This window comes from Notolepis coatsorum (assembly GCF_963971535.1).
Source record: "Notolepis coatsorum genome assembly, chromosome: 1".
Lineage (NCBI taxonomy): Eukaryota > Metazoa > Chordata > Actinopteri > Aulopiformes > Paralepididae > Notolepis > Notolepis coatsorum.
In genome coordinates, this window is record NC_140165.1 from 157,717,049 (window position 1) to 157,789,137 (window position 72,089).

Sequence of the window (72,089 nt, forward strand, 5' to 3'; positions counted from 1 at the left end):
TTCTTTGCTCAGAGCGTGCTGAGTTGTCCCATTCTGCGGTCTGTTAATAAAGTTTTCAATCAGACAAGTGTATAGAACGAAGGGCTTTTATTATAACATTCGTTGCAGACAGTAAAATCATTATGTCTCGTTTAGTACTCCTGAGGAGCGATGGTAGTCCACTCCGGCGGGGAGCTAAAGCTAACGTTATTAGCCGTATTGTGATGAGCTCTGATCAATGGCTGGCATTCAGGATGTAAAAAACTGCAGGACGCTCCCAACGTGTGACGCGTCTCTCTTCTGACCAATCAGTGGTCTGCAATGTTTCACGTGACTTTTCTGGTACCCAATAGGGTCGCTTGGAACCTCGATAGAGAAGTAGGGTATAACTGCAGAGCCGAAAGCCCAACGAGAGGAGGATACTTCATTATTATTATTATAAAAAACAGCGGTGATGCGGTATTCAGCCTACTCTGCGGTGGCCGTGATGTAACAGCGATACCGCGGTAATGCGGTAATCGCGGCAGCTCTAGTCATCGGAGATATTTTCTACCCCCTCAATGCCCGCTGTAGCAGTGGCTATCTCATGTTGATACTGTTCACTAGCTGATGACACTCCAAATATGAGTCTCTTGTACCTGTAGGTACCTGTGTGTACTGCAAACGTAGTGATACCCCTGGACTCTGGTGTGAGCTCTAATTGGTGGTATCCCCATTTCAAATCCAGTTTACTGAAAATGACAGACCCGTTCATTCCCTGTAATAGCTCATCCACTGTGGGTATTGGATATCTCCCTCTGATGATAGCTGCATTAGCTCTTCTCATGTCTAGACACATCCTGATGTCGTCCTCATTTGCTTTTGGTGCAACTACCACATGGTTAACCCACGGTGTGGGTCCCTCAACCTTCTCAATAATGTCCATGTCTAGCAGCTGATTTACTTTCTTCTCTACTGCTTCCCTCAGGTGAAATGGCACCCTCCTCAGGGGTTGTGCCACTGGTGTTACACTCTCATCAATATGCAAACTGATTGGCTTTGTGTTCAGTTTACCAACACCTTTAAACAGTTTGGGGTATTGCCTCTGTATTTCAGATTTAGCATCTGTCACTGCTGCTATGTTTGTGCCCACCCTCAGTACACCTAACTCAATAGCAGTCCTCCTGCCTAGCAGCGGCTTCCCCCGTCCCTGTATTACAGTGAACTCTGCTTCAGTGTCACACTTTCCCACCTTAACATGACATTTGAATATACCCATTACTGGAAGAGGCACCTTGGAAGAGTATGTATACAGCGGTTTGTTAGCTGCCTTGGTAGAAACACACTTAATATTTTTACTCTTAAGCATTTTCCATGTGTTCTCATCTACAATGTTACTTGATGCACCTGAATCGATTAACATAAGTAGATCTACTCCCCCAACATCAAATGTGACCCTCTCAGTATTTGAATCATCTTCAACCACAAATGCATAGTCTCTGTTCCCAGTGTTCTGGTCCTCAGTTTCAACACATCTCACACTCACAGTCTGTCTTTCTTTACCTTTGGATTTACAGACTTTGGCATAATGGCCTTTTCCATTACACTTTCTGCATGTCTGTCCTCTTGCAGGGCATGCAGAATCGTTGGCCAGATGATCCCCGTGTCCACATCTGTAGCACACTTTATCGGATTTGGATTTCTCTTTTCCTTCTCCACGATCTCCACGAGGCGATGGTCTCCACTTTTGGAATTGGCCCTCTTTCTTGAAGACACGGTTCACCGTCTCTCTCCCCTCAGCGCCGTCACTCATCTTCATCGCCGCCATTTGCAGCTCCACTCTTTCACACTGCGACGCTATTTCCAACGCACGCGGCAGCATAAGTTGTGGTTCCTCCAGTAACTTTCTCCGTACATAGTCCGACGTGCCCCTGCTCAGCACTGCATCCCTTATTTGATTGCTAATGTCCGCAGCAAATGCACAGTCTCTGGCAGCCTGACGAAGCCTTGTCACAAACTGCTGTACAGTTTCACCTGGTTTCTGTGATACTTGGTAGAAAGCCTGGCGCGCAAACGCAGTGTTCACCTGCAGCACAAAGTAGTCATTTAGCGCCTTAACAGCTTTAGCATAGTCCGTCGGTCCTCCCCCGTCGGGCAATGTAGCGAATATATCTTGTACGTCTGTACCTGCATGATGTAAGAGCATAGCCCTTCTTCTCTGTCTCACTGTGGCGTCCACACCGACAGACAGAATCATCCCTTTTCCGTCAGCGTACAGCTCAAACGCCATTAGCCACCTGGTCCACCTCGGTCCCAGTGTAGCAGGCTCGTTGTAGCATTCAAACTTCGGCACGTTGTCCATGTTCTCTTCTCAACACCGTGATAACTCTACTCTTCGGAGTTTATCCTCGTCGCCATTGTTAGATATTTAGTATCTTTTCATTTAAGAACGACTCAGTATTTAAACAATAGTATTTTATTTGCATCGTCCGTTCTCGTGCTCCCGCACGCGACTTACTCTCAGTCTGCAAACTCTGGAGTGAACGCCCCGCGTCAGCTCCTATGACGTAACCACGTAACAGCGTGGTACGTCAATACACAACAATCACGACCACACATACGCACACACACAACTAATCAAATTGCCTTCCTCAATAGCCTAGACATAGCTACAGTACGAACAATATTGCATTTGAATGGCCAGGGGAGAGGCAAAACTATTTACTGACAAGTAAAAAGGGGGAGGGGGGAGTTAGTATCATTATACAGCACCAGTGCATCGCCTAGGAAAGACTAATTGTAGGTAATTTTGCTCTTGCTTTCAATAAAAGTAATGGAAGGAGAGGTGTCATGTCGTAAGGCTCAAACCCCGCCCTCTTTTCTTGATCCTCCAATCACAAATGTTGCTTCCCTCAAAGAAGGCGGGCGTGAGATAGTCAATTAGCTTGCATCCATGGCAGCAGAAAATGGGCGTGTCTAGTAGTGTCTGATGGGGGTGACAGGAAGGCTGAATACCTGGGCCCTCATTCATCAACGTGTTCTACGCACAGATCTGTGCTTACCCTGTGCGTACGATCATTTCTAAGCAAAGAGTGGGATTCATCAATTTCGATTTGAACTTGACTCCGTGCTTACATCTACGCACAGGTCAGACCACACTTACCTGGCGCCCAGTGGTAGAATATATTATTACAACAAGGAAATGAGCTTCTGTGCATAATAACACTGGCATGTTCTGTACGAACCGTAGTTCATTATAGTTCATTGTAAAATAGCAACAGTAGTGTAATTATGGTCAAAACCCTATAAATAGCATTTGGAATAATAGATCTTTCTCTCAGAATGAATGCAGCATGGTTTATATAGCGTTATCGGAATATACGGGGTGTAGGCTACTGACTGACTGCGCTCCGCGTAGCTTGATTGATTGATTGATTGAAAAGTTTATTAACAGATTGCAGAATGGGTACAGTACAGTACAGCTCAGTACATACAATTGTTAATTGGGGATGCAGACCAACTTTCGTCTTGTTTACATCAGGGTCCCCCATTTTCAATTCATCATAAATCATAAAGCTCAACTCGTTATTATTTTGCGCACAGACCGCCGAAACACGGGAACGTTTTGATTATAAATTAAAAGGCTTTACGTTAAACGAAACAAGTGGAATTTCGAAGCTGTAAGCAGAATAAGTCATATGAATATAGTGTTCTTCCCCCTTTTTACTGTATAAGAAAGAATAGAAAACGCATTGCAATGACACCATGCAGATAGTGGACAGACTATGTATATGATGGGATTCAAGTTTGCGTTTTTGTTGCTCATAGGCATGCTGTCAGAGTATGATATCTTAATCAAACATTCTAGAACATTTGTCGTCACAGATCATGTCCTAATAGAACATAGGCTATGGCATGGATCGTGATATTGTGTGGACTGTAATTATTACTGTACCGGTACCACCCATTGTGACAACAGCCTTGTGAGTCCCGCACACAAACATGATGGAATTCAAGTTCATGTATTGAAAGACATGCCTACATCATACATGCAGTGAGATTCATTGTTCTTGTATATGCTCTCTATTATTGTTTATATAGGCTACCCAATACTGACATCAAAATAGATTGTAGTATGCCTCTAGAAATCATATGCAGCAGGTAGAAAATTGACGGGAGATCCATCGCGATTTGGAATAGAATTGAGGAGAACTTTAATCCCTGGGTATCAATCAAACAACACGGGAAAAGGCAGTCATATTCCAGCGCGGTCTTTATTAGCCGACAACAAAATAGATGCCTCTAAAAATCATATAGCCAATCGAACACAACTAATAAAGGCATTCATATTACAGCACGGTTATAATGACACACAACCAACGCCAAACAGTGGTCAACGAACGGTCTTTATTAGTATTCTGAGCTGTCCAGGCAGAATTGCAGCAATGGTCTTAGGGAGCCGTTGATATCTGACATCACCGTTTACAAGTCCGCCTTTTATTATTTATCCCATAATACGCGATAGTGTCTTCTTGGTTCGACAGCAGTGAACAATCTTCGTGGAGTTTCTCAGGGTTCCGCTCGGGTCAGTCCATTATTTCACATCCCATGGGGGGTGTTTCCTCATTTTCATGACCATATATGGATAATCATGCACGAGCATTGACGGTAGAACAAAGTGGTATTCATCAACACGGAGGGGCATAGAGCCTGCGTACGCACCGTGTGATGAATCCCGACTTCCCTGTGCGTACACTAGTTCTACATTCCGTGCTTACGTGTGGAAATAGAAATGTTCTACGCACACTATTGATGAATGAGGGCCCTGGGCCTCTGGGCCCTCATTCATCAATAGTGTGCGTAGAACATTTCTATTTCCACACGTAAGCACGGAATGTAGAACTAGTGTACGCACAGGGAAGTCGGGATTCATCACACGCTGCGTACGCAGGCTCTATGCTCCTCCGTGTTGATGAATACCACTTTGTTCTACCGTCAATGCTCGTGCATGATTATCCATATATGGTCATGAAAGTGAGGAAACACCCCCCATGGGATGTGAAATAATGGACTGACCCGAGCGGAACCCTGAGAAACTCCACGGAGAATTCACTGCTGTCGAACCAAGAAGACACTATCGCGTATTATGGGATAAATAAAAGGCGGATTTGTAAACGGTGATGTCAGATATCAACGGCTCCCTAAGACCATTGCTGCAATTCTGCCTGGACAGCTCAAAATACTAATAAAGACCGTTCGTTGACCACTGTTTGGCGTTGGTTGTGTGTCATTATAACCGTGCTGTAATATGAATGCCTTTATTAGTTGTGTTCGATTGGCTATATGATTTTTAGAGGCATCTATTTTGTTGTCGGCTAATAAAGACCGCGCTGGAATATGACTGCCTTTTCCCGTGTTGTTTGATTAATACCGGGATTAAAGTTCTCCTCAATTCTATTCCAAATCGCGATGGATCTCCCGTCAATTTTCTACCTGCTGCATATGATTTCTAGAGGCATACTACAATCTATTTTGATGTCAGTATTGGGTAGCCTATATAAACAATATAATACGAGAGCATATACAAGAACAATGAATCTCACTGCATGATGTAGCCAGCTGCCTTTCAATACATGAACTTGAATTCCATCATGTTTGTGTGCGGGACTCACAAGGCTGTTGTCACAATGGGTGGTACCGGTGTACAGTAATAATAACAGTCCACACAATATCATGATCCATGCCATAGCCTATGTTCTATTAGGACATGATCTGTGACGACAAATGTTCTAGAATCTTTGATTAAGATATCATACTCTGACAGCATGCCTATGAGCAACAAAAACGCGAACTTGAATCCCATCATATAGTCTGTCCACTATCTGCATGGTGTCATTGCAATGCGTTTTCTATTCTTTCTTATACAGTAAAAAGGGGGAAGAACACTATATTCATATGACTTATTCTGCTTACAGCTTCGAAATTCCACTTGTTTCGTTTAACGTAAAGCCTTTTAAATATAATCAAAACGTTCCCGTGTTTCGGCGGTCTGTGCGCAAAATAATAACGAGTTGAGCTTTATGATTTATGATGAATTGAAGATGGGGGACCCTGATGTAAACAAGACGAAAGTTGGTCTGCATCCCCAATTAACAATTGTATGTACTGAGCTGTACTGTACTGTACCCATTCTGCAATCTGTTAATAAACTTTTCAATCAATCAATCAATCAAGCTACGCGGAGCGCAGTCAGTCAGTAGCCTACACCCCGTATATTCCGATAACGCTATATAAACCATGCTGCATTCATTCTGAGAGAAAGATCTATTATTCCAAATGCTATTTATAGGGTTTTGACCATAATTACACTACTGTTGCTATTTTACAATGAACTATAATGAACTACGGTTCGTACAGAACATGCCAGTGTTATTATGCACAGAAGCTCATTTCCTTGTTGTAATAATATATTCTACCACTGGGCGCCAGGTAAGTGTGGTCTGAACTGTGCGTAGATGTAAGCACGGAGTCAAGTTCAAATCGAAATTGATGAATCCCACTCTTTGCTTAGAAATGATCGTACGCACAGGGTAAGCACAGATCTGTGCGTAGAACACGTTGATGAATGAGGGCCCAGGTCTGAACTGTGCGTAGATGTAAGCACGAAGTCAAGTTCAAGTTGAAATTGATGAATCCCACTCTTTGCTTAGAAATGATCGTACGCACAGGGTAAGCACAGATCTGTGCGTAGAACACGTTGATGAATGAGGGCCCTGAACTCTAGCCCTGCAGCCCATCAGTACACATAGTGCAGAGGCTCCAAGCCATGACAGCAAAAGCCATGATGGAGGAGAGCATCACAACTCGGCTACAGTATGACAGTGGCGCCAAAGTGAAGTCGCTTCACTCTGGCACAAGCCATGAAGAAGGCGGAGTCAGGAATATGGAGTCAATCATCAATACGCCCCCCCCCCCCCCTCATCCACTCCAAATGCAGGATTGGCAAGCACTCTGAGCTCTCCTCTTGACGCCTCACAAAGACATCTCACAATCAATGGGCTTTAATCACGTCCATTTCCCCTCTTTTTCTCTATAAAGAGGAGAGAACGCTTCAGGTCAAGAGGCGCTAATATCATTGGGAAAGAGAAAAGCATTCATGGGGTGGTCAGGCAGCATCTGGGGAACACTGACAGAAGGGAGGGGTCATTAGTTAATCACACTGCCCTTATATACCTTGTCTTTGCGGGTTGTAGGATTTATGTTTTCTTGAAGCGGGCCCATTGATACAAACATGTGACAGATGTGGTCTAAATATAAATTGTCATTTGTTTTCTTACCTCATTCTTCTAACTGTCCACACTGGCCACTTATTGACTAAGAATCATGAATGCGTAATGTAGGATGGAATTCACGCTACAAGGGGGCATCGATCCATTACTATGGGACCATTCCTCACATGTGACCAAGAGGCTACACTACAGAATCTGTTGCAGTACATATTAAAGGGATAAAGGGATAGTAACTAACATTAAGCAGTATGAAATATTTGCCAGTGATGTAATCGATGTGTAGCCATTAGCTTACTCACATCCTAGAGTCATCCTAGAAATTCACACTATCCTTTTAAAAACATTATCGGAGGGTGTTCCTCAAGGCTCAGTATTTTGGTCCAGTATCGTCTCATCCATAAATACAGATAACATACATCTGACACAGTCCTCTATTGCTGTGATGATTCTATACAAATGGCTATTGAAAATTGGCAGCATGCCTTCATTGCTCTATACGAAAATATATTATCTGTCTCACACTGACAAAAAAAGATATACTGTATCTTGTTTTCCAAAGCCAGTAATGATAATTATAGGGATTTGCAGATCAGTTGTCTCATCAGTATGCAATGCATATTGTGAGTCTCTCGATATAAAGATTTAGGCTAGTTTTATGTATTTATGATCAACTTAAAGGCCCAATTCTGATTTTCTTTATTCACCATATCATATTCAAATACATTATTGAAGAGTTTGATCTGTAGATGGAAAATATGTTATTTTAGTTTTTTGTTTGTTTTTTACTTTCTCAACCCATTGGGAATATACAGTAGGTCTGTACTCCAGTGTTCACAAACATTACCAACATAAACAAACCTTTACAGTCACCAAATACAACAAATACAATTGAAACCTCAAATGTATCTGTCTAGTGTTAGTGCTTAGTCAATCAACTACAGAATGAAAACATTTATCCGTTCCTGTTTCTTATTTTCTGCGCAGTGATTGATTGAATGAAATTTGTATTAACACTTTGCCGCCCAACCACGAGTTAACTCGGGTTTCGGTGCCATGCGTTGAGGACCAGAGCCACGAGTTAACTCGTGGCAAGTTGTTATTGTTTTATTCCATATTAATAAGCGAATCAACATCCCCCATCGACTCTGCAGATGTACCCGCCTCTGTGAAATCGGCGACATGCAATACCGGCCAGATCCTCTTAGGGGCGCCATCGCTCCACTGCAGTATCATTGAGGGCGAATGGGAAAAAAATTTTATTTACTGTCTATGGGCGTTTCATATGAGCCTGATCCCAAACGAAGGGCCCGCACCGTTGTTCACGTTTCGATTCGCAGATTTCAGCCTGGAATAATGGGATTTATGATCGGCCAATGGACATATCGATCTACCAGATGCCGATCGATAAGGGCGAAATGCAGCCGGCTATCACATGGGCTGACGGTAAGACATTATTAACCTAAATTATAGCCGGATTGGAGCTTGTTGTAAAACGCAAGCAATTGATCAGTGAATGTGGCTACTTGCACGGACACTCTATTGCTAATCAATAATACTAATCAGCGTCCCCCGCCGCCCCCATTTCATCCATAGATGCTCTGGAATAGTCCGGATGATAAGCATTTTGTTTTATTTCATTCGAATATATACAACAGAAATGCCGTTCGATATAACGTGAGTAGCCTTTAGCCTCATATCTAGCTTCCCATAAAATATATGAGACGAAAAGTGCGATAAACCTTATATTCACGACGCTATAAAATGACAACCAACCGATTTTTCTTTAAGCCATTATGAAGGCACGGTTTATGCACTCAAGTGACAATGAGAATGGACAGATAGCAATACTATAAAGTAGGGCTGTCAGTTTATCGCGTTAATTAGATTAATTAATTAGACAGCAAATTATCGCGTTATGAAAATTAACTAAAAAAAATTATTACAAAAAAAAATTAAAATTATATATATTTTTTTATCTCATTCATTCCATAAGAATGTAGAATACACATTACAGAAATGTTTTTAATATGGTCCATTTGCATGTTCTTGGTATCTGATTCTAGGGACATCTATGGATCTCAGGGAATGTATTCCCAGTGTCAGAAATACTAGCATCCACAAAGAATGGATTGCACTGTGCAAGTTGCACCCTTACTTACTATTCTTTATGAATTGAATATGGGGGACCCTGATGTAAACAAGACGAAAGTTTTTCTCTGGGCTGCATCCCCTTAACAATTGTGTGTATTGAGCCGTACTGTATTGTACCCATTCTGCAATCTGTTAATAACATTTTCATTCAATCAATCAATCTGCACGGTGATTGATTGAATGAAAATTTTATTTTGAGTAAATTGTAATGAACCAAATGAGAATATCAATACAAATATTTTTATATTTGACTGTGAATAACACCATGCTCAAATTGACCAGACCTGAAAAATCTAAGCAAATTAATAGATGGAAGATGATTAAACAGAAGGTTTTGTAGATACAGTACTGAATTCTGCCATCCGGACACATGCAATTTGAAATATGATTATAGAATATAGAATATCAGGCATAAAATGGTTATGCGATTAAAATGCGATTAATTAGATTAATTAATTACAAATCCTGTAATTAATTAGATTAATTTTTTTAATCGCCTGACAGCACTACTATAAAGTATAGATATAGCTGTACAAAGTCACATCGGTTTGTTTACAAAGCTTTGTCCTCCAGCCACATATTAGACGGCGACGGCCGGCCCTCAATGTGTTAACAGATTGCAGAATGGGTTACAGTACGGCTCAATACACACAATTGTTAAGGAGATGCAGACCAGAGAAATACTTTCTTCTTGTTTACATCAGGGTCCCCCATTTTCAATTCATCATGAATTGTAAGTAAGGGTGCGATTAGCACCGTGCAATCCATTCTTTGTGGATCTAGCCCTAAGTCTTCTTATTCATTATCCATTTCCTCTCCTCACTTGTTGGGGCTGAAGTTGATTATTATTAGTTTGTTAATTCACAAATTAAGTTGTGTCTAACAGTAATGCAACACCTCCCACAATGAAACAGCAATGCCATGTACACTCCCTTTGGGTTGGGGCCATGTGGATCGGTGAGATTGAGATATGTATATATTTCTTTCTGTTTCTGTTTTCCTATTTTGTAAATATTAGAATAAAGTAAATAAAAATATGTATTTAAAAAGGGAAGTTATGTCTATATATATTCCATGAAGGTATTACACAAATCGGACGCAGACCCGCATCTAGCTCAGAGAAAGAAGCTGCCATAGTATCAGCTACTCTGTGACTACTCCTGAAAGATAGAAAGGAGTCTTTTCAGGGAGAGATGTGTGTAGACGTTCCATATGCCCGCCTGCCTGCCACAACGCCAAACCTAATCTGTCTTCCTGAAGTGGAGACCTTCTGCGGAGGTGAAGAGGGGGCCCCAGAGGAGCCCTGTGGTTCCGGAACTGACATGACAAACTCATTCTGAACGACGACTCCAAGATGACTGTGAGGCGAGCCACACGGTTCATCTCTAAACCTATGACAGACCCCCCCCCCTATCCTCTCCTCTCTCCTCTCCTCTCCATCATCCACCCCTGCCGAATAATATGCAGTAAACTGAGATGCCATGGGCCAGGCTGCAGGGGAGGCAAAGTTCTGATTCCATTGGGGGGGACCTTGCACGGAGATTGAGATGGCTCACCAGATATCCTTGTGCTATCAGATCAAATCTATTGGCGGAAGAGTGTTCTTGCTTTTTCCAAAGGGGGCTCCAAAGTCACTTTGAAGGTCGCTGCTGTATAGCTGCTCTCACCAAAAGAACATGTGCAGTGCCTGTTGAAATGGCAAAACAATTGCAATTTGCAATGGAACGCAGTTTTCATGAGAGGTTGTTGGGCGATAAAAAAAAGTATAATGTCAAGGGTGCAAAGCAAAGAACGAGTTGGATTTACACAATAGCCCTCAAAAGTGATTGAAACATCTGAAGACATGCTGACCTTGAAACAACAAAAATCCCGGCTCCACTCTGTGCGCTCTGGCCGTGAATGCCTGCTGTTGTCTGGAGTGGTGTGCCACTCTGAATGGCAATTTAAATGCCACTACGCGTCATGGCTCAGAGAGGCCTGCGACTTCCACTGCTTGTGCAAAGAGAACACAGGCATTGCATCGCTCTTTTCTGCTTCCAAGCAACAGAGTGTGAATTCCCCCCCTGGCTCTCCAACCCCACCCCCCTCCACTCTCCCCTGTTGAATTATTCACATCATAATCACTGTTCCCGTCATGGATGAAACCAGATGAAACCAGATGTGTCACAAATTATCTCTTCATACATTGCCTGCCATTCTCCTTGCATGGTGCAGATTGCAGGGCTGTGTGCTAATGATATAGTCATGTCAAGTGCCACTGTCATGTCCTGTTTCCATGGCAGGGTGACAATAGCCTGTTGAAGCAGGAAAGTATGAACAGGAGAGGAGCTACCAGCCCATGATTTTATATTGTTGACGGCCATCATCTTGAGTGTACAGAATTGTGGTATGTTGTCATAAAGTCAAGCACACACACAAGTGCTTTTCATACGGAGGACAGATGGTATGTAAGTACAAGTAGGCATGAAATTCGGTCTTCCATTCATTTTGCACGACACTGAATACCACTAGATTTGATTGGAGTTGATTCAAAGCCTTCAGATGATCTGCAAATTGATAGGGAAATGTTGCCTATGTGAAGCCAGTATGTTTGTACTTGTATCGAATCGACTTCTGACAGGACACTCTAAGTCATGCATGGAGCTGACTCCATCATCCCACCTACACTGATTTGGTCTATTTAAATACCTCCCCATTCAATCAATCTGTACATGTGATGTTGTGCCAAGTGCTGATACTGCTGTACCAGCAAGTATGGAACTTTATGGAAAAGTATGGAAGACAATGTACTTGATGAAGACAATGTACTTTCAAAATGTCCAACTTCAAGCGGACATAATGACAACCATCATATCTGGACCACATGGCACTTTAACATAACCTTTAGAGGGGGCGGCTACGTGGTGCAGTGGGCAAGGCGCTCACCACGAATACTGGAGACTGGGCTCGAACAGGTTTGCCTCCCTGTTCGAGCCCAGCGCTCCACATTGCTTTCAGTTTAGCTGGTCGTCCGCACTAAGGGGGAGGGAAACTGATGGGTGGGGATCGGGCGTTGTGGACAGCGACTCCTACAGGTCGGTTGGTGCGCCTGCGCAGTAGAATCAGGAAGCGACGGGGGCGGGGCCCCTCCAAAGCCCAGACCCCCGACGCTGAAAGATCGAGCCGCGCAGGTGAAAAGATGCGACGGCTGTTACCTCGAGTATGGGAGGGGACTCGTGCTATGTATGACTTAGTCCACATTGCAGCCGGCTTGTGGGAGGCATGAAACAGCGTTCAAAGACAGGGGAGGGTTGAATTGGATGATACGAAAATTGGGATGGGAGAAAAATAGAAAATGGGAGAAAAAGTGGATAAAAAAAAAGAAAACATAACCTTTAGAGGTCAGTGGAGCAAGGGTTGCACATTCCCATGCAAGGAACTAGTCATACTTTTACTTTTGATACATTCAATATAAAAAACACTACAAAATAGCAAAGTAACATTGATTCAATGTTGAAATTAACCCAGAATCATTGTTTTGGTTGAGACTGAAAAGGTTCATTTGAATCAACATCAAATCAACATTAACTCAATGTTGACAACTAAATTTCAGTGAAGTTTCAACACTGATTCAATGTTTTTTATATTGACATTTCAACATTGATCCAATGTTGTTTCTATGTCAGTTTGCTATCTGGGTTAGAGTTAAACAGATCTATAATTGGATAATATAAAGATCTATAAATGGGTTAAGAAAGTTCCAAAAAGCTTATTTTCCATCTACAGATCAAACTCCTCAAGATGTGAATACAACCCACATCCTGGGGGAAAAACTGGGGATGGTGTATAGACATAGTGGATGTCATACCAGCACCACGTCATCAAATCATCAGATTTAATTGACAGCGTGGGGTGATTGTGAACTGTTTCAGTCTGACAATTGGCTGTTCTAACACCACTTCCAGAGCGCTAGACATGCTGCTGGTGCCAGGAGCGGGTGTTAGACTAGGTGGAAATAATCATCAGCAGGCAGTTCCCTTTGAATTCGTAGAAGGGATTGAAGAAAAATACACAGACGTTAACTTTCCCTGCGTGGTCTCAGTAAGTGGGCTCGGCTTCCAATTAATACTTTCCGGGAACATTTATGGATATAGCCGATCACCTCTAGCGCAATTTTTCTCTTTAAAAAAAAAAATCTAGATTTTCCTTGCAAGGGTTGCACAAGCATTGCCCTGATTCCTCCTTCCTTAAGGGCAGGTTCAGTATCTGTTTCCCAACAACGCATCTGGCAAGAGATAAAAAATTGTTAAGTGTAAGTAAACAAGTCTGTCAACACGGGAGCGCATGAAAAAATATACAAAAAGACATACAAAGACAGCGGCAAGAGACTTGAGCGTGACTGCACTATTCACAACTCCTATGCGATCACAAGAGCAAGACTAGTGGGTGAACACGTTGGGTAAATAAAAATTTAATGAATGAAACTGAATGAAATGTCACCTCTTTGTGACGAGCTGTCACAATAACGTTATAAAGCATACAAAATGCATACCAAAGTTACCAAATGGTCCAATGAGTCTGCTGTCCGTTCCCCAACCCTATTTCATATCCTATAGTCAGATATCAAGTCAAATGAGCATATTTGAAAACCCATTCCTCTTCCAGGGCAGAATGAGAGGGCCTGCTGGAGAGTGATAAACTGGAGGGAAATGAACACACGTGCGCACACACATACACATACACATAAACATGCACACACAGACACATAGACCCCTACCCGCCTCTCATAAGACCACCAAAGGCAAGTCTAGTCTGCCCGGATCCCACTTGGCTCCCACCAGATAGTACAGAGCAAAAGGGTGCCTCTCAGCCTTGAGCCATGTATCGATGCGCTACCATGCGGTGGAGCGAATGCTTGATTATGGGAGAGGATGAAAGCAGGAATTGGGGACTAGGGTTGCGCCTGGTGGTGGTGGTGAGGGGATTTTATTGAGGCTCTGGGTGACTTTCTTTATATGCACAGAAGCAATAACCACTGCCGTGCAGAATAGCTCCAGTGAGACCTCCCTAGACATATGCTCCCGGTTGCTATACTAGGAACCATGAGCACAGCTAGAGTGCCATAATGACTGCTAGATGTGCTAAACAAGCAGGTCCTAATGTTTGTTTTGTGAACAGTGTGTCTTGTCAGCAGGCGTTTTCTCCACCCTTGTGAATTTACATGGTCCGTAAGGACTGAAGGAATCTATGTTTTTCAATGTGTATATAATGTATATCGGTGGGTGACAGCATCTACTATTAGATCTCAGATGAGGAGGACAGTATTTAGTGGTGTGTGTTTTCAAGTTAGACTGGGAAGCCCGTTCTAATAGAGCCATGGGCTCCGAGGTCGTCGGCAGCTTGTTAACATAAACACTGATAAGCACTGGTTGAGGCAGGTTTGGTCAGAGCTACGGGGAGAGTTTGACATAGATAGAAACGGACGTTTAGTGTGTTAAAGGTGACCAGCCGTTGCCATGGTAGCATGTCACGTAGTAACGAGAAGAGGGGGCGGGGCCCGTTGCTAGGGGGAGACGTTATGAGATGTGAGTTCCTTCCGGGGTAAGTTAGATTAAGACACAACGTGGAATCGAGCAGACGCGCTGATCAGAGACTTTCAAATCCCTCCTCACCCTCGCTGGGTGGGGGAGGGGAAGTGCCACATCATCGCTAGCTTCGGCTAACAGGGAATGGTTGTTGGCTACGACGAGGCCTCAGAACCATTGGACTAATGAGAGAAGAGACTGTGGAGAATAATGAATTTAGTTTGTTCAAGGACAATTTAATTTAATTTAGACTGTTCAAGGACATTACAGAATGGGTTACATCTCGTACGAAGCTATGTTTCTGAAAATAAACATCAGGAAAGAGATCAAGTTGCAGTGTTGTTTCTTCTGACTACGGATGTACTAACAGGGGGTTGATACAGTGTGAGACAGCTAATGAGATATCCAAATAAAATGACACAACACAGAGGCCAGTAACGGAGCAGCAGGTGACGAGATTAAAGGCTAGAAACACTGTTATCTTTCAGGACGGAGGAGATATTTATGGATTCCTTGCAATCATCACTGGAGAGCTGTCTTAACACAGAAGTGTCCCTACTTCTTTACCTCACTTACTCAGTGGATTGATATAGATATAGCCCCTGTATATTGAAATACAGCCTACCTCTGTGATAGCTTAAGCTGATAGACATATGCTTGCACAGCAAGAAAATGTATCAGACATTTACACACTTGAAAGGTGCTACAGTTGAGAGGAGAGGGTGAGGAGTGCTACTTGGTTAAATATAGGGATTATAAAGCAGCAGGACAGGTCAATGACACATCAGAAGATTTAAATCTAATTTTTTTCGCCATATGGAACAAATACAATGGAATGCTTACTCTCCATTCACCCGCACAGCATAGAGGAATACAAAAAGCAATAACTAACAACACAATACAAAAAAGTTACACCTTAACTCATTCAGCGCCAGCTATTATCCCCATCCCTGTAGTCAATGGGCCACGCTTTAAAAGATAGGCAGTTTCACTGTGTGTCACGATGTTTGCAGAGCTATATCGATATACTATATTATAGCTATGGAGACAATACTATGGCTCATTTGACAGTCACTATCTCTCGTCCAACATGTAAAAAATTGTTAATTTTTTGATTTTTTTTTGTTTTAATGTATACATTACGTATACATCCCGTGGTGAATATTGTATCGTTTCAGAGTGATCTGGGCTAATTCCTGGAAGCTGAGCTATGTGCATTTTGCGAAAGTCGTTCGCGTTGCTCGCCTGGACACAATATTATTTCCAAATCAAAGGTATATAATAAGGTATTATGTTTCATCATGAAGGCATCAAAGGGAGGGGGGGTCGTTTTGTGATGCTCTGATCGTCAGCAACGGCATACGTTTTGAATAATACATATGTTGATCATTGCGATCGATGTGAAATCATTGTAGGATCAAAGTAGGTCATATAGTCCTTACCTTTGCATAGGAGTGATTCCAAAATGAATATTCCAATTGTCTGATCACGATTTCCAGTATTGATTGATTGGGTCCCTGACATGAAATGGCACAAAATATGCATCAAGTGTGCTGGACGTGTTCCAAGTTGCTCGAATGAAGCATTTTACTTGCACAGGTCCAAATTCTCCGCCCGGACCATATAAAATGTAACACACAGTGTGAAATAAGGTTTCAAAGGGTAGGCGATACTGCCACCTAGCAGGATTCGGCCGGCATTGCACTCTCGAGGTCTCAGAATGAGTTCCAATGATAACACAGAGGTCCGTGAGAGTGTATAGAATATTAAAATAGAAAAAAGAAAAAACTATGAAAACCCGAGAAATCTCGGGTATGGCGCTCAAGATATCTCGCGAGATAACCCGAGAATTGTCGGGTATGGCGCAGAAAGTGTTAATAATATTTAGGTTGGGGTGTGTTGTAGTGCAAGGTACAGATTCAGGTTTTGAGTTAGTGTTCAATAGGCGCAGAGACTGTGGGAAAAAACTGTTCTGAACCTGTCGGTCTTGGTTTGGATGCTGCAGTGTCAGCTGGGCCACAGTGTGGAGAACAGTTCAGTGTCAGCAATGCAGGGCCACAGTGTGGAGAACAGTTCAGTGTCAGCAGGGCCACAGTGTGGAGAACAGTTCAGTGTCAGCTGGGCCACAGTGTGGAGAACAGTTCAGTGTCAGCAGGGCCACAGTGTGGAGAACAGTTCAGTGTCAGCTGGGCCACAGTGTGGAGAACAGTTCAGTGTCAGCTGGGCCACAGTGTGGAGAACAGTTCAGTGTCAGCACTGCAGGGCCACAGTGCGGAGAACAGTTCAGTGTCAGCAGGGCCACAGTGAGGAGAACAGTTCAGTGTCAGCAGGGCCACAGTGTGGAGAACAGTTCAGTGTCAGCAGGGCCACAGTGAGGAGAACAGTTCAGTGTCAGCACTGCAGGGCCACAGTGTGGAGAACAGTTCAGTGTCAGCACTGCAGGGCCACAGTGAGGAGAACAGTTCAGTGTCAGCAGGGCCACAGTGAGGAGAACAGTTCAGTGTCAGCAGGGCCACAGTGTGGAGAACAGTTCAGTGTCAGCAGGGCCACAGTGTGGAGAACAGTTCAGTGTCAGCAGGGCCACAGTGAGGAGAACAGTTCAGTGTCAGCAGGGCCACAGTGTGGAGAACAGTTCAGTGTCAGCAGGGCCACAGTGAGGAGAACAGTTCAGTGTCAGCAGGGCCACAGTGAGGAGAACAGTTCAGTGTCAGCAGGGCCACAGTGTGGAGAACAGTTCAGTGTCAGCAGGGCCACAGTGTGGAGAACAGTTCAGTGTCAGCAGGGCCACAGTGAGGAGAACAGTTCTGGTTGACTGGGGTCTCAGTAGAGAACAGTTCAGGGTGACTGGGGTCTCAGTAGAGAACAGTTCAGGTTGACTGGGGTCTCAGTAGAGAACAGTTCAGGGTGGCTGGGGTCTCAGTAGAGAACAGTTCTGGTTGACTGGGGTCTCAGTAAAGAACAGTACAGGTTGACTGGGGTCTCAGTAAAGAACAGTTCAGGGTGGCTGGGGTCTCAGTAGAGAACAGTTCAGGTTGACTGGGGTCTCAATAAAGAACAGTACAGGGTGGCTGGGGTCTCAGTAGAGAACAGTTCAGGGTGGCTGGGGTCTTGGATGATGGAGCAGGTCTTGCTCTGACACCTGGTCAGGAATAGCCTATTGGATGGTTTCTATGGTCCGTACCACCCAGTAACACCACTAGTCAAAATGGTTTCTATGGTCTGTACCACACAGTAACAACACTCGTCAGGATGGTTTCTATTGGTGCCTCAAGTGAAATTCGCAAGCCACTGTGTGCTGGTGCTGCATTTTCTCCTCTGGCAGGAGGGAAGAAGCACATGACTTTAGGATTTGAAACAGTAATACCATAGGGGGGTGTGTGTGTGTGTGTGTGTGTGTGTGTGTGTGTGTGTGTGTGTGTGTGTGTGAGAGAGAGAGAGGAGCTAAGCACTCTGAGTCTGAGAACATCCACTCAGACCAAACAAGCAACAGAGCTTTAGAATAGGCCATTTCACACTCTCCCCCCTCACACTGAAACTCCTCCATAAACCCTCTCCTGTGACGTATTGGCGAAACCCTGAAATGAGCTATTGATCGCAGCTATTGATCAATTAAAATGGACATGCTGGTTAGATTTGTGTCGCCAAAATTCCCCAACCAGACACACTGTGGTATGCTATGTACAACCCATGAGGGGCCATTAGCATTGTAGCAGGCCTGCCGTGGAATGGAATGCAACAGGGCAACAGAACAGAAATCCATACGTTATCGGCTCCTTTCAAGCCTTAGCTCAGAGATTGAGCAAAATCACATCTAAAGGCCTTCAGACGGCATTTGGAGCCTTGCATTTTGTGCAGTGTGGCAAAGCTGTAATTGCCCTCCTTCACTGGCTGTCATTAAATCGGGCAAAGTGAAACTTGTCATTGTTCTTGGCCAAGGGAGCCTTGTGTGCAAGACCAATTGATTCAGTTGTTTGAACAGTGTAGGGGTGGTGGAAGGCAGCCATGCGAATGGGCATGGGACTCGTGACTTGGTGTTCGACCAATCAGGCTGATCATATGGAGATTATGGGAAATCAGTACACACTCTGATGGTGAGCAGAGAGATGTCTTCCACTCATCACACACACACACACACACACACACACACACACACACACACACACACACACACACACACACACACACACACACACACACACACACACACACACACACACACACACACACACACACACACACACACACACACACACACACACACACACACACACACACACACACACACACACACACACACACACACACACACACACACACACACACACACACACACACACACACACACACACACACACACACACACACATCCTCTACTCCTCTCTCACACACACACAGATACCTTCCACTCCTCACATACATATAGTCTACACACAGAGATATCTTTCACTCCACACACACACACACACACACACACACACACACACACACACACACACACCCTCCACTCCTCTCTCTCACACACACATACACAGATATCTTCCACTCCTCGTCTGATCAGGGCTTGCTGGCTGTCCCCCTGTCTAGATTGAAGAAAAAAGGGGACAGAGCATTCGAAACCGTGGCCCCCAGATTGTGGACTGCTCTGCCCTTGGACCTTAGATCTGTGGTCTCTGTAAACACTTTTAAAAAGCAGCTAAAGACTGTGCTGTTTAAACAGGCGTTTGGCGAATTATGCTCTATGTAAATATTTTATGTCTTTTTATCTGTTTTGGCTTTTCCTGATCTTTCACGTTTTTAATTATTTTCTTTTACCATGCTGCTATCTTTTGCATTTTATTGATGTTTTTACTATGTGAAGCACTTTGTGACCCTGGTCTGTGAAAGGTGCTATATAAATAAACTTTGCTTACTTACTTACTTACTTACTTACTTACTTACTTACTTACTTACTTACTTACATATAGTCTACACACACACACACACACACACACGCGCACACACACACACACACACACACACACACACGTGCAGTTTCTTCCCCTTCGGATGTAAATATTAAAAAAAATTAAATAATCTCTTTTTTCTTACACAGTACTGTAAGAATATTTGTATGTCTTGTATGGCATAAATGTCTTGATGAATTGAAAATGGAGGACCCTCATGTAAACAAGGCGAAGGTCTTTTTCTGGTCTGCATCCTCTTAACTCATTCACGGCCAATCACGTAATATTACGTGTTTGCTCGCCAACCGTTGGGCGCCAAGAACGTAATATCTTTTCTTTTATTCGATTTTAATATCAATATTACACTCACAGACCTATATGTTACCGCTGAAAGCCATACTGAAACGCCAAAAGTGCAGTACCGGCCAGATCCTGCTAGGTGGCAGTAGCGCCCACCCTTTGAAGCCCTGTTACAGACTGTGGGCTAGATCCACAAAGAATGGATTGCACGGAGCAAGTTGCACCCTTACTTACAATTCATTATGAATTGAAAATGGGGGACCCTGATGTAAACAAGACGAAAGTCTTTCCCTGGTCTGCATCCCCTTAACACAGGGGTGTCAAACTCATTTTCACAGAGGGCCACATCAGCATTATGGTTGCCCTCAAAGGGCCAAAGACCGTATAAATGTTAATGTAATGTAAAATAAATGTAGCTACTCATTTACATATTGTTAAACATGTTGTTTCTGTATTTATTACTTATTCAAGTTATACATATTGCATATGCATTTGCATAGATGTAAAAATATATGTTAGCTTATGTTATTTTAACAAATAATTTTAGTTTATCAGAACCCCATATTACTCCATTAATCAATGATCAAACCATGCAAGTAAATAACAAAGAAGAAGATCATCAAATACAAGCTATGACATTAAGTTTGTTCAAAACCTTTTTGTCACAGTCAAGAGGGGCAGAACTAACAACTGAGCTGCAAAGAACACGTGGGACAGATGTAGCAGATGTTACAAAAACAAATGGCTGCACACAACCTTGCAGAGGCCATACATCCAACTAATGGAAGATAGTTTAATTAACTTTAATTAACAGATTGCAGAATGGGTACAGTACAGTACAGCTCAATACACACAATTGTTAAGGGGATGCAGACCAGAGAAAGACTTTCGACTTTTTTACATCAGGGTCCACTATTTTCTATTCATAATGAAATTGCTATTATGTGTCTGCATGAACACACAACTGTAACTGTACTCAAAAATAACAAAATAAGGGTTGTCTCAGTTCACAACTATATTGGTCAAGTTTTGTGTGGGACTTGTTTGCGTCCCTACAGCTTCTTATTCAATTGAGCGAGATGCTCGGTTATGTCACACAGCCAGTTTGCATCTGACAGTTCAGACAATATTTCTTCAACCCTTTGTTACCTATTCCGCCTGGATCTTTTTTGTATTTTGGGCTGTAAAATTGTCAAAGAATGTCTGAGGAGTAAGTGCTTTTGGCTTTTTTCCTTTGTTACTTCATCAATACCTCAGATGTTCAACATACATGTATGTGTAAAAATGTGTAATAACTAAGGCTGTCAAAGTTAAAACTTTATTAACGCATTAACCCACAATTATTTTAACGCCGCTATTTCTTAACCCAAGATTAATGTTAAAAAAAATGTTTTTTTTTATAGCGTCTTGAATATAAGCGTTATAAGGGATTTCGGCTGGGATATTTCCTGGAACGCGAGATTCAGGGCTAATAGCTACTAACGTTAAATCCAATGGCGTTTCTGATTATTGATTACCAATAACCGTGTTAGCCTCATTAGCCTCATTCGTTGATCGGGTGGATGGCTAATAAAACAAGCCCTGATCAGCATGTAATTTACGTGAAAAAGATCTTACCGTGGGCCGGTTGGATCCCCCAGAGCATTTCTCAGTTATCGATCGCCATCTGGTAGATCAATATGTCCATTGGCTGATGATATATTCCTTTACTGCATAGTGAATTTGGCGTCGCAAAAGGTATTCCAAGCTACTATGCTGCACATAAAGAATCCAGCTAACTGGAAACTCCATTGAAAGTCAAAAAAATAGTGCACCGTTCTGCCACAGGGCACACTGCATTATCGAGACAGCGCCCCTAAGAGGATCTGGCCGGTAATGCACTTGTCAGAATTCGAAGAGGAGGGTAGATCTGCAGTGCAGCTCGGTGACATCGAGTAGGTTAATACAATGGAATAAAAGCCAAAACAACCTTGCCACGGACATGTCCGTGGTTGGTCCTCAACCGTTGGATTCGAAACACGGATTTATACGTGGCCGGCCCCGAATGTGTTAACAATTGTGTGTATTGAGCCCTACTGTATTGTACCCATTCTGCAATCTGTTAATAAAATTTCCAATCAATCACCGTGCAGATTGATTGATTGAATGAAAGTTTTATTAACAGATTGCAGAATGGGTACAATACAGTACGGCTCAATACACACAATTGTTAAGGGGATGCAGACCAGAGAAAGACTTTCGTCTTGTTTACATCAGGGTCCCCCATTTTCAATTCATAATGAATTGTAAGTAAGGGTGCAACTTGCTCCATGCAATCCATTCTTTGTGGATCTAGCCCTGTGTGTCACATCTAATGTCCTCCGGACAGAGAATTTTGGTCCAGGCAAGTCTAGCGCTTCACCCGATCACATTGGAACGCGTCCATGGCCCCTCGATGCATGTGTTGTGCCGGATTATGTCGGGGACCCAATGGACACCAATACTGGAAATCGCGATCAGACAATTGGAATATTCTTTTTGGAATACCGCCGATCAAAGGTAAGGACTATCTTTTTTTTTGTATCCACTTTTTCTCCCCATTTTCTCCCATCCCAATTTTGTATTATCCAATTCTTCCCTCCCCTGTCTTGAACGTTGCTAGACTATGCCTCCCACTGGTCGGCTGTAGTGAGGATAGAAGCCTTGCATCACATGTCCCCTCCGGTACACGAGGAGGCAGCCTGTCGCATCTTTTCCCCGCAGCAGCTCGAACTCTCAGTGGCGAGGAGTAACGCGTGGGAGGCTCACGCTGCCCCCGCTACTTCCTGTTTCCGTCACACCGGCGTCACCCAACTGACCTGTAGGAGTCGCTGTCCACAACGTCAACAAAAGGCATTCGACACTGTCAATCACTCCATTCTGATTGACAAGCTAAAAAAGCAATTGGTTTTGATAGTCTATCAGTGAGCTGGATGCAATCCTACCTTGAGGGGAGAGAACAGATGGTGGAGGTAAACGGTACCCTACCCCCCCCCCCCCCTCACAGTGAGCTGTGGTGTTCCACAAGGAAGCATACTAGGACCGCTACTGTTCCTAATTTATGCAAATGACATGTCGTCAGCTTGTGACTGCAACTTGTTCTTGTTCGCGGACGACTCAGCCCTGCTGGTCTCTGACAAGAACAAGTTACAGGTTGAAAAAACCCTCAGCTCAGAACTCGGCAGAATCTGCACCTGGCTCGCTGATAACAAACTATCATTACACCTGGGTAAAACAGAGTCCATTCTCTTCGGAACAAATAACAAACTCAGCAAGACCGACGGCTTCTCAGTTACAGTGGGTGACAATATTGTCACAATACCTAGGTTCCATCCTAGAGGCAAATCTTTCCTGTGACAAAATGGCATCCAATGTAATCAAAAAAGTCAACCAACAAACTAGATTCTTGTACCGGATCTCCTCTCTGGTAAACAAGAATATCATGAAGACTCTGGCAGGAGCACTCATTCAAGGGTACTACGACTATGCTTGCACCTCATGGTACCAAAGTACCTCAAAGGCGCTAAAAACAAGATTACAAACATCACAAAACAAACTGGTCAGACTACTACTTGACCTTACTCCTAGAACCCACCTCACCCCTGCCCACTTTGACTACCTAGGATGGTGTTGAAGTGCCACAAGCAGCCAGTGACACTTTTTATTATGACATCCTGTTCTCTCTGTCACTTGTAGGATGTAAAGGATTAAGCATATGTTTATTGTATATATCTGTTTTAAATCTAAGCATATGGTAAGAGATGATTTAAGCGTCAGTGATTATGAAGAATGTCTGTGTATTCTTCCTCCCACTTGTGTAAAACTGTAAGAACTATAAACTATAGACTCTAAAACAGTAACTTGTGCAAACTACAATATCTTGTGTAATCCTGGAGAATGGAATGGGCCTCTTCTCTTACTGCTGTGAAGCCAGGAATGTGGTCACAGAGCGCTGACCTTGACAGAAGCAGAGAGAGGAGAAGAGGAGAGAATCACTGCCTTACAGTTATGAGGCAGAGAACTATTATACACTGTAAACTACAAAATACATATATTATGTTTGGGCATGTCAATCAGTGTTTAAGTATATGAGTATTGAATAGTACATGTATATATATATGCTATATCTGCTTTCTGTAGAATTTGGATCATTGCAAACATGACGCTTTCCACAGCCACAAGTAATCTGTTACTTCTCCAGTAAATGTAACGACTAGAAAGGGAGGAGTTCATCTTTACTGAGTGTGTTATGTGTTATACGTTGATTGGCTGGTAGAATGACATCACTATGAAATCACTGTATTTAGACCAATAGTAAAGAGATCTTGATATGATGCAGAGCCTGTATATAAAGGCCAGCTCGCTGGATCCAGAGCAGATTTTTCATTCTTAGACTGCAGACACCATTCTTATAGCGGCAGATACCGTTGAGCGGTGTATTGGAATGGAATCTGTCTATTTAGTGGCGTCCCTATGACAAGACTCTGTTTTTTTTAGATGCTCTAAATCTCCAAATGACAAAGAGAGTTTTTGCTATGCTAAGAGAGAGATGTTTTTTGTTTTATACTCACTATTACTGAATTGGACATTTCCAATGCAGTCTCTTTTGTAACTTGCTTTTTCTAATTAAAATAACTTTGTTATAATACCTATTGAATTCGTGGACTGCTTTCTATCGCAATGTGTCACGACGCTGACCTCGCCCTGCTCTCATCTGAGGTAACGGTATAGCTATACTCTGGAAGCCATGCAGATTGAATCAATTGCTGGTTACTGCTTTTCAGCTAAAGTTATATAGAGGATATTATATATATATATATATATATATATATATATATATATATATATATATATATATATATATATATATATATATATATATATATATATATATATGGCACTGTTTGTTGTTTGCGGGCGCCGGTATCTCTGTGTTCGACGGGCTCCATCAGATTTGTGGGAAACTGAGAGTCTGGCCACTGCAGGACCGGACGATCGGTACCACGGATTGATGGATCTGTCGAATTGATAAGGGGTACTGGGACTTGCAAACGATTATTAAGTGTTATTGCGCTAATATAATTACTATTGTTGTAGGCAAAGTAATATCATCAGGCTTTCAAATGAGTAGCATTACAGGCCTTTCCTCACAAATGAGGATAGTGGCGGTGACGGTGAAGTAATATCATCAGGCTTTCAAATGAGTAGCATTACAGGCCTTTCCTCACAAATGAGGATAGTGGCGGTGACGGTGAAGTAATATCATCAGGCTTTTAAATGAGTAGCATTACAGGCCTTTCCTCACAAATGAGGATAGTCAGTGGCGGTGACGGTGAAGTAATATCATCAGGCTTTCAAATGAGTAGCATTACAGGCCTTTCCTCACAAATTAGGATAGTGGCGGTGACGGTGAAGTAATATCATCAGGCTTTCAAATGAGTAGCATTACAGGCCTTTCCTCACAAATTAGGATAGTGGCGGTGACGGTGAAGTAATATCATCAGGCTTTCAAATGAGTAGCATTACAGGCCTTTCCTCACAAATGAGGATAGTGGCCGTGACGTTGAAGTAATATCATCAGGCTTTCAAATGAGTAGCATTACAGGCCTTCTTCCTAAAATGATGATAATAATGATGATAATGATAATAATAATATTATTGTTATTATAGGCAATAAGAGTTCTCCCAGACATACATTCGGTTTATTACAAACAAAGAAGAGGTTAACAACTCTTCTATGCTTATATTTCATATCAACTGGATATAACTAAATAGTGACTATGAAGTAAGCTTGATAGAAATAGTAATTGACCCAAGAACTTAGCGAGTTTAGCACCTCGCTGGGGGATATCGGGCGGCCACAGGGTTCTATCTCGAGTAGGTGACCTGAGATAGATAAGAGACAACCCATCGGCATTCAACAGATGGCTTAGAGTAGAAGACAGATTACAGCAACTTGCAATGGGCCTGGTCTACAAGATACACTACACAACTAAGATACCCATGTTGTACATGTCAAAATACTTCCCAAAGGTCAGTGAATACCACAACACCAGAGGGAGCTCCACAAATCATGTTAAACCCAGATTCGGCTCAAACAAGGGACTAAACACGTTTCGCAATTATGCCACATCAATGTGGAACGCCCTACCCAAATCTGTAAAGGAATGTGAATCACTACCCACTTTCAAAACCACTCTCAAAGAACACCTGCGGGAGACTGCAATTCAAAACTGGCCCCTGTAAATGTCCTAACCCAACCCCCTCCAATGTACAGTAAATGACCTAACCCAAGAATACACGACCCTCCTCTTGGAACCAAGTATGGTTTCATCGATATTCCAATGTACAGTTTTGCTTGTACAGTTGTACCGTTCCCCCCCCGCCCCTCCAATGTACAGTTTCCCCCGCCCCACCTACCCAACCTCCTCCAATGTACAGTTTCTACGCCAAATCTATATACTATTTTTTAGACAATTTTTGTATCACAGTACTGTATTTGCAAATCTGGTATGTCATAAATGTATAGATGTAGCAGTACTGTCTATCTGTATGTCGTGTATGTCATATGATGAATTGAAAATGGGGGACCCTGATGTAAACAAGACAAAAGTCTTTCTCTGGTCTGCATCCCCTTAACAATTGTGTGTATTGAGCTGTACTGTACTGTACCCATTCTGCAATCTGTTAATAAAGTTTTCAATCAAACATTAGACATACCAGTGTTTATCACGTCTCTCGGATGAAGACCAGCTGACTTTTTAGTAACATACAAAATGTTGGGTACCAAATACATCACCAGTAACCAGTACCATATACATCACCAGTACCATATACAGTACATCACCAGTAATCAGTACCATATACAATCAGTACCATATACATTACCAGTAATCAGTACCATATACAGTACATCAACCGGAAATCAGTACCATATACAGTACATCACCAGTAATCAGTACCATATACAATCAGTACCATATACATTACCAGTAATCAGTACCATATACAGTACATCAACCGGAAATCAGTACCATATACAGTACATCACCAGTAATCAGTACCATATACAATCAGTACCATATACATTACCAGTAATCAGTACCATATACAGTACATCAACCGGAAATCAGTGCCATATACAGTACATCATCAGTAATCAGTACCATATACATCACAAATTATCAGTACCATATACATCACCAGTAATCAGTACCATATACATCTATTCACCAGTAATCAGTACTATACATCAGCGACGACCCCAAGGGATACCGGCCCATCTCACTACTATGTGTGCCTTTCAAGCTCCTGGAACACTGTCATTAGAACAACACCTGGAAGGTGCCAGGGGAAAAACAACTGCCCGTGCCGCGCTGATACGACGACTAGCCGGCACCACATGGGGAGCCTCAACAAAGACACTGCGCATCTCCTCACTGGCCCTGGTGTTCTCTGCCGCCGAGTACTGCGCCCCGGTCTGGTGCCGTAGTACCCACGTGAAGAAGCTGGATGTTGTTCTCAACAGCGTCCTGCGGACAGTCTCTGGTTGCCTACAAGCCACACCGGTAAACCAACTGCCCGTACTCGCTGATATTGCCCCGGCTACCATCAGACGAGAAGCAGCCACACTGGCCCTTTCCCGCAAGGCACAGATCAGTGCATCCCACCTCGTTCACAATACCACCACAGAGACACCACGACGTGTGCGCCTAAAGTCACGGCGCCCCTTTTCCATACTCCACACAACACCATCTGACACTTCCAAGGCCTCCTGGGTCAGGACAAGATGGAGGGACCAGTGGAGGTCAGCAGAACCATCCAGGCTGCACCTCTTCATCAATGACCCTCTGGACGTCCCTGGTCAGGACTTGCCCCGGAAGCAGTGGACAACCCTCAACCGCCTGAGGACCGGCGTCGGATGCTACGGCACCTCAATGAAGAGGTGGGGCCTCAAGGACAGTGCCTCATGCGAGTGTGGAGCCCCTGCACAGACTGTGGAACATATCATCACCAGTTGCCCCAAACACCAGCCACCGTATGGAGAACGCGGTCTGATGGAACTGGACGATGAAACGTTGGCCTGGCTTGCCTCAACGGAGCTGCAGGTCTAAAGACACACGCCAGAAGAAGAAGTACTATACATCACCAGTAATCAGTACTATACATCACCAGTAATACGTACCCTATACATCACCAGTAATCAGTACCATATACATCAATTCACCAGTAATACGTACCCTATACATCACCAGTAATCAGTACCATATACATCAATTCACCAGTAATACGTACCCTATACATCACCAGTAATCAGTACCATATACATCAATTCACCAGTAATCAGTATCATATACACCAGTTCACCAGTACCATATACATCACCAGTAATCAGTACCATATACATCAACAGTAATCTGCACAATATACATTACTAGTAACTAATTGGGAGGGCAGAATGATATACTGTAGAGTCCAGAAGTGTGTAAGCATGTGGGTGGTGGCAGCCACACACCTATGAATCATACTTCATGAAATATTGCTTCAACAATAATTTTCCTGCAAAACATAGGAAAGCTAGTTCCTGTTAGATAAGGACAGTTCGTCTGCCCAGTGTGTTTTTGTGATGAATACAATTTGAAAATATGTCTTATATACAAAGTAAAGGAAGTAATAAAAGGCAGAAAACAGCTTTAATAAGTGGAACACACAACAAATCAACATACAGCAAACCTCATCTCCCATGTGCAAATACTGTTGAGCCAAACCAGATCATCCACTTATGGATCAGTACACATTTAATGACAATAAAGATACAAAATCTAAACATTAAAAAAAAAAAATTCAAATAAAGAAATTGAAGGTTAACACATTGGTTCCTCAGACACATTATCAGATGTAGTAAATGTATGAAATGTAGCATCCATTACTTAAATTAAAGGTCACATATTATGAAAAAATTACCGTTTCCGTGCTTGTGCACATACATTTGCGTCTCTGATGGTCCTACCAACACAAACTGTGAAATAAGACAACCCAGTCGGATTTTCACACAGCCCGTTTGCACAAGCCTTTCAGATTTGCCTTTCCCTCCTACGTGAAGTGGAGTGGGCCGTCTTTAACTTCTGTGTGTTTTCCAAGATGGTGGCTTGCTTGTAAAAATTCCTTTTCCACCTAAACGGTTCACTAAAATAAGTTCGACAACATTTGACACCAGAAATAGGATATGGAATTGCTGGATCTTAATACATATTTGATCTGCAACTCCTAGTTTGACAGTTTGATCTGAATTCCAAAGAGCATTGGCTGTACGTGGGTTTATGGCAATCACGTCAAATCTGTCATTGAGTGACAGAACTAGCCAATGTGAAATGGTGGAACGAATGGAATTAACGTTACAAAAAATAAACACTTGTCTTTATCACTAGAATTTGTTAGTTTGTGTTAAACTAGTACAGGGGTTCACAGGCGCAAATAAAGACAAAGGCCCCAGCGTTATGCATTTCTGCTAGCTTGCCAATTTGAATGCCATCACCTGAGGCCATACAGCCAATGATCTTTGGTACAGTGTGAGAAACGTCTTGGCGTTTGCTATGTGACTCAACTGAAGAACGGACCCCGAACACATCCGTTACCTACACCGGAAGCCCTGCAGCTCCAGAGTGCAGCATGGGGGGAAACCACAGCCCATTTAACGCTGCAAACACAGAAACAGCCCATCCAGAACACGACTGAAACAGAGGGGTATAGAGGCATGCTAGAATGCATAATCTGAGTGAATTCTCAGCTAAAGAAAACTTTGAGGACATGTTTTGGAGACCTCAGAGACCTACAGTTAGAGTATAATACAGTATGTGACCTTTAATAACAGCGCTGTGCGGACATTATGGACAGTGTGGTTGCTATTACAAGAAAAGTAAACAATCTTCACTGAGCAGTAGAGAGGATGCCATCCGGTCATGGATATGAGCAATCTGCTTTTCGTTGAACTAGTCCTAATCCTTACCCAACATGTTTATAAACCTTAACCCTCAACCTCACTGAAGACATCACACCCCACCCTAAAATAGAGATAATCTTTTCTTTTTCTCTAAGAATTTTCTAAGAGAAAGTCAAGTTCAACAGAATGCATATTGTCTTCAAGCCATGACCATGCCATCCAAACTCCAACCACTTCCTTGTCCCTTCATCCTCAAGAGCCGATGCAATCTTAGGCAGATGGAAAGCAGCAACAATGTTTGACAAAAATACCAGAAACTCTATCAGAAAACTTGTTCAGTGGTTACAAATCAACAATAGACAGTCTTGTAGGTGACTTGGATGCAGCATCCATGGACAAAACTTAAAATGACCAAACCAGTCTAATTCTAACTTCTTGTCATTACCGGAGTTTGCCCTGGTCTTTAACTAAATGTTGTGTTTGTAGGTGTATACAGTGTGTTTTAGCTGATCTACGCTTAACATACTAAAACGCCATTCACAGTGCCATTGATGTTGAAAAGGGGTGGAAAATACTAATAGTAATATAATAATGAGACTTGAAAGTTGTTTTGAAAGTCACTAGACATAGGTAAATTACCTTTGCGAAAACCAAATACTGTACACTCTACTACAAGCCATTCAGATTTTTAATAGCTTGTAGTGGAGTAACACAATAACTTTAGCAAAAACATACAACTTAGAGGTTTTCACAAGGGTGAATTACCTATGCCTAGTGACTTTCAAAACTTTTTTGTCTACGGCGGCTAGGTGGCGCAGTGGGCAAGGCGCTCGCCACCAACGCAGGAGATGCTGGGTTCGAGCCCAGCTATCTGCGTTGCTACCAGCTTGGCTGGTCGTTCATACTAATACAATTGGCAGTATTAGGGGGTGGGAAGCTGGTGGGTGGGGATCGGACGTTGTGGACAGCGACTCCTACAGGTCGGTTGGTGCGCCTGCGCAGTAGAATCAGGAAGCGACGAGGGCGGCGTGTCCCTCCCACGCAGACCCTCGCCGCTGAGAGATCACGCTGTGCAGGTGAAAAGATGCGACGGCTGCCTCCTCAAGTACCGGAGGGGACACGTGATGCAAGGCTTCATCCACATTGCAGCCGGCTTGTGGGAGGCATGGCCTAACAACGTTCGAGACAGGGGAGGGTAGAATTGGACAATACGAAATTGGGGACGGGAGAAAAATAGAAAAATGGGGAGAAAAAGTAGACACAAAAAAAATACTTTTTTGTCTTACATTTTCCACCCCTTTTCAACATCAATGGGAGTGTGAATGGTATTTAGTAAGGTTAGCTGATATCAAACAACACTGCATATACACCTATGAACACAAAATCTGTTAAAAACGGGGGCTATCTTGGTAATGGTGAAATGTCAAAATTAGATTAGAATGGTCCTTCAACACATCTGGATTCAGCCCAGGACTCCTGCATGGAAAGCCAAACATCTACCCAGGACTCCTGTATGGAAAGCCAAACATCTATCGGTCAGCCAGAAGAACACCAACCCCCCCCCCCACACCAAAAATCCCTGCCTCTTGGCCGGGGGAGATAGTAGGCTTGCTGCCAGTAGGCTTTTGACGGGGGAGATAGTAGGCTTGCTACCAGTAGACTTCAGGCCAGCCTACTCTGCTATACAAGCACAGCCTTGTTCATAAGAAAATTATATTTTAGAAGGTCCAAATCCAACTGCATGGTGTAGACAAAGAGGAGATGTGATGGTATGCAACATCAGAATGTCCACGTGAGGAGCGAGGGAGAGAGAAAAAAAGACTGAGGTTGTGGCTACCTTGACTGTGAATCAACACAAAATGAAAAGATAATTCTTTAAATTAAAAAGTGTGTGTGAGAGTTCTGAGGTGTCCTCCCACCCTCTGGATTGTCGATCCCGATTGGCCAGGACAACAGGTCATAGTTTTAGAGGTATTCTCAGGCATGACAGTACGCACACACGTGTTTATGTCCCGCATGTGTGTTTATGATGATGGTGAGGAGGCCGCATGTCAAAATCAATGGAGAAGTAACTGACACAGGGAGGTTTACGGATGGATGGAGGGAGAGACGGGGCAATGTTTCACGCAGCCGACCGACGGCGGATGACAAACGCTCCTCTCTGTAGCTGCCCTAGGTAGATCCTCATCTTTGTGCTGTCGCTCGTCTTCCTCACCCAGATCTGAGGAAGGGGAACAAGAAAAGACCAGATTAAAAGAATCCTTCAATATGGTTATAGAGAGGATGAATTATGGATGTCTCGCTACCATCTGCCATTATTCTTTCTACCACACTCAGTTTATGAGAAAGCACCTTAACCGTAATAGTGGATCTGCGTTCAAGGTCACTAGTCGTCCCTAGTGATCCAATAGTGATCCAGGTCACTGCAGTGAAACTAATGCTTCATTTTGGATGGGATAACTAGGTTGCCCTCTTTCCTAAAACGCTGACCCCAAGGCAGCAAGCAACCCCTCCCCTGTGCTCTCATGTCCTGTACTAATGCCAAGTAATATCATCACGTTAGAAGTCCAATCATTTCCAAGTCAAATCAATTCAGGAAATGGGTCTCCCTCAAACAACTGAAACGCTTTTTGGAATGAGGTTTGTCCTATCCAACCTATAAATAAATATCTGAGAATGAATACTCAATCATTCGCAATTTAGTGAGCAAATTCTTTGTGTTCTACACATTGTATCTACATACTGAATTGGTTGATTGATCCATCTCAAGCTCCGCCCACTTTCCTTAATGCTCCAATCACAACTATGGCTTCAACTAATGAGTATTTTGATAGTCGATTGATATCGATTATTGAAACAATTAATCGATTAATTAGATAAAAAGAAAAAATTTATACAAAATGTATTCCTCGTGTTATTCCTTGTGCTATGCCTTGCTCTTCCAAACAACTTGCAAATTGACGATAATAAAAACAAACGTGAATGTAAGTATGCTATACATCAGGGCTATTCAACTGGCGGCCCGCGAGCCAGATCCGGCCCGCCAAGCAATTTGGACCGGCCCGCGGAAGATTTCCAAAAGAAAGAAAGCGCAAAGCGCTGGTAAAATAGCATGTTAAACATCGTCTGGGAAGGTAGGTGGCGCCGTGGCGGTATGTGCAGTGCCATGCACCCAAAAGACAGAAGAAAAAGAACGCTCTGAGCTCTCCTTCCTGCACGTGAAATCACGATTGGGTAAAGTTAGGCCAAAACATTACGGGTAGGCCAATCAGAGGCAGGATAGGGCGGGACTCCAGCTCCGCAAACCAGGAAGTGCAAATCAAAACAGACCACTGATGAATGAATGCAACCAGTCCGCGCGAAATGGCAGAGGGATTCGATGTTTCCAGGGCTGATGGCATTGATGAAGATGATGTCAATAACAATGGGTCTCATTCTCCAACGGACTTACGACAAAAAGGGCTTTCTCTTAGGGCCATTTGAGACCTTTTCGGGCAAGACATGAATATAGACAATATATTATAATATAATATTTATTATATATGTTTTATTGGGGCGGTTGGTGAATCCCAAAATCCTCCCGAAAAGGTCTCAAATGGCCCTAAGAGAAATCCCTTTTTGTCGTAAGTCCTTGGAGAATGAGACCCAATGCCTCTCCATGGCCCTATCTGGAATGAATGAATGGAAAAGATGAAGTTGTGGGATGCATGCAGCAGGCGCGGCGCATCTAAGGTAAGGGACAATAATAATGTTGTTGTTGTTTAAACTGCCGCCGTGCAGCATCAGGCATTGGGCTGTGTGGAAACTTGATCATAAAGTAAAAAAAATAATGCATAATGCATTTCAAACTAAACTAGTTCTTTTCTCATCTGATCTCACTGACTGAATGCTCCACTTTCCCACACTTTGTAACTTTGTCAAGTCATCAACAAGTAAAGTCAAGCCAAAAGTCACTCAATTAATGACAGATTTCATTGATAAATTGAGGGAAAACTTTGCAAGTCGATTTGATGAATTTGACATGCCCAGAGAATTGATGCATTTTGTAAGCAACCCATTTGCCAATGTAGCTGCTATTTCCACAAAAGGACAAGAGTTCCTTGCATCACTTCACATTGATGAAGGTCTCCTGCAACTTGAAATAATTGACATGCAAGCATCATCTGCTCTGAAGCAGGCACATGAGAATGAATCCACCACAACATTTTGGATAAAGTGTATTCATATCAACACATTCCCCAAAATAAAAACGCTGGCAATATCTGTGCTAACAATGTTTGGCTCAACATACACCTGTGAATCCAGTTTCTCTCACATGAATGCCATTAAAACAAGCAACCGTGCCTCCTTGACAAATGAGCATTTGCATCACTGTTTGCGGGTAGCCCTCACTTCCTATGAACTAGGGCTGGGCGATATGACCAAAAACGTTATTGCGATAAAATTATTAAATTATTTTCATATAATTCGATATCGATAATTATCGTCGATATGTCTGTCAAGTTTAATTAACTTCTTATGCTGCTGCGAATGTCTCAAGTCGAGTTGATGTCGTCATCAGTCCGCGCACGTTAGCAGTAGCCGACAAGCGGAGTATCTCATGACAATAAATATGACACTAAAACTCTCTTCCGCCACAATATATTGAAACGACGTCCACTGTATACCCCACACTACTTAAACGTGGCCTCAGAATTCAAAACAACACACATATTCGGCATGTAAATATATAAAACAGTGCCGTGCAAGCTAGTTATCCTAGCCAGCCTGTTGTTTATAAGCGGTGTATTCCATGACAATGTGCTAAATATGACACTAAAATACTCTCTTCCGCCACAATATATTGAAACGACGTCCACTGTATACCCCACACTACTTAAACGTGGCCTCAGAATTCAAAACACACATACTCGGCACGTAAATATATAAAACAACGCCGTGCAAGCTAATTAGCCTAGCAAGCCTTGTTGTTGAGTGAGTCCTAGTACCTCTGGGTCTCCTTCCGGATCTCGTTCGCTCTCGGCCATCTCCTTCACTGATTGGTTGTTAGCTGTTGTGCGTATGCACGTCATCACGTAACGTTGGTTGTTGTTAGTGAGTGTGCTGAGCCGAGGCTGAACGGAGCCAAGCTTGGAAATCGATATATCGAAACTTTGCGACCACGTTTCATGTTTATTTCGAGGAAATAATTTATCGCGATAGTTATCGTTATCGTTTTATCGCCCAGCCCATAGCCTCTTTCTCTGCCATTGCCCAGTCAAAGAAGTGCAATCTCTCTCATTAGATGTGTGTATGTAGGCTAGGCCTGTCTGCCCCCCACCCCCCTTGATGTTTGAGAGTTAAGAGTGGACAATAAGTGCTAATAAGATGCTGTGATTTGCTGTTGTTGCACAGACATGAAGCACTTTTTCATAAGCTCAGCTGCACTATAAATGTGTTTTTTGTTCAAGTGTTGATGTTAGAATGTTCAGATGCACATCGTGCACTTGTTTGTTTTTTATTTTATTTTTATATTGAAACGTTGAAGAGGAGATGTTGCAGTTGTTGCACAGTCATAAATGAAGCACTTTTTGCAGGAGATGTGGCACATAAATGAAGCACTTTTTTTGAAAAGTATACTACTTTTGCAATGTAGTTAAATAAAAGTTGTGAAAATGTGGTTGCGTGTTGTGTCAAGTGTACATATATTCATAGCACGGGGAGGCGCCGTGGCAGTCCGGCCCCTGGCCCCTTGGGTTTCTGACAATGTGGCCCCCTGAACAATTTAGTTGAATAGCCCTGCTATACATCAAGAGTGCAAAAATATAGTTTAAGAAATAATAATAAAAAAAAAATTTAAGTTCAGTTTGAAATTTGCTAAATGGTTTAAATAGTAATAAAGAAAAACCCAACATAAAAACAAACACTAGTCCTCTGCTACTCATAGATCTCCATCCAAAGCAAATGTATTTAGACTGCCAGTGCATGTACTATTGTCGTGATGGGCCATGGGCTATTTGGAGAGTTCTAGCATCAAGAATGTAAGTAGCCTACACCTCGGACAACCCTGAGCCCGTTGTTCCTCCTCCAGTGGCCAGCATCTCTCTCCCGTGTTTTGCATTAACACAGGGCATGGTATGGGAGGAGGCTCACCTCATTGGTGCCCACAGAACTGATGACACAGCTGATCTTGGTATTGTCCTTGGATTCCAGGTAGATGGCCTGGCTCTTGTGGTACCTGGCAAAAATTTATAAAAAAAAAAAAAACACACACACACACACTTAATTCAATATGTGTTGTGTACAGAGAGCGACCAGTGGAAAGTTATTAGTGCAGCCTGGAATTTAATTATATATAATTTCACCCACTTGAATAACATAGAATCCCCCTGAGATGACGCTGGCTAAATGAATAATCCAACAGCAGTGTCACAACAAAAAACCCTGTTCTTTGTTTCTCTAACCAGCACCAAACTGTCAGAGGATAGAATTGCCCAGAGGGAAGAGACTGACGAGCACAACATTTGGATCATTAATGAACCACCGTGAAGTAATGTGGTGCATTTCTCTCCCGGGGGTCTTTAAAGATTGCTTCCCCCCGCTACTACCTGCTCTACCTGGTCAGAGAGAGACCTGGCCTTAAAGACAGGGCTACTACCTGCTCTAGCACTGGTCAGAGAGAGACCTGGCCTTAAAGACAGGGCTACTACGTGCTCTAGCGCTGGTCAGAGAGAGAGACCTGGCCTTAAAGACAGGGCTACTACCTGTTCTAGCACTGGTCAGAGAGAGACCTGGCCTTAAAGACAGGGCTACTACGTGCTCTAGCGCTGGTCAGAGAGAGAGACCTGGCCTTAAAGACAGGGCTACTACCTGTTCTAGCACTGGTCAGAGAGAGACCTGGCCTTAAAGACAGGGCTACTACCTGCTCTAGCACTGGTCAGAGAGAGAGACCTGGCCTTAACTCATTCAGCGCCGGAGCTTAATCCGCGAGATGGCGCTAGAACGCCACCGCTTTAATCAATGGGGGGGGACTGCGAGATTTGCGAGTGCTTAAAATATATCTTAAATTATAGCTATGGGTCTAATACACCCGTCGATTATCAGGGAGTTGCTTCCAGTCAACATGTACAAAACCGATTGTTATTTCATCGGTACATTTCCGTTTCATACCGTTTTGAATACGAGTATAGTTTTGGTGATCTCTAGTAACCCCTAGGTAAAGATGAGTTAATAGCCCTTTAGTGGAATACACAAAACACGTTGTAATTTTTTCGCCCGATTATCAAATCATCCGAAATTAACGCTAGATCATCATTATTATCCTTCCTCATGCAAGAATGAAAAGAGCCCTGGACTGTGGAGCTCCCCCCCTCCTGCCACCAACGGCACACAGCCACCCTTACACACACAGAGACAGCGTCGATCGGGGTAGAAATAAATATCAGATCAACAATCAAATTTATTATAGTGTTCTTACCTTGTATCTGAAGAAATAATCCAATTATCTGATCGCCATTCCAAATACTGCTTGTGGAGGTTCGTACCACATTACCGACCGTTACACAATGACGGGCGGGCGGGGTTACTGTTCAATACCATCGTTGTTGAGGCCTACCTCGCCTGAGTATTTAAACCCTGCCTGCACAGCTCGGATCGTGCCAGAAAAGAATCTACTGGAGTGCAATACCAGCTGGAAGGCGTAGGCGGCGGTATTTGCCCTTTTGCAAGCTCAGACCCATTCCCAAACGATAACATCAGGCTGGATGGATAAAAGAAATAACGATTAAAACTCGACTATACTCGTGATTAGCGCTCAAGCGATGGCAAGTTAACCCGACTATCATCGTGACTGGCGCTGAATGAGTTAAAGACAGGGCCACTACCTGCTCTAGCACTGGTCAGAGAGAGAGAGACCTGGGCCCTCATTCATCAACGTGTTCTACGCACAGATCTGTGCTTACCCTGTGCGTACGATCATTTCTAAGCAAAGAGTGGGATTCATCAATTTCAACTTGACTTCGTGCTTACATCTACGCACAGTTCAGACCTGGCGTACCTAGCGCCCAGTGGTAGAATATATTATTACAACAAGGAAATGAGCTTCTGTGCATAATAACACTGGCATGTTCTGTACGAACCGTAGTTAATTATAGTTCATTGTAAAATAGCAACAGTAGTGTAATTATGGTCAAAACCCTATAAATAGCATTTGGAATAATAGATCTTTCTCTCAGAATGAATGCAGCATGGTTTATATAGCGTTATCGGAATATACAGGGTGTAGGCTACTGACTGACTGCGCTCCGCGTAGCTTGATTGATTGAAAAGTTTATTAACAGATTGCAGAATGGGTACAGTACAGTACAGCTCAGTACATACAATTGTTAATTGGGGATGCAGACCAACTTTCGTCCTGTTTACATCAGGGTCCCCCATTTTCAATTCATCATAAATCATAAAGCTCAACTCGTTATTATTTTGCGCACAGACCGCCGAAACACGGGAACGTTTTGATTATATTTAAAAGGCTTTACGTTAAACGAAACAAGTGGAATTTCGAAGCTGTAAGCAGAATAAGTCATATGAATATAGTGTTCTTCCCCCTTTTTACTGTACAAGAAAGAATAGAAAACGCATTGCAATGACACCATGCAGATAGTGGACAGACTATATGATGGGATTCAAGTTCGCGTTTTTGTTGCTCATAGGCATGCTGTCAGAGTATGATATCTTAATCAAACATTCTAGAACATTTGTAGTCACAGATCATGTCCTAATGGAACATAGGCTATGGCATGGATCGTGATATTGTGTGGACTGTTATTATTACTGTACACCGGTACCACCCATTGTGACAACAGCCTTGTGAGTCCCGCACACAAACATGATGGAATTCAAGTTCATGTATTGAAAGGCAGGCTATCATACATGCAGTGAGATTCATTGTTCTTGTATATGCTCTCGTATTATATTGTTTATATAGGCTACCCAATACTGACATCAAAATAGATTGTAGTATGCCTCTAGAAATCATATGCAGCAGGTAGAAAATTGACGGGAGATCCATCGCGATTTGGAATAGAATTGAGGAGAACTTTAATCCGTGGGTATTAATCAAACAACACGGGAAAAGGCAGTCATATTCCAGCGCGGTCTTTATTAGCCGACAACAAAATAGATGCCTCTAAAAATCATATAGCCAATCGAACACAACTAATAAAGGCATTCATATTACAGCACGGTTATAATGACACACAACCAACGCCAAACAGTGGTCAACGAACGGTCTTTATTAGTATTTTGAGCTGTCCAGGCAGAATTGCAGCAATGGTCTTAGGGAGCCGTTGATATCTGACATAACCGTTTACAAGTCCGCCTTTTATTTATCCCATAAATCATAATACGCGATAGTGTCTTCTTGGTTCGACAGCAGTGAACAATCTTCGTGGAGTTTCTCAGAGTCCCGCTCGGGTCAGTCCATTATTTCACATCCCATGGGGGGTGTTTCCTTATTTTCATGACCATATATGGATAATCATGCACGAGCATTGACGGTAGAACAAAGTGGTATTCATCAACACGGAGGAGCATAGAGCCTGCTTACGCACCGTGTGATGAATCCCGACTTCCCTGTGCGTACACTAGTTCTACATTCCGTGCTTACGTGTGGAAATAGAAATGTTCTACGCACACTATTGATGAATGAGGGCCCTGGCCTTAAAGACAGGGCCACTACCTGCTGCACTGGTCAGAGAGAGAGACCAGGGCCCTCATTTATCAAGTTTTCTTAGAAAGTATTCTATTTTCGTTCTTAAGCACAGAATTTAGAATGTGTGCACGCACAAAAAAAACGGGATTTATCACACGTGCGTACACAGGTCCTACGCACACCTGTCTTGATAAATATCACCTTGCTCCTAAGCTGGAGCTTGTGCACCGTTTTAAGTATTTGCATACCAGAACCGCCCCGATTAACCATATACGGTAATGGGCCACCCCCATGAAATGTGGAAAAGTGGACTAAGCCGAGGGAAGCGTGTTGTACATGGTGACGTCGGATATTATATCTATTAACTTCCTAAAAGACCATTGCTGCCTGGACACCGCAAACACTAATAAAGACCATTAACCACTGTTTTGCCGTTGCCCGTTGGTGTCATTAATGCATGCTGGAATAAGAATGCATTTCTTCATTTATTTTTAATATTAATAATTATTATTATATTACAATAAAAGACAGCTCAGTCTTTTAATACACACATATATTGTACAGTAACGTCAAATAAATACGTACAGTCCCCGCTGAAATAAAGGTTCTGCACACACGTACCAGCAGTGATCTACAGCATAAAAGATAGCCACTTTATATACTATTCTGGGTAGATAATTAATCTGTATCGCAACAGAGTCACGGATCTGGTCGGGGCAGGTAGCATTATGTCGGGAAAATCTTTATGAAATAAACAAATGTGAATTAAATAATTTAAAATTAAGTTTAGTATATTAAATCGTTTTTTTAAGCTTTCTGAGTAGATAATTAATCTGTATCACAACAGAGTCACGGATCTGGTCGGGGCAGGTAGCATTATGTCGGGAAAATCTTTATGAAATAAACAAATGTGAATTAAAGAATTTAAAACGAAGTTTAGCATATTAAATCGTTTTATAAGCTTATAGCTTTTTTCGTGCTGATTTGAGAAGGGTCCAGCTGCAGAGCCGGAGAGCAACGCTCTCAGGGCCAAGATAGCACTTATACTATTTTGAGAGAGACAGCAGAGAGACAGACAGCAGAGAGACAGACAGACAGACCTTATAAATAAATTTGATTTGATTTGACAGACACTGTTCCACAGTGTGTGTGTGTGTGTGTGTGTGTGTGTGTGTGTGTGTGTGCGTGTGACTACTAGTCTCCTAGTAGAGACTCAGCGTCTCCCCCCCCCCCTCTGGACCACCTCCTAGTAGAGACTCCCCCCCCCCCCCCCCCCCTGGACCACCTCCTAGTCTCTAGGAAGAAGACGAAGATGAGGATTAATGACTTGACTTTTCTGGTTACAGCCGTGTACTGCAGTGAAAGGGTTAAGTTTTGCTTGCGGTGGTTGCAATTCCCCCTCCTCATTGCAGCCGGTCGTACAGTCTCTACTAGGAGGTGGTCCAGAGGGGGGGGGGGGGGGGGGGGAGTCTCTACTAGGAGGTGGTCCAGAGCGGGGGGGGGGGGGGGGGGGTCTCTACTAGGAGGTGGTCCAGAGGGGGGGGGGAGTCTCTACTAGGAGACTAGTAGTCACACACACACACACACTGGAACAGTGTCTGTCTGTCTGTCTGTCTCTCTGTTGTCTGTCTCTCCGGCTCTGCAGCTGGACCCTTCTCAAATAAGCACGGAAAAGCTTTTAAGCTTATAGCTCCAATTTGGGTCCCAAATTGCAGTACAAATGAAGGAGGTGTCTCGGGTAGTGGACTCTAGTTAATATTATGTTCTCTCTGCAATTAGACTGCCCGTCATTCATTCATTCATCCCTATCTGATGCTATCTCTGAAAACAGTTCCTGCGAGCGCAGTCAGTGCATCCGATAACGCTATATATAAACCATATGCTGCATTCATTCGGAGAGAAAGACCTATTCCACATGCTATTTAGGGTTTGATAATAATTACACTACTATCGCTATTTCACAATGAACTATAATGAATTACGGGGGTCATACAGAACACGTCAGTCAAGCTTATTTCCACGTTGAAACTAATGCATGCAACTGATGAGAGCTATGCCGTCCGTCTGCAGTCCCCATATTCTACCGCTGGGTGCCACATACGCATGGTCCGACCTGTGCTTAAATATACGCACAAAGTCAAGCACAAGTTCAAATTGATAAATCCCACACTTTGCGTAGAAATGGTCGTACACACGGGTTAAGCACATATCTGTGCGTACGCAACGTTGATGAATGAGGGCCCTGGTCTTAAAGACAGGGCCGGCTCCCTCACCTCACCTTCTTTACAAATCAGAGGCCGATATCACCAAGGAGCACATTTCACAAAAGGCATATAAATTAGGGATGCACAATATTGATTTTTTGACACGATAACTTTATGCTCCTCAAGCCGATAGCGATATTTATTGTATTATAATCTTTTTTTTTAAATGTATATATATATATTTTTTGGATCAAATTTTCTTTGTATTTATAAGCTCCGACGTCATCGGTACTGCTATCTGTACTCGAGAAATTATGTTTTTTTTTTTGAGGAATTTAAACGTCGCAAACTAATCTTGTTGGCCGTTTTCTATATCTCTCCTGCCTCGGTGTCTCTGCCTGCGCGAGGAGCGGGCTGTTTTCTCTCTCTCACACTCTCTCTCTCTCTCTCTCTCTCTCTCGCGCGCGCACACACACACACACACACACACACACACACACGGGTGCTGCCGAGTACAGACAGCTCTGCTCTCATCATGACGGACAGAACGAACGTTCAAAAGTCTGGGTCTATTTTACTAAAGTCGATGCTGACAACGCTTGTTGCCACAAGTGCAACAAGACATTTGCCAGTAATGTATAAGCGCTGGTACTTGTCAATGTGGCTGGCGGGGAGCTAACGTTATTAGCCTGAGCTCCGAGTAGAATAATGGCCGACAATCCGGAGGTAAATAAACGAACGAGAGCTTCTGATTGGTGGTAAGAAGAAGAGGTGGGTGCAAGCGGTGGGACGTAATTGGCAGATCGACTGTCTGCCTCCGAATGTAACGTGACTACGTCACAGCCAAGAAAGGGAGCGCTGGATTTGTGAAAAACTCCGTTCCTAAACCACACGCTGTCAGTCGTACCACAGTACTGGCAAAACGGGAGGAGGCTATAATAAAAACAAGCGCCCTTCATCCAAATCAACCCACACCGGATTTCTTTTAACCAAAAAAGTTATTATATATTATCGGAGCTATCAATAACGTTATCGGGTTTATCGGGATGACGTCATAATTGCTGATATCGGCCCGATAATTATCGGCCCGATAATTATCGTGCATCCCTAATATAAATGGGTGCATGTCCCACTCTGGGCTCTGCTCCTGCATTACAGTGGAATCACAGCACCGTATTGACTTCAGTCACCGTCTTTGAATGTGATTTTCCTATGGTGGCTGCTAGTGGCAAACTGTCACTTTTCCCTTCTTTGATTTCAAGTATAAAACATTACTATAGACCGGATTCCACATTCTAGAAAGAAGAATACCCACTAAAATTGTTTCAAAGGTTTTGAAGACCTATACTGTAGCACCAAACCTATCAAGCCTCACATTAACCCATTCAGTCGCTCCAAGTTGTATATTAGTATTACTCTGTGGCCATCTAGTGGCCAACAGCCATACTACAAGCCCCCCACAACCACCCAGTTGAACTTACTATAAACCCAATTACTGTTACGGATTTTCTATGTATTACCACAAAGATATTTACCAGAGTGGCATTTGGAGAGGTTTACGCTACTACTGAACATTTTCACAACCCTGGTTCACGGTCACTTCAGGCTTTGCACACTACACCACTTTATAACCTTGGGCCAAGTCTGTGTTCTTGCAATGCTTATTTTATGCTATTCATTCCATTAGGTAATACACTAGTGCACTACTGGACACCCACTGCAATGCGTTCTAAACCCAGGTAGTTATTTTTGTGACTCTGACCTGAAATTTGATGAACAGGTCCTGCTTCGCCCTCGATGGCGGGCCAATATGATATTAATAAGTTAGAAGTTATTCATGCCTTTATCTCCTCTCATTTAGATGACTGCAACTCTCTATTCTTGCCTCAAACATATCTCACGTCTCTACAACAACCCAGCGGGAATTCTAATGGGTACAGAAATATGTAGCGTTAGTCACATCAGTCCTACTTTAGCATCTCTTCCTTGTTTGTCTGTTAGTTTTAGAAGATTTTTAAACGTTACTAATTACTTTTTAAAGCACAGCTGGGGCGAAGCCTCTAGTTACATGTCTGATCTCTTAACCCCATAATGAGCCCGTCGAGACTCGGAACCCTGGCTGGGGCCTCCTAAATGTGGTGGGTCTTTTGCCATTAGGGTGCCCAGGCTTTGGAATGATCTACCTGAGGACCTGAGGCTTGCAGAATCAGTATTTGTCTTTATGTGATTGAATTAATTACATATTACATATTGTTTTATTTTCTCTGCTCTGTTCCTGTTCCATTGTTAATGGTTCTTAATTATATTTATAATTTTATTTTAGGGATGTCCGATATCATCGGCCGACCGATATTATCGGCCGATATCGGCAGTAAAATGTGATATCGGAAAATATCGGTATCGGTTTAAAAACAAAAAAAAACAATAACAATATTTGTTATATATATCCAGTGAAATTATTAGTTACCTGAAATTATTAAGTTTTTTGGACGGGGAAACCCTGCATATATCGGTATCGGTTGATATCGGTATCGGAAATTAAGAGTTGGACAATATCGGAATATCGGTATCGGTAAAAAAGCCAATATCGAGCATCCCTATTTTATTTGAAAATGTTTAGCACAATGGCTGCTTTTATTTTTAATTGTTAAAGCACGCATTGTTTTAACATACCATCTTTTGTCATAGTAGAGTTTACCCTCTTCGATGCGGGCCTCGTAGCGCTGCGAGGGGTTCTCCATGGGCGTGGCGGGGAGGTGCTCTGGAGAGGAGGGGGACACTGGTGGGGGAACAGGTGGGTTTAAACACCTTGATCAGTATGGTCATGTAAAACCTGCTGGCAATCAATGTTCAAAATATGGATACAGCAATTTAATGTTTTTGCAATATGCACAACCAATTGGAAACGGAATTGTGGAAATGTCGACATACCTGGACGCTTTGGTGACTTTAACTGTGAAAAAGACACACATATATATTTTTCCTAATCAAGATAAAAATATGTTAAACAAAGGCAAGGATAAATGTGATCATTTGGGTAAACATTTACCTTGTTCAGTGTTCTCAGATCTTCCAGGATCTGTTCGTCTGTTAGCAAATAATTTAACTGCGGTGAGGCGAGTTAAGGAAAGCAATGTAAAACACGTTGTTGCGTAATTCTTACTATGGTTTACAAATGATCTATTACTGGATAACAGAACGAACATGCGTGCAGATCATCACATTAAAAGGCCCAATCTTGACTTAATTATATTTACCATATAAATGGAGGGTATTCACATTTTTGAAGAGCTTGTTTTGCACATGGCAACTTGCAGAACATTGACAACCCATCATAAATCAGAACAATGCGTAGGACTGTTTTACACCAATATTTGCAAATATTACCAATGTAAAGAAAAACTGTGCAGACGCCCAAATACAATTTAAAAACAAATTACGCTTCGTCTTTAGTGTTAGTCCTTGTATCGAGAGCTCATACAATCAGCTAGAGAAGGAAAGCATGTCTCCATTCCCATTGTTGGTGGCTGGGCTACCCATTTGTTCACACTTGGATCACAGACTGAGCCTTTAAGCAACATACTGCACAGAGGCAGTGTGTAAGTAAAGGATATCTGGTGCCGGTTTTCTCCGTTTGTCTGGTATGGGCACTGGATCATTGGGCCGTCTTCTTAGCTTCCTGGTCATAATAGGTTTCACTTCCATGGAATCTATGTAAGACAGAGAGAATTAGTGGTTTAATAAATTAATCAATGCATGGTGACACATCGATATGAATGTAGAAATAAAACCTCTGTCAATGTGTAAAACTGGAATGCAAATTTGTCAAAATTACTTACACCGTTATACGATGGAAATATAAATATAATGTTGTGTGTGAACTAATAACTTGGTGCAAGGTTTTAACTGCAGACATTCAATTAAATCATTCCTGTCATATTTGTATACCTTTTACACTTTAAAAAAGTACAGTATGGGGCGGCTAAGTGGCGCAGTGGGGGCGGCTAAGTGGCGCAGTGGGCAAGGCACTCGCCACTAGTGCAGGAGATGCTGGGTTCGAGCCCAGCTCTCTGCATTGCTACCAGCTTGGCTGGTCGTTCATACTAACACAATTGGCAGTGTTAGGGGTGGGAAAGCTGGTGGGTGGGTCCTGGTCGTTGTAAACAGCGACTCCTACAGTTCGGTCGGGGGGCCTGCTCAGCGAGGAAAGGATCTAAGGGGGGTAGTGTGATCCTTCCACACGTTACACCCTCTCAGTGAGTCCACGCTGCCAGGTGAAAAGAAGCGGTTGATTGGCTACACCTGTGTCGGAGGAAGCATGCGATAGCCTCCACTCTCCCAGACCGACCGTAGGGGGTAGGTGCGCAGCGACCAGGAAGGGGATTGGGAATTGGCATAAGGAATTGGCATAACGACTAACATTGGGATGGGAGAAAACGGAGGGAAAAGGAGGGGGAAAAAGATAAAAAAAAAAAAAGAACAGTATGGAAACTGATTGAATAGTAAATATAATATTTATGACGCATCGAAACATTTGCTAAATAATCCAAATAAAATCTAGCTGTTGTTGGAGTGAATCTTTATGCCTCCAAGCCTCCAATTAATTAATGAATTCATGTTTATGTTTATTGTGAGGGATCTATGGTGCTGAATTTCCCTCAAGATTAATAAAGTACCTTTATTCTATTCTAGGACTAGAGGAGAGTGGTGGTTTTCTTTGTTAAAAGAATGGTAAATGCCATGCGATGAGGGGTGAAAAGAAAAAGATTTGGGAAAAGATTTGGAAATTGTAACATGTCGGCACGGGAAGAGCGTTCCTGAACAGTGCAATCGTTTGACTGACGGGAGGAAAAACTAAAATAGTACCACAGAAATATATCCGCGATGCACAGCGTAAAATAAATATATCTCTGTGACACAGCATGAAAGCCAATCAATCACTACCCCCCCCAAAATTAATTAATTAATTAATAAAAAATTAAAACAGTGAATATTTGGGTGAGAATTGCAATTTGCATAAATGACAATTCAAAAGGGGGAAGAAAGATCTCTATGCATCTAAAAGCGAGCCATTTTAATTGGCAAGCTCATTATTATCCAAGTCGAAAGTCTTCCAAGTTGCTCCTCTCCTCCTAAAATAAATAAACACATAGCCAGAAGAAAAACTCTCATGCGGCCGACAGTGGAAGAATAAATATGCTCTGCTCATCTCAGCCCCCCCCCCCCCCCCCGCCCCCCATTATTTTCATCCCTCTCTTTCAGAGCGAGTCCCTGACTCGTCTTGCTCTGGATCCCCTACCGCCTGTCAGCTCCATTGTTAATTTCTCGTTCTCAATCATCTTCTTTTTTTCCTCCAGCTCAGCAATTAGGTTTTCCTTCAGCTCGACCTTCTTATCGTCAAACTCCTTCACTGCCGCTTTCTTCTCTTTGATGTAGCTCCTCTCCACCTGTTCTGTCTGCAGGAGAGATTGAAAGAGCCCGAGAAGAGAAGAATGTTCACCCTGAAAAAAGTCAACCAAAATGTCAATGTTGCATGAATCGCAACAGTCAATGATATCAAACATGCTTACCTCAAGCTGGAGAAAGAGATCTGCAGAGGCAAGGAAGCAAACAGAAGTGTTTAGGTTAACAAAATGACAACTCACTGTCATCACATTTACTGCAGCTCATGTAGCACTTGTGTTAATAACAGTAACAGCTATTTGCCACAGGCACAGTTCTAGGTTCGAATGCGACAAGGAGTAATATGCACAATTAAAAGAATAGTAGACCAGAGGCAGAGTTATAACAATAACCGGTGTTTTAATTAAAAGCGCGCTAGATAAACAGTAATAATACATACGTACGTACGTAAAGTACAACTTATGCTTTGAAGTATCCCTTTTAGATTAGGTCAGTAACCTCTCCTTGCGGGAGGGTTAGGTCGATATCAAGGCCTAGGTCGATTGGATCAACACATTGGGGTTCGTTCAGACGTCTCTGAGGTTATCATCAGTAACTCTATATTAGTGTATCAGGGAATGCAAATACCTTATTAGGTGAATTGGCCCTTTACTCTCGTTTTCTTTACAGGAAGTGATTCGGCTATTACCGAGATGTCATCTAGAAGGTTCTATTATGACGTCACCACAAACAGTCTAGAAGGTTCTATGTTCTAGAAGGTTCTATTATAACATCATACAATGGTAGCATTTACCCTCTAATTCTTATAGGAGAATATCTGTATCCATATATCAAGTTAAATCAAATCAAATACAAAATACAATATCAAAATAACACAAGATGAACGGTTGGTTCCAGTCGGTTGGTTAGTCCGGTCCGTCTGGGTGATGTTGCTGGTTCGGAGGTCGAGGAGAAAGAGAACTGGCTTCTTGAGAGCTAGCTGTATTTATATGAAACCAAGATGTTCCGGAACGTTCTATATGACATCATAGGATGACATCACAAAGGTTCCAGAACCTTCTATCATGACATCATACGCTGGTTTACATTCTATATACAGGAAGTGGGACCTCATGGTAAAACAGGAAGTGGTAGCTCAGAGATAAACAGGAACTATTTATGTTCCGTTGATAATTATGAATCTGAACCCTGGGTTACAGTCTCCCCTTCTATCCTAATGCACGTCCCTGTGCATATTATCCCAGGACTACATTATCACAATCCTATGGGGTTTTGGGGAGTCTGGGCCTAGAATGTTTTACTGTCTAGAAAGTTCTTACCTACTAACATTAACTATTTATGTTCCTATGCTAGTTATGAATCTGGACCCTGGGTTACACTCACTTTTGCGAATGTGCATCACTACAGGCTGCCTTCAGGACTCGAGTGAAACACAAAGTAATCTCTCCACATTATACAACTTGCCTGCATTGCGGAGTCTTTCTTTGTATTGCTGGTCCAGCTTTTTCATTCTCTTTTGATACTCCTGCAATGTACCTACAAATAGAAAACTCTCATTATAATATGTCAACTAAGCACAAGCTGACATATGTACAATGAATACCATTATAGGTTAGGTTAAGCGCTGTAGTTTACCAGTATGTCTTGTGGTCCGACGAAGACCGAACACCCGTCGGGATGCTTTGAACACATGTGTACTACAGTCATAGACTCTCTGTAACTGCCTCCGTGTTCAAGTTTAAGTTTAAGTATGATGTCATAATAGAACCGGCTAGAACAGGCTAGAACATTAGCTCTGTCATCAACATTCTGGAACGTTCGTGATTCGTGATGTCACAGCTGAACATTCTAGAACCGCTCGCATCCCTCTATATACATGAACGCTTCGGCATAAACAGTCCTTTCGGGTAGCAGCCACAAGAAGAATCTGCTACAGTCCCTAATTTCCTCTCGTATTGCATGCAGCCAATAAGGTACGTTTTGGGGTCGTAAATGTGTGTCGTATGTGTAGGCCCAGGCCATGTAGCTCAGGTGCTAGCTAAAGGCTTGCTAAGCATCAAGGATTGATGTTAAGTTCATTGGGTTAACAACATGGCAAAGACATGTGCCACTCCGAGACAAGTAGAGATAATATGGATGTATGTTGTTATGGTTTGATCTGTGATTTATTGTATTTCATGTATGTGTTCACAGTTCGGATTGAAATAAATCCAATCAGTAATATCAAGAACGTGTGCCGTCATCATTGCAGTAGAGGAAGTTACACTCTCTTTGAGTGTGATTGTAATACACCTAGACACTTAGCTAATTACAATGAGCTACCGGTAACTATTTGCTAACTTATGGGCCCATCTGAAAATAAAGGCTATATTACACAGAGTTGTCTTACTACACGTTTCTTGCGGGTCTCAAACTGTTATAACTTGTGTTGTTTTCAGCAGATCAGGACTAGAAGCATATGCAGCATGGTGGTGTAGTGGTTAACACTGTCGCCTCACAGCTAGAAGGTCCTGGGTTCGATTCCCGCTTGGGGATCAGGTTGCCGTGTCTGCTCCCGGCTGCCCTTGGGGGGGGAAGGACGACGGATGTGCATGCGTGTGTCACTGCATGACGACATTGTCAATGTGTGCAATGAATACAGACTTCTTCAAAGTCCAGTTTAATCTTAATCTTTCATTTAATTAATATGATTGAAGCCAAGTGGCTAGCTAGTCACTACTCACTAGAATGCTTGACTGTAGTTGGCAAGCTAATGTCAACTGATTTTTATTATTTAATGTTCCATTTGATACAACACAGCCTCAGAACCAAGTGGTAACGGCTAGTTAGCGACTAGCATGCTATGTATCCTGGCTTTGCTAACTACAGTCAAATGGTTGTATTTCATTAACTAAATAGCTCAATATATGCTTCTAGTCTAGACCTGCTGATAATTACATTATAAGTTATAACAATTTGTATTAAGACAACTTGGTGTAATATAGCCTTTATTTAGCTAACGATAGCTCTTTGTTATTAGCCAGCCAAGTGTCTAGGTCTAGTACAATATAGTCTAGGTCTAGTACAATCACAGATGAAAGAGGGTCTATGACCATAGTATGCACATGGAGAATCCTAACGGTGCTCATCTTCATCTGACCACAAGGCATGGGTATGCAGGCACCATTGTGGCATCTAGTCTCTCCCATCCAAAATATAGCACTCCCAAGATCAAATACAATGCAGAAAAAATGTCAAGACAAATAGAAATGGAGATTACTTGGAATTATGCATTTAAAAACTGAAATCCTGAAAAATCCCATCCCAAATGATGTGTGACTGGGTGTTGCAATCATAGATTCAGGGGGAAAAAACTAAATTCCCTTCATTACCTTCTTGTAATTGCTGCAATTGTCTTTTCAGGGAGGCCAATTTATCTTGATACATCCTGCAACGAAATCAAGTACACAATTACTTGGCCGGTAGACCCTCATGTATATGGCCAGTATACAGTCAGGGCTAACTCCATAGAGAAACCTTTAGGTCCAGAGATTGAAGGCGATGTGCAACGTAGATGCGATCAGTTTAAGTGTCTGGATTTGTGAGGTTATGAATTTACTCATGGTATTCTTGAAAATAAATTTGATCACTTTTAATCTCAATATATACTGATGAAAGCCAGTTGTCTTGAGTCAGCTTGTACAGACAGGAGCTTGACCCCATTGACTTTGTACTGGTTTGTGGCTAACGAGCTGGAGCTAGTATGAGGAACAGCGTGGAATATGTGTCAAGAAAAGGACTCCACCGATCAACAACATCATTGGTAAGTAGCAAATAGGGCAAGAGTTACAAAATAAAGAACTATCCCTTTAAGGTTAAACCTAGTACAATTGACAATAGCGCTGTGTCCTTGATGACAAGTTACTCACTGCTCTTTGATTTCCACATAATCATCCTCATCATGCTTGGCCAGGTCTGTTTCACTGGCATCCTCTGTATCTAAAACAAGAAGCAAGACAGACAAACGTTCAGAGTGTAACATTTCAAACCAGGTTGCAGATTTAAGGAGAGCAGTCTCCGTCTCCACCTGAAAGTTACATGCATTTGGGCAACCCCGGGGACCCAGGGTTACCCACTTCATCCATTGTGCATTATGCTGTTAACGTTAGCTTCGTGGCATGACGCTAACTAGCCGTGCCAACACAACAAGTTGACTCGACAGCAGACAAGTGTAGGGTGAAAGGGCCGTTCTTCTCCCGCATAATGTTCGCTCATCTGTTTATAGCCAAAGGGAAATATTGAAGTGTATCCTCCTGAGACATACCCATCCCAATACAACTGGCACTCCAATCGTTTCGTTGGATAAAACTAAGGTAACTGCTCATTAGGCAACGTTAGGTATGTAGCTGCTAACTTAGCACCACAGTTGACTTTAACGTTACCTTGGATGTCAAGCATTTTGCCGCATGGTGTGATTAACAAACACGGGCTGGTTGACTAGTCGTGCAGCACAGTCCAGTAGCTATAATTCAACTTACTGTTCGGCTCACAAGCTAACGGCACGACATGTACCGAGTGCGCGATATGCAAACTTACATTAGCCTCGTTTATTAGCACAAGCTAATGTTAACCTGCCATTAGTTCGTTACCTTACAGATCGAAACAGAAACGGCGAGGCCCAGTCGTTGCTACAAAGCTGACACGGCAGCTTTCGTTCTCAAGTTAATGGATCACATTAGCTAGCTAGCTCGGTTAATGTCATGTCAACTAGTCGAGTATAACGTTAGCGAGGTAACGCTAAAGCTAAGCAGAAGACGAGCCAACCCAGAGGTGGTGTGTAGTCTACATTAGCCGATTAGCTAACGTTAACCACCGGTAGCTAACCTTTCAACGCTGTCATCCCCCTCGCTTTCCTCGGTCTTTCTCACTCCCTGCGATTCCAACTCGGTCTCATTGAATGATGTGAAAAGGGCAGAGCAGCGCCGGACACAGCAGGGTTTAGCCTGTGACCTGGCACTGTGTTCCTAGCTAAGCTAACAGTGCTACGGTGCTGCTGGCTGGTCGGGTAGCGTTCTGCTCGAATCGACACCTTTTTTTAATCCGTTTGTTTGACCGAATTTGGATGTAACGTCTCGCTCGCAAAAGCCTGGTCAAAATCCGTGACAACGTCGGTCGATACTCGCGAACACTGCACCGTGTGTGAACGACACTTTAGTAGGCTGGTGGTGTTAACGCTAGCTGCCGACAGTCATCGTCGCTCTTCGGTGGTCATCAGGTGAAGTTAGCTTCGACTCTGCGGGTTCCAACTACTCCTTGGAACTCCACCGAATGCCATCAGCAAAGTGGGGGATGAGGGAGGTAATGTGTTCTTGTGTTAACTAGTTACTTACTTTGTTATCTCGTTCATACCGTTCGCTGCTTTTATGTCACACTTAACAGCTAAATAGTTTTTTTTAACGCCAGAGGCAGTGTAGGTAGAACACTTATATTTGTAAATTATTAATTTTTTTTAACATGAGAAAATAATGGGAGGTCAATATAACTTGCATTCTGTGTCGGCAATTGGTTAACGTTTGCCTGGGAGGTGCGATTGTGCTTCCATTCCATCCCACTCGCAGCGAGTAGACAGAGCCCGAGTATCAGGGAGCCTGCCAGCTAGTCGTCTAGTTCTCTACCTTCCTCTGAGTCTCTTCCCCTGAAGCTCCGATCATCGTCTTCATCCACACTATCAAGTTCTTCTTCGTCATTGTAGTAATCTACCATTGGTGATAGTAAAGTGGACGCCATTTGTGAATTTATAGAATGTAAACAAACGCAAAATAAACAATCGATTTGTGTTTTGCTGCTTGGAACAAAACAGCGCCTACAACTGTCCGGACCCGCGAGGATCAGGCCGTCTAACGGTGCGCCTGAGTGTATTGTACGTGTTACTGACGTGAAACATAAATGTTTTCAACAACAGTAAGAATATATTTTATACATATGTAATTCATCATTTTAATAAGTAATAATAGTGTCAATATTGTGCATACTACAACACCATTGAACGTAAAATGGAAACTGGCATATATTACGATATGCCGTGGACCGTGATCGCGTTTTCCAATATAATTAACGTGTATGGTTGCTTTGGGCTTCTCCTCTCTTGTTGCATTTTGTGCAATGTGCATGTTGACGGTCTCTTGAGGCAATCTAGCTCGGTCCCGTTTCTTCTCATACTAGTTAGGCTAAAATAGTTAAATTATGACAAGTTGTGTCACAGATACAGCCAGTGCTGGGAGAAGTAGACAGCCACTCGATGGGAAATACGTAAGTGTTATTATTACTCGTCATGTACTGTACTCAAGTACAATTTCGAGGCACTTGTACTTTACTTGAGTATTTTCATTTTAGGGAACTTTGTACGTTTACTCCACTACATTTCAAATGAAATGTTGTACTTTTTACTCCTACATTCATCTGAACCCATCAGTTAACTTATTAGACCCTCTTCTTGGGACCAAGTAAGGTTTCGTCGATAATCCAATGTACAGTTACCCCCCACCCGCCTACCCAACCCCCACCCCACCACCTCCAATGTACAGTTCCCCACCCCACCTACCCAACCTCCTCCAATGTACAGTTTCTTTGTCAAATGTATATACTCTCTTTTTTAGACTCTTTGTATCACAAACAGTACTTTATTTGTAAATCTGGTATGTCATAGATGTAGCAGTACTGTCTATCTGTATGTCATATGTTATGATGAATTGAAAATGGGGAACCCTGATGTAAACACGACGAAAGTCTTTCTCTGGTCTGCATCCCCTTAACAATTGTGTGTATTGAGCTGTACTGTATTGTACCCATTCTGCAATCTGTTGATTGTAAGAAAATATTTAGCATAAACAAATCTGCGGGACCCGTATTATTTTGGTGCACCTGGTGATCATTTAAATTGGCGCGCAAGTGCAGCTGCCAGTTCAGTGTCCCTGTGTGTTGTATGGTTGTGAAATTTGTATTAAAAAAAATCTTTAACTTTTTAACGTTTTTTAACCATTTCACTTTTTTAAACCCTGATAGAAAACACGGCACAAAATGTATTTGAAGCCTGCCAACGCAAGAGGACATAATCAGAGCCATCATAACTGGACTACATACCACTTTAACACAACCTTTAGAGGTCAATTGTTCAAGGTTTGAATGCTCCCAAACACTGGAATACAATGGAATTATGTAATCACTTGTACTTTTGATACTTAAATGCATGCAATATCAAATGCTTATCTACTTTTACTTAAGTTAAATTTTGAATAGAGGACTTTTACTTTTATTAACTTTTGTCAGTTGGGGCTGGGAGGTATACTGAATATTATAAAGGTATACCATCATGGAGCCATACAAAGATTTTTATAGGTTGTCATGTCTCGTCATCCACGATATATACATATTTTAAAACAAATATACCACTACATACGGTATATGTTTAAGTTGATAACAAAAATAGTTATGCAGCAGTATATAAAAAAAAAATCACATTGTGATTTGTACAGGGACATTTGTAAATACTGTTGTATCATAGAAAAATATTGTTGTATTTTGGTCGCCCAGCCCTATTGTCAGTTCACATTAGTCCATTTAAATTTGTATTCAGCAACATTCCAGTTATTGGTTAGCCTTTGTACTTCTAGGCCAACCTGCCACCACTCTTCTATTGCAGGCAGCTATGTTGCTTCTGCTTATAAAGTTCCCTTTCCCAAGTGTATCTGTGGCATATACAGTAGGATGTGTATGTGTATTTGCCCACTCACTTGTAGCTATATTTTATATACAGTATGTGCAATTTATTTAGTATGTTTACAGATACTGAATGTAATGCATTTCTGATTTGAGTAAAAAGACACAAGAGCAACTGTGGGTACTGGTATAAGCTGTGGGCTTACACGGCTCAGCTTCTGAACTCTCCACACACAAGTACACATGAGCACACACATTCACACACAACACACATTCTGCATTCACTCACACAAACGGTCACTTTAAATACAATGGAAAGGACACTAAAGGAACGAGGAAAATAAAGGTCACTTTAAGGAAATAACTGTTGTGGTTCTTGTATAGTTTAGAAGTAGCATATGGATATAGAGTAAAAACTGTATATTGTATAGTAGTGTACTGTACATAGGACCCAGTGCCTTAATTCGTAGCTCATTGTATTGCATTATCTCAGGACTTTAACATGTCTATTTTATCATCTCTATTTTATTACCTGTTTATTATGTCTATTTTATAATTTAGTATTATTGCACAATAAAAGCGGGCATGGCCACCCGCATTTCACTCTATGCCCTGGTATGTATGTGACAAATAAACCTCTTGAATCTTGAATCATTTAGACCCAGAGAATACCAGTAAAGCCCAGCCAACATTTTGTTTTCATTTATTCTTTCAGGAGGGTAAACGTCACCTAAGCACTTTCATATTTTATTAGTGTACCATTAATAGTTTGTTTGTATTGTGCTTTGTTACATTGTTTGAGCGAACTATAACATTAGGTAGGCTAACTATAGTGGATGCAACCGTCACTAATTCTTACGTATAACTCCTCAGGGATTGAAACAGGCATTTTTACAATCTAACCGGTGACAACACATTAGCTAAGGTCTTAATGACTATTGACTGTTGGTAGTTGTTGATGACGATTAAGCTAAGATAGATAATATTTGCTAATGTCAGCTGTCACTTGTTTCCCTCAGCAACAGAGAATCATTTGAGTATTTAGTAAACCTATATAAAATAATTAGTTTAATTTGTAATACTTACCACTGCATTCATTGTAATATTTGGGTTTATTTATTGTTTTCTTTAAAATATAATAGTCATAATAATTGTAGATCAAAGAATGAGGAGTGTTCATATATTATTATATAACAGCCTATTTTATGTTTATTGGAATTCTTATAGTTTATTGATTTTTAATGGGATTCATTAGAAAGTATTATTATTTTGGGATATTGTGATACAATACTGTGATTGTTGGCATATATTGTACATTGTTCTAAGCCAGATCAGTTTCACCCGGAGAATACCAGTAAAGCCACTGAAGACCAACCTAAATCACTGTTCATTTTCATTTCTTTCAGAATAAAACCATCCAACTAAAAAAATGCAGAGTCCTGTGTGATTTGTGGGTGCAACATATGGATGAAACCACATGCTGTCAGCAGTATACCCCTGAGTTTGTCCACAGTGAGATGCAAGCAAACCTACATTATAAGCCGCATTGGTACCACATAATTTAAGGCACTCAAATTCACACTATTGAAAAAAAACTAAACTGATTTGCACCTAATCTCGGTACATTACATTTTCCTGCCTGGACTCTAGAACTAATCCATACAACATTGTATCCTGGATCAAGTCGCATTATTTTTTAAAACAAGGGATATACGCTGTTTCCTTTCTCTGTTGGAGAACAAACTAAATGGCAACCTACATCTTGTCTCTATTTGGACTTAAATCAAATTATTCTGTTCATAATATCTAGATGCTCTGGTGTCTCTTTCCCTCCTTATTTATGCTTACTATTATTGAACCCTTTTAAGACAATAAGATACAGAAAAAAGTATGTTGATATTTTTTTACTAACTGCAACTGTATGGCTCCCCCTTATCACAATGACTTTCTAATGACATACCTTTGAACAAAATGTATTAACAGAAGAGGCAGACAACAAGATTGTCCTGGTAATTGGCAACCTCACAGATTGTATGAAGCCCATATTTGATTATTACTGTTATATTGTAGTTGCTATTACTGCTACTGCTGCTATTACATCTAATAGTAATGATATTTAAAATAAGAATACGGTAATCACGTATTAGATAATCGTGACAATATTCTAATCAAACTATCTTATAATAATTTGTGAATTGTAGGTTTTACCAAAGGGACAGGGAAGGGTGTCCAGGAGACAGAGATTGATGTGTTGTGGGATTTTAAACTCCTGTATATGAGAAAAGGAGTATCAGGTAATCATTCAATAATACATATAAGAAAACTCTAATTCACTTTTAAGTAAAGTGGAAATACATAAAATACAACTATCTAAATGTCATTCCATTCAAAATTATATGTATGTAAAAGTATTTCATATTGATTTTGATTAAGTATCAAAAGTAAAAGTACACATTCTACATGATGTTTGTGTGCTTGGGAGTGTTCAAACATTGAACCATTGACCTCTAAAGGGTATGTTAAAGTGGTAGTCCAGTTATGGCTCTGATTACATCCTCTTGAAGTTGGCAGGTTTCAAATGTGAAAGTACATCTTCATCCATTTCTGCCATTTTTTCTATGCAAAATCATTTTCTTAGTAAAGTAACCAGTAACTGATGGGTTCAGATGCATGTAGTGGAATAAAAAGTAAAAATGTCCTTTGAAATGTAGTGGCGTAAAAGTACAAAGCTCTCTCAAATGATTTAAAAATATATATATTTAACAACATACAAGCTTATTAGAGACTACCAGGACTATCCAACAATGGTCAGAAAAGGTGGAGGAGGAGCTGAAGGACAGGGGGATGTTTGAGAGTGTTCATGGAGAGGACATTGAAGGTCTTTCTCACTGCATCACTGACTACATAAAGTTCTGTGAGGATAGCATCATGCCTATACAAAAAGGTGCTTTGATGCTTTCCTAATGTTAAACCATGGATCAACAGCTAAACCAGTTTTTTAACAGGTTTGACCAACCAACCCCCATGAGCTCAGCAGGACAGCCTGGGTCCCTTTCCACACAGCCCCCTACGACCTCAGGTGGCCACAGCCTGCCCCCCCCCTCCCAAATGCTGGCGCCCCTCTTACCTGTGGCCACTGGCAGTAACCTCATCATCCTCCACCTGGAGACAATCCGACACCCACCTTTATTATTACATCCAATCAGGTAAAGTGGCAGTTCTCCAGGGTCAATGTGAATAAGGCCAGAGGACCAGATAACATCAACCCCAGAGTGGTCAGGGTGTGCACTGAGAAGCTGGCGGCAACATTCCAACATCTCTTCAACCTCTCACTGAGGTTGAAGAAAGTGCCCGGCGGTGGAAAAAGAAGGGATGCTCCAGCACTTTTGTAGTGGCCGCTTGTCACTCCCTGATTGTGTTGACAGGCGTCACGATGCACCATGCATAATTAGTTCTCTACTCGGTAACAACAGAAGTTGACAGAAATTACAAATGGGGCTTTAGAGGTGCTGCAGCAACAATCACTTTCAGAGGTGCTGCTGAAATGGGAAGCATGTTCATTCATAGACATATCCTTCCCTGACATACCACCAAGCGATTTGTCCTTTGTGCCAGTAGCCATCAAGGTCCACAACCAGGCAGGGCCGAAACGGGCTAACCGCAGTGGATCGGGAGATCTAGGGGCAACAGTGGCTCAGGAGGTAGAGCAGTCGTCTGGTAATCCGGAGGTTCCCGGTCCTCCCGGGCAGCGTGTGTCAAAGTGTCCCTGAGCAAGACACTTAACCCCTAATTGCTCCCGATGAGCAGGTTGGCACCTTGTATGGTTGCCTCCGCTGTCTGTGTGTGAATGTGTGAGTGAATGGGTAAAATGTGAGGAACAAATTGAAAAGCACTATATAAATGCACCATTTATCATTTGTTTTTTGTTGTTGCTCTATACTAGTTATAGATGTTGCACCTGGTTGTATAAGCTCAACTACAGCTTTGTGGAGAATCAGGAGCAGCTGATAAGAAAATTAGACCTCCCCCTTGGGTATGGGAATGCACATGGGAGAATGTTGTGCATACTTGTCACAATATGTGTATAGTGTATGAATAAATATCGGTATTTTTTTCATTATCCTTAATAAAGTCAGGATACTGGGAAATAATACTTCCCTCCCTTGGCTTTAAAGTTGAACTTCGTCAGCGCAACACCAGATGGCAGGATTGCACTAGTATTATGTTGAAGCTCTATGTGTGTTGACATCAGGGATGGCTCAGCTCATCACATGTATCATGTTTTATAATTTGCGAACGATAATAAATGATTGGTGGATCCACTTTCTATTATTCACTCAGGCTTTCCAACGACGGCAGTATTATGGATTATTATTTTTACTACTATTAAATACATATTTACAGTGGAACAATAAGATCAGCATTTGTGTCTGTGCAAACCAACATACAGTTATTGCGAAGTGTGAACCTATTATGTTAATTATTATGTACCGGATTCACATTCCTGTTATGTGTCACTAGAAGCCGCCTACATACAGAGCGAACTTATTTCCGCCTGTCAAACTAGCTGTCAAACAACACGAGCGAGGGCTTGTTCGCGTCGCGCCGCCGCGTTGCTCCGAGAGACGAGCGGTTCATTCAGGAAGTCCCAACTGACGGACGAACGGGACGACTGACAGCACTTCGCAAAAAGTCACACCGACGTCTTCGGAGTTGGACTAAATGTACTTGAGAGGATTTTGTTTTTCAACAACAACGGCGAGAGTTTCAGTGGTAAGTCTTGTTGTGTCACGATACGCAGTATTTATGTTACTTGCTTGTTGATGTACCTGCTACTACTATTGACGCCCTCACATGAATGACACTTCCTCTTGGCTCAGAATGCTAAGATGTCTCAACGCATACAAAGTAGCTTAATTGCATAGAGTGCAGTTTCTTCGTTTAGTTTAAACGGACACAGTCTGGTTCAACATGTATTACACCATGTCGTTGGCTGGTTGACCTCAGTGCAGCTTGTTTTATGTCACTCAGTGTGAATAGACCATGGCATGAGCTAAGTGCGTAGGTAGCCTACTCTAGTTGAAGTGAGGGAAAGTGCTGTTTGCAGGCTGTGTTTCTGCACCGGCTCTCAAATGTACGATGACAGTTGGATGTTGTGAATAGACGGGACGTGTCCATTCGTATGTGTAAGTGCAGTGGAACCATTGACAGCCTGTCATTATGAAGTGTTGGTGTCAGGCGACAGCATCTCGACGACATGTAAACTTGACTGAGCTTATTTGGAAAATGCCATGATAGCTGATGATAGTAACGTTACAATGTAACTACAGCGCGGCTCGCGTCGCTACAGTGATTTCCATCGCGTCGGTTACATTGTTGCGACTCAAAGCCTTCTGCTATTATTACTCGCTGCCATCGATGAGCAACCACACTAGTGCTATTGGTAAGGCGATGCAACATCCAACACACACCAGGACATGAATCACATTGTGCGACCTTTGCATACATTTGTTGCTTACTAGCCTGTCAAACGTAATCTGCATGTCTAGTGCCTGTCACTCGATTTTAAACGTGGGATTTGTGATAGACATGCTTCAGTAACCTCGTTTTTATGTCTCGTTGGTTGTCATTCTACCGTGTATTTCATTAGAGACTATCACTACCAAGTGGGTCTGTGTTCTGTTTGGTGATCTGCATTAAAAAAAAAAAGGTAAATGTAGGTTAACATGACACGTTTGAAATGGCTGATTTAGGTGGCAACTGGCAAGCTGAAAAACCCAAGCTGACCCAACATGATGTCATCCCCATGCTTGTAGCGCGCATGAGTGAAATGAAAGCCAACAACAGACGTATCGTTTGGTATTTTATACTATCACTCCTGAATATGTATGAGCCACCTGTAATTTTCACCATGTCATTTAAATCATTGCTATTGTGTATTTAAAATGGCATTCACCTCATGCAATAGTTTTGGAGCTGTCTTTGTTGGAAGGCAGCAGGTTTGTCATGCAGTAGTTCTTTGTTTGTATTCATCCATATCATGTCACACTGACCATCCAGTTCACCAGCATCTAATTATGAGTGTGACAAGGAAAGGGAACAACGTTTAACCACTTCCTTAGTGCCCCATGTTGCTGGTAATAACGACATCCAGGGCAATTCAGGGCAAATAACTATACTGTGCCATTCAAGATAACTGTTCATGCTGTTGCTGATGCATGTTTGGCTGAGAGAGAAAGCCTTGAACCTGTCAAGCATTAGATTCATAGCCTATAGGTCACAGTCAAAGTCACATAGTCCGTGGTTTCAATGATGATGCTACTTGAGCTTTGGATGGGCACAGTTATTGGAATATTCAACTATTCAAAATGATGTAGGTATTTCGACTATAGCTGATTATTTAGTTTGTGTTACTTTCAGCCTACCCATTTGTTTTCCTTCTATGTTCAACAATACATTGGATTTGGTTTCAGTTTAATAATAGTATATTTAGACAATTCTTCATTTAGCTGGAGACCCCCTGGAACACCACTTTGGGAGACATTCTGGTCCAGATAGTACATTATGTCCAAAACACAGTTTGACTCCCCACCACCTCCAATGAGGTTAGACTAATTTGACCTGTTTACATAGCTGGATGTCTTATGCTGTGGTCCGTGGACTGTTCCAGCGAGAAGCATCCATCTGCAGAACGTCAGCCCCAGCACTCTCAGGCCCCTCAGACATTTGCCCGCTCAGCAGCGCCACCCACCCAATGGCTGAATTGGAGTATTGCACTGTGCGGGGTTGATTGATTGATTGATTGAAAACTTTATTAACAGATTGCAGAATCGGTACAGTACAGTACAGCTCAATACACACAATTGTTAAGGGGATGCAGACCAGAGAAAGACTTTCGTCTTGTTTACATCAGTACTATACATTTATGACATATCAGATTTACAAATACAGTACTGTTTGTGATACAAAAAGAGTAAAAAAGAGAGTATATATTTGACGAAGAAACTGTACATTGGAGGAGGTTGGGTAGGTGGGGTGGAGGTGGGGGGGGGGGCAAACTGTACATTGGAGGTGGTTGGGTGGGGGGGGTAACTGTACATTGGATTATCGACGAAACCTTACTTGGTCCCAAGAAGAGGCTCTCGTGTATTATTGGGTTAGGACATTTACTGTACATTGGAGGGGGTTGGGTTAGGATCTGATCGTTACACTGACACTATGTCTATTTGTATTAATTCGTTTTTTCTTGTTTTGTAGTAGTGGAAATATCTTTAATAATATTTGGAACGGCGTGTGTCTGGAGGACAAAAGCATTGGGATGTGTGTCGGTATCTTACCAGTAACTGCATTTGCGATTTGTCAAAGCTGGACAACCCACAGGTAGTTTTTTACTGTACTGTACCCATTCTGCAATCTGTTAAATAAATGCATTGCGGATCTGCCCGCAGATCTGCAATGTACAGTGTACAGTTTCCCCCACCCACCCCCTACCCAACCCCCCCCCCCCCCCACACACCTCCAATGTACAGTTCCCCCCTACCCCCCCACCCCACCTACCCAACCTCCTCCAATGTACAGTTTCTACGTCAAATGTATATACACTCTTTTCTGGACACTTGTTGTATCACAAACAGTGCTGTATTTGCAAATCTGGTATGTCATAAATGTATAGATGTAGCAGTACTGTCTATCTGTATGTCATGTATGTCATATATGTTATGATGAATTGAAAATGGGGGACCCTGATGTAAACTAGACGAAAGTCTTTCTCTGGTCTGCATCCCCTTAACAATTGTATGTATTGAGCTGTACTGTACTGTACCCATTCTGCAATCTGTTAATAAAGTTTTCAATCAATCAAACCCGCACAGTGCAATACTCCAATTCAGCCATTGGGTGGGTGGCGCTGCTGAGCGGGCAAATTCCTGAGGGGCCTGACAAGCGTGGGGCCTGAGAGTGCTGGGGCTGACGTAGGGCTGGGCGATATGACGATATTATATAAATATCGGGTACAGTTCATTAACGATACACTTTTTTAACGTATCGTGATGTTTTGCCCAAGAGGATTGTGTCGCGTCAATCTGGTCCACTCCGTTCAAACTTTTGAACAACGCCGCTCCCACACACACACTACTGCATCAAAGTTAGTACTTATGATTAACAAAGGCATTCATTTTGTGGCATTAACGTTATATAGTTACACGTTATATAGTTACACATCAGCGTATTTACCCAAACATAGCAACGTCCGATGACGACATAGATAGCAAGCGTTACTGTTCATATCTCAGCCCGTGCCGAGTTGTGCGTGCCCATTCTGCGGTCTGTTAATAAAGTTTTCAATCAGACAGATGTATGGAAAGGCTTTTATTATAACATTTGTTGCAGTAAAATCATTATGCCTCGTTGTCATGCTGCGGTGCGCTGGTAATCACTCGTCGGCTGCGGTGAGCTGTTGTTGTTGTTGTCGTTGAGCTGAGCTCTCGTTAAAATCAATGGAGGACTTTCAGGAATGTAAAAAAAAAATAGCGCTTGCCGATTGGTGCTAAGAACAGCAGGGCGGGTACAAGCGGTGTGACGTAATTGGCAGACTCGACTGTCAATCAAAATTATTCTGTTGCCGGCTGAATGATTGAATGAATGAAAACGTTATTAACGATTGCAGAATGGGTACAATACAGTACAGCTCAATACAACAACAGTGGACTGGAGGATGAAGACCAGAAAAAGACTTTAGGCTTTTTTACATAAGGGTCCTCCATTTTCAATTCATCAAAACATAGAGACATACAAATATACAGTAGTTTCATAAAAATGCTAAAATCCTATTGATTGATTGATTGATTGATTTAAAACTTTATTAACATATTGCAGAATGGGTACAGTACAGCTCAATACATACAATTGTTAACGGGATGCAGACCAGAGAAAGACTTTCGTCTTGTTTACATCAGGGTCCCCCATTTTCAATTAATCATATTTCATATCTAAATCATATAATATCTCATTGCTAAATATATGCAATATATAATCTAATAATCCAATAATCTAAATCTAATATATAATATAAAAATGCTAAATGCATGGGTATTTTATTTTGTCTTTAATGTTAGCTTGCAAACTCAAATACTGTCTTGGTAAGCGGCGCCTCATAATGAATTGTTTGGGGGAAAAAAGAAAAACATCGTGATGTGTATCGTGTATCGCCGAAAGGTCAGAAAATATCGTGATATCATATTTAGGCCATATCGCCCAGCCCTAGGCTGACGTTCTGCAGATGGATACCATTGGTTCCAGCAGCGTCATAGGCCCTGGAGGTCACACAGCCTTAATTAGTCCATCTATTCAGACCATCCACTGAAATTATGTGCTTATCAATCAACATTTGGGACAAACTCTGAAAGTCAGTTTAACTCTGTCTCTGTCTGTAAAAAAGAAACACACAGACATATCTTCACGGATTGGACAGTGTTCACCTTGCTGCCATCTTTTTTCCCACAGATCGCTATGAAGGCATTTCAATGAGCTGATGACTAATTCACTTCCACATATTTCAAAACACAGAAATTACGGCAGTGAAAAACAGAGTCCAGTAATCATGTGCTTGTAATTCAGATAGTGTATTCTGCCTGTTGTTTTAATTATTTAGGTTCTTCACGTGTCATCTTTATAGCTATGTTTGAACCCCTTTAGACCTAAAACGCCTGCTAATAATGCATTATATAGCCTGTATATACACATAAATGTGTTTCCCGGTTTGAATGGGTTAAAGGAACACACCAACCTTTTTGAAAATTAGCTATTTGCCGGCTTCCGGTTTGCGACGTTCTGGTGAGCAGCCACATGAAAGAGCTCCCGGTCGGTGAATATCAAGAAAAGGAAGTAAAACAATTCAAAGCGAAATAAAAAGTGACAATTCAAGGATATAAGAGAGGAGGAAGAATGAACACAAGAAAAAGCGAGAGAAAAAAGCGACCCCAGAAGAAGTACAAATGAGGGCGCTGGAGATGATTCAGGCTAGCATGACGCAGTGGGCAGCGGGGATACAAGCTAGCATACAGGCTGACATCCAAGTTCAAATTAGGGATGCACGATATTGATTTTTTGACACCGATATCGATAACTTTATGCTCCTCAAGCCGATAACCAATACCGATAACCGATATTTATTGTATTATAATTTTTTTTTAAATGTGTATATATATATATTTTTTTGGATCAAATATATATATATATTTTAGTATTTATAAGCTCTGACGTCATCGGTACTGCTATCGGTACTCGAGAAATTATGGATTTTTTTTTGAGGAATTTAAACGTCGCAAACTAATCTTGTTGGCCGTTTTCTATATCTCTCCTGCCTCGGTGTCTCTGCCTGCGCGAGGAGCGGGCTGTGCTGTGCTCACACACACTCACTCACACACACACACGGGTGCTGCCGAGTACAGACAGCTCTGCTCTCATCATGGCGGACAGAACGAAACGTTCAAAAGTCTGGGTCTATTTTACTAAAGTCGATGCTGACAACGCTCGTTGCCACAAGTGCAACAAGACATTTGCCAGTAATGTATAAGCGCTGGTACTTGTCAATGTGGCTCGCGGGGAGATAACGTTAGCTCCGAGTAGAATAATGGCTGACAATCCGGAAGTAAATAAACGAATGAGAGCTTCTGATTGGTGGTAAGAAGAAGAGGTGGGTGCAAGCGGTGGGACGTAATTGGCAGATCGACTGTCTGCCTCCGAATGTAACGTGACTACGTCACAGCCAAGAAAGGGAGCGCTGGATTTGTGAAAAACTCCCTGTTCCTAAACCACACGCTATCAGTCGTAACACAGTACTGGCAAAACGGGAGGAGGCTATAATAAAAACAAGCGCCCTTCATCCAAATCCACCCACACCGGATTTCTTTTAACCAAAAAATGTATTCTATATTATCGGAGCTATCAATAACGTTATCGGGTTTATCGGGATGACGTCATAATTGCTGATATCGGCCCGATAATTATCGTGCATCCCTAGTTAAAATGCAGATTGTCCAGGACATACAGGCTAGCACACGGGCTATCGAGTTAGCTAACCAAGCTATCCAAGCTAGCACGCAGAACATCCAGAACAACATCGATGGACTCAGGGCTAACATGGCGTTGGACCGCAGCGAGGCCTGGCTGGAGAAGGAGCTGCAAGCTAACATGGAAGTTAACACGATGAATGTGACGCAGCAAGTGATACAAGCTAACGGGGTGTTGGACCGTAGCGAGGCCTGGCTGGAGAAGGAGCTGCAAGCTAACATGGAAGTTAACACGATGAATGTGACGCAGCAAGTGATACAAGCTAGCGTGGCGTGGGACCGCAGAGAGGCCTGGCTGGAGAAGGAGCTGCAAGCTAACATGGCCAACACACGGACTGGACTCGATGCAATGCGGAGTATTCGGAGGAGCATGGAGGCTGGTTCGGGAGAGGTGAAATGGACGGCCCCCAAGGGAAGGACAAAGAGACGCTGGATACAACCGGACCAACCAGGACTCGATGCAAACACGGAGGCCACACACACCAACCAGGATCCGAGCACCGAGATCAACCGGACCAGCCAGAACTTGAATAACGAGGTCTCACACACCAAGCAGGACTTGAGCACTGAGGTCATACACACCGACCAAGATTCAATACCACAGGGGGATCAGAGCGGCTGGGCTTTGCCCGGCGGGGCCCTGTGTGTTGGGGGGTCGGTGAGCGTGGGGTGGGGCTCTCGCTGGCATGGGAAATAGCGAGCTTGGCTCGGTGGGGGCGAGTCCCCTATCCTTTCCTCTACTGGGCCTGGCCCAATTGATTCAAGGGACCGTGTCGCTGGGGGCCCGGCTGCGGGCGCATCGACCTGGGATATGGGGGGCCCCTATGGGCTTAACTCAGGGGGGGGGGGGGGGGGGTCGGGGGAGGGGGACCATCGTTTCCGCGGTTTGGCCCAGGAGAGGGGGGTCTTGGATGTTGTGGGGTCGTCGGGCGTGGGGTGGGGTGCTTGGTGACATGGGAGGTAGCGGGCTTGGCTCGGTGGGGGTGAGTGCCACCCCTCGAACCTCTGTTGGGCCTGGCCCAATCAAATTCAAGGTACCCGTGTCGCTGAGTGCTCGGCCCCGCGTGGGACGGCCCTGGGATGTAGGGGAGCCCTGTTTCTGGGGGCGGATGGCGGGAGGGGGGGGGTCCCTCTCATGGAGGTCTAGGAGGCTGAGCGTGGCCGAATTCAAGGGGCCCATGTGGATGTACTATTGTGTTGTTGATGTCATTGTAGGTATTGTGTAAGTGTTTGTCTATACATGTTAATAAAAAATTTAAGTAAAAATAAAATATATATATTAGCTATTTGCCATCTTCCCCAGAGTCCGACGAAGAACAACCACCGGCTGGTCGCAGTGATTGCTGCAGCACCTCTAAAGCCCCATTGTAACTTCTGTTAACAACCAATGTGACTGGCTAACCTACAGAAGAACAACTACTAATCATGGATCACTTTGTAAGAGAGGATGGTGATGATGAATTCTATAGATGAACCAAGAATCACAGAACCTTATCTATTTCAACCAGAATTTACAGAGGAGAAACTACAGGTTCTGAAAGCAGAGCGGGCAAGAAGGGAGGCTGAGGCAGTCGAACAGACTGAGCCTGGGGACGAGGAGAGAGTCAGAACCGACATGGAGGGGGGTAAATGTGGGGCTTGCCAACCTATGCCAACAGAAATCGAGTGCCTCTGCTGTACTGAGTGGGACTTGGTGCTGCCATTGATGGGAACGCTTGATATATCTGGTGAAGAGGACAGTGCACAATGAGACTGTGTCACAACAAAGGAAGATTTTTCAGCTCTTAAGGCCTAACAAAAATAATGGTTGGTTTCAGGTTGCCGACCGACCCTGCCGATTTAGGTGCGACCCAATATATTTTATGAGTTTTTAAAAAAAATTATATATTAAAAAAAAAAAAAAAAAATCAGATTTTTTTTTTTTTTTTAGAATAAAGTTTCATAGAAATCTTAGTCAAACATTTAGTATTATGGATATTAAACATGCTGGCAGAGTACATGCATCCATGTTGTTGTGAACATTTTAATTAAATAAAGAAATTCCCTATCCATAGTCGCCGTGGGAAAGAATAAAATAAAAAAATAAAATAAAATAAATTCCCTACCTACCCATGGCCAAACTGACAACCAACCTGAAACCAACTATTATTTTTGTTAGGCCCAACTAATCCTGCAGTTGTTTTTCTATCTACCCAAAATCAATTTGAAAAAACGGCCCAGGCTGACTGGATCTAATGAGCAGTTGTCCATCGAGTAAGTGACTATTATAATCATCATGATGCATAGGCCATAGTTTCATCCGTTCCGGATTGTTGGTTGGAATTCTATGAAGAGGGGTCTTCACTGTTTACAACACACTTACAACCCATGATTGTATCTTTATCTACAGTATATGTTATTAGCTATCCTATATATTGTAGAATCACTTTATTGCAAACTATGTGCTACGTTAGTTAGCTGATCTCTTCACTGGCAAACCTCTTTTTTCCTTGCACAGGGGTCACTGTTGTTCGTCAAGAAAATAATTCAGACTATCTGCTTCGAAAATTACAATGTCTCATTTTACATTGTTATTTCTACATAGTGGTAAATACACAAGTCACAACATGTAAATAAGATAGTTTTGGAGAGTGTATTTTGTTACTTTTGATGGTGGGCTAATGGTCATTGTGTAAGCTAGCTAGCGTGAATATAGAAGGGTATCTATCTATTTTGTCTGATTCTAGGGAAGTCAACAAATAGCTACTTTCCCAAAAAGTTTATGGGCACTTCCACATCCGTACCTCACATTGCATAAAAATTTACCAATATGGCAGCGAAGTGAATAAGATCAGTTCACTTTCCCTTTTAGTCAGGAGATAATCAAGAATGCCGTATTGCTCACTGTGCCATCTTTTCAGAGATGTGAGATCTTATGAACACATGGGCAAGGGGTCTACTCAGAAACTTGAACAAATCCCTTTTTAAGTGCGTTTGTGTGTGCGTGCACACGTGTTGATGGATACACAGGGGTGAGCATAGGCGGCGGGTGAGCTGGACATTAGGGTAGAGCCATATGAAATCCGCGTTCACGGAATCGCGGAATTAATTAAATAGCTATGAAACGTTACAGTACATAGGACTATAAATGGAAATGATAGCTTCTTGCTAAATCTGGTGCACTCATCCATTTGTTTAATGCAAACGTTTGCCATTATACACTGTCCTTTATAAACGAAATAAACTAAACTAAAGGTGCCTAAATTATGCATTACTATATTTCATCACAATATAATAGATATAGCTAGGTTACTGTCATTGTGATAATGTCAGTAGTAGCTAGCTGTATCTATTGTTTACACTTGAAATATGTATTTTTATTTTGTCACAATATTAATTGAAAAATATTGTGTAAAATTGAACTGTATTTCTGAGTTGAAGCACTTAAAAACATTAAATGGACTGTTATATCTTATTCAATTGTGGACATTTATTCATTCCCACTTATTAGACACTATTTCTGATGGTAAAATGAGCATAAAAGGCAAAATACAGAATTCTGAAATATTAAAACGGAAAAAATGGAATTTGGGAAAAAATAAAATGGAATTTGGAAAATAATAAAACGGATTTCATATGGCTCTACATTAGGGTAGGCTATTGATGGGATGGGACTCGCGCTGAGCGCGCAACATTTTCCCTTTTTATATTTTGCTTGCACGCAAACGGTGCTGTCCAGGTTCTGATGTCATACAATACACACACCCACGTCTACTAGGCCAGGGGTTCCCAAACTTTTCAGGCCGGGGCCCAGAAAATAAGGCGTCAGAGAGCCGCGGCCCAATGCACATCGTCTGGCTTTTTTTTTTTTTGTCATGCGACCGATTTTTTAAGCCAAATATCACTTCAATCCTATTAAGTTAGTTCAAGTTAGTTATTCATTTATATGTGCTATTTATGAGAGGGCTAACTTGTTGCAAAATAATAATGATAATAATAATAGCCTCATTAAAATACTATTGTTGCTTCGGTTGTTTTCAGCGTTTTATGTGCATAATCTGTTATTTAGTTTGAAATGTTCGTTGAAATAAGTAGATTTTTCGTTTTTGTTTATTTATTAAGTTAATATAAAACCATATAGTCACATTTTAGAATACAATAGAATACAATTTTAGAATACAACTAAAAACACTGTCCTGGCCTGCTTCTAAGTTCAGTGGCCTGACAAAAAAAAATATATATATATTTTTATTTTATTTTTTTTTAAATCATCTCGCGGCCCATCCGTGGCTGCTCGCGGCCCACCTTTGGGTCGCGACCCCGACTTTGGGAACCACTGTACTAGGCTACTACAGCGAGCCCCACTCATTTCATATAGTGCAAATTAATTGTTCAAATGAAGGCATCCAATATGATTAACCATTGTCTTACCTTAATGCAACAAAAAAAATTTGATGTTTCGCGCATCAATGATCTTTTCTGCTTTAAGTTTGTCTGAGATCACTTTCAATGTGAAGCGGACTCAGAGTTGACTGTCTCTCTTGGCGCATATTGTTGTTCTTCTTAGCCAGTTTCGGATGCGCCTCATTGGGAAAGGCTGTTCACAAGTTGCGGTGCCGACGGCAATGAAGGAAACGTTTTCCGTAATTTGGATCTCATCATGCTTTGAAAACAATGTACATAGTAGCTCTAAAAAGTTTCCACGGTTTGATTAACTCTGACTCAGTCTCATCATGCCCTCGGCCTCAGGTGATCCGTGTTATGCCCAGGCGGCATGTAACTTGGAATGGAGTTCCAGGTCTTGGCAGCTCTCACAGAGAGGGCTGATTTGCTAAATGTACTTGTCCTTAATGGAACAGCCAAGTCACCCGGTACAACAGTTCTGAACCCGAACGCGGAACTGCAAGTTTGTTGGTAAAAGACTACATGAGAACCTGGAGGTGAAAAATCAGAAAGTGGGGGTGGGGCTAGACCATGGAGGGTTTTGAAGACCAGACTGGCATCGGGTAGTTTGATGATGCGGCGTGATTGGTTACTGCCTGCAGTCTGGAATGTTAATGGCCACCACACCTACCCATTGACACCTTGGTTGGCCGACCCTTGCGTATTGTCACCACCGGGCTGCAGCAGCCCACACACACACAATATCGTAGCCTAGGCTGCCTATAATAATGCGCAGACTGGGGATGCTCATTTGGGTTGGCATTGCCTCCCCTGGCCTTATATACCCGCCGCCTATGGGGGTGAGGACATCAGCTGCTTCTGACTAGCTGATGTGTCGGTCAGAGGAAGCACACAACGTAAGGAGGGAGGCAGGCAGGCCCAGGCTACACACTGAAGCAGCCAGCAGACCTGACATCAGAGGGGAGGTTTAAACCCTGGCAACAGGCTTAATCACTACACACTGACTGCTCTGTAAAGGGCTTGGGATAATCTGTGTGTGAATAAAGTTTGCGATATAATATGAAGGAGAGGAGGGGGGGGCGCTTTCCCCTCCAACTGTTCCTGTTCACCTTTCTTAACATATCTCAAGGACTGTTACATTTAGGACTCTTATTTCCATGATTCTCAGCAAGAAGGGGAAGAAAGGCTGCAAAACGTGATCACACTGTCCCCACCTGCTCAATAATCTAACTATCTAAGGCTCGACCATCAAAGAAACAACGAGCATAGTGGCCAGCTTGTGGCCTTAGAGGACCCACGCCTATACTAATTAGCACAGATAACCATGCTCCAAGGACGGCCTCGTCTGGCCCAGCCATTATCCAACAAGAGTCTGCGACTCTACCCTCCTCCCACTCACAGGGGTCATATGGAAGTCAAAGTGAATGAGTTTACCTGCATTGTTGTCCAAGTAGCATGCCACAGGTAGGCCTGTATGTCCTATG

General features: G+C 42.5%; 2 protein-coding genes across 3 annotated transcripts in view; one reads left to right on the top strand and one right to left on the bottom strand.

The window, feature by feature from the left end:
• Nucleotides 1–28,899: 28,899 nt before the first annotated feature.
• On the bottom strand, nt 28,900–53,229 carry suds3 (SDS3 homolog, SIN3A corepressor complex component). The gene is made up of 12 exons (XM_084321824.1): nt 53,113–53,229; nt 51,367–51,436; nt 50,830–50,885; nt 48,923–48,994; nt 47,626–47,645; nt 47,355–47,511; nt 45,670–45,765; nt 45,105–45,166; nt 44,987–45,008; nt 44,729–44,834; nt 36,296–36,380; nt 28,900–32,384 (listed from the first exon to the last, which is right to left on the bottom strand). Exons 1-12 carry the CDS (start codon nt 53,222–53,224, stop codon nt 32,286–32,288), a joined length of 957 nt encoding a protein of 318 aa, XP_084177950.1. The 5' UTR covers nt 53,225–53,229; the 3' UTR covers nt 28,900–32,285.
• Nucleotides 53,230–59,758: 6,529 nt separating this feature from the next.
• taok3a (TAO kinase 3a) overlaps nt 59,759–72,089 on the top strand; it is a 276,804-nt gene continuing 264,473 nt past the window's right edge. For both annotated transcript variants that reach the window (XM_084334944.1, XM_084334945.1), the window contains exon 1: nt 59,759–59,926. The gene's annotated coding sequence lies outside the window, so the exon portion shown is untranslated. The remainder of the gene's footprint in view (nt 59,927–72,089) is intronic.

Excerpts from the sequence above, each read along its gene's own strand:
- suds3 (XM_084321824.1), bottom strand. The coding sequence starts at position 53,224 with ATGGCGTCCACTTTACTATCACCAATGGTAGATTACTACAATGACGAA. Across the intron at positions 50,886-51,366 it reads TATGTGGAAATCAAAGAGCA|GATGTATCAAGATAAATTGG; the intron begins GTGAGTAACTTG and ends ATTTCGTTGCAG. Across the intron at positions 48,995-50,829 it reads ATTGCAGCAATTACAAGAAG|GTACATTGCAGGAGTATCAA; the intron begins GTAATGAAGGGA and ends TTCTATTTGTAG.